Source organism: Phascolarctos cinereus, unplaced genomic scaffold (assembly GCF_003287225.1).
Source record: "Phascolarctos cinereus isolate Bilbo 61053 unplaced genomic scaffold, phaCin_HiC Scaffold_4;HRSCAF=312, whole genome shotgun sequence".
Lineage (NCBI taxonomy): Eukaryota > Metazoa > Chordata > Mammalia > Diprotodontia > Phascolarctidae > Phascolarctos > Phascolarctos cinereus.
Window position 1 is genome coordinate 182,656,449 of NW_027555847.1, and position 68,138 is coordinate 182,724,586.

The 68,138-nt window shown below is 40.4% G+C and overlaps 1 protein-coding gene and 1 pseudogene across 1 annotated transcript; both read right to left on the minus strand.

The window, feature by feature from the left end:
* Positions 1 to 8,698: 8,698 nt before the first annotated feature.
* KLF9 (KLF transcription factor 9) lies at positions 8,699 to 37,073 on the minus strand. Its single transcript, XM_021001854.2, has 2 exons — positions 35,720 to 37,073; positions 8,699 to 12,086 (listed from the first exon to the last, which is right to left on the minus strand). The coding sequence occupies exons 1-2, from the start codon at positions 36,219 to 36,221 to the stop codon at positions 11,857 to 11,859; spliced, it is 732 nt and encodes a 243-aa protein (XP_020857513.1). The 5' UTR covers positions 36,222 to 37,073; the 3' UTR covers positions 8,699 to 11,856.
* On the minus strand, positions 23,495 to 23,593 carry LOC144457356 (U6atac minor spliceosomal RNA; annotated as a pseudogene).
* Positions 37,074 to 68,138: the final 31,065 nt, after the last annotated feature.

A 68,138-nucleotide genomic window follows, 5' to 3' on the forward strand; every position in this document is an offset into this window, starting at 1 on the left:
TAATGTTATTGTTTTTTGCATCTCTTCTAGTTTGTCCTTCACTTCTATGTATTTGCATTACCAATCTATTGTTCTCTCTTTTGTTTCTTTGGTGAGAGTTGCCATACCAGATTCCAGTTTTTCTGTTCTGCCTATTATTTTTGCTGCACAGACCATAAAATTTGCTCTCATAATTCTCATTTTCTTTTAAACCTCTCAGGAACAGTGTGTCGTGGTTCAACTTTCTTCTCAAATTCCACAAGGTCCTCTGTATCATCAAGTATTGGATCACTTTCCTTTGTTTTGCAGTGTTTATTCATAGATGCCTCAAGTACTGGAGGACATATTTGCCTTTGCTGTTAATTTTTTCCCTGTTGATGTATATGCTTATGTTCAATGTCTTTTAATTTTCTTCTTCCTGAGATCTTTGGTAATTTCAGTCTTTTCCCCCCTCTCATTTTCCCTTATTGCTCAGTTTTTAACTCCCTCTCCTCTGATTGTCATTTCCTAGGGCGCTGGATCTCAAAATATCTCAGCCTTCTCTCAAGCTGAACAATTTGTGGTTCATCAGCTTCAGTTTCTACCCCAAGTGATTTTAGCAGGAAGAGAACTGGCCCCAGTTGGATGCTGAGCTCTTTCTCTTAGGCTTAATGGAGTGTTACATAGTCATCCCTATTGTCCCCAGCCCCTTTTGCCCCTCCCTCTCTTCCTCAGTTCTCTGGTCAGGCACTGGCAGTTCAGAGACTTGTCATACTGGTACTACAAGGTTGATTTCTGTAGTTGAGATCTTCAAGGCTCGGGGTAGAGAGTGTGGGGTTGAGCTCTATTTCAAACTCAGATATGCATCCCGTCCCTTTTCCTCTATTCCTCCATTCTTCTGCAGAGATATGTTTTGCAGCACAGAATGCTGCCATTATAGCACTGTCTGTCCAGCTCAAGCAAACAAATTTCTGCAACCGGAGCCCAAATCTCCACAGCTCTAGAAAGAGGGAGGGAAGACTGAGATGTGAGGTTGGGTTTTTTACAAGCCATGTGTTAGGCCTTTGGGTTACCTAGTGCATCCTCACTGTAGTAGCTTGGTGGATAGTGGGGAAGGGGTGCTGAAATGAGCTCAGGTGTCAGATTACGGATTTTTAATTAAAAAAAATTTTTTTTAACCTCTTGGATCCTGGGTATCCTAAACCATTGGAACTACTGATTTTGCTTTATCTTTGGCATATAATTTTTGTATTGAAAGGGTGTGAGAAACAGTAATCAGAGGAAATGTTTAGTTCTCCATTTTGTTGATCAAGTAATCCAGAAGTCCATCACTGTTCCATTTTGTAATTATTGTTTTTCTAACTTTTGATTTCTTCAGCAGGGAACTCCAGGTATGGAAACTCTCTCTAGTGATGATGCAGAACAGTAACTCATCTGTAACTTATTGCTTGGGACACTGAGAGGTTAAGTGATTTATCCATGGTCACAGAGTCAGTATGTATAAGAGACAAGACATGAACCCAGATCTATGCATTATACTACTTTGCCACATCATCACTGCTTATCCATCCAAAATTTTTTGTTGCTCCAACTGAAACAGCCATTTGCAGCCAAAGATAATGAGTTCTAGGCTGCATGGCAGAGTGGGGATGCTGTGGTTTAGGGTGCTTGGAATCTGGAAATACAAGGGTACAGGGAGGCCTGCCTTGAAAGAATTCAACCACTCAAGTTTTCAAGGTGGCAAGGTTTTATTATAACACCAGGCAGGATTCCTAGTAAATCTGCCTATCTGAGGAGGATAGGACTGATACTTTTATGTGTGTGTGTGTGTGTGTGTGTGTGTGTGTGTGTGTGTGTGTACATATATATATATATATATATATATATATATATATATATATATATATATATATATATATATTTATATATATAAAACTGAGAAGATCTGGATGGGATTAAAGTGGTAAATAGCCTGGGGTGGGCCAGGTGCAGACAATGAAAGGAGTTAAATGGTCTGAGAGCCACAGTGAAAGGGCAGTTAAAAGATAACTAGTATCCAAAAGGTAGGCTGGGATGGCCCTGATACCTCAGGTGAAAGTATGGGAAAGTTCAAGGCAAAGATATGGTCTTACTCCAGTGTGGGAAAGGGGCTTTTAAGGGTCCAGGTCCCACTGTCACATCATGGAAAGTCTGAAATCCTGAGTTTGAATCCTTGCTCTGGTACTTACTAGCTATGTGACCACAGACAATCTATTTAAATTCCCTGACTTCTAATCTGAGAAATGGGAATAATAATGTTTGTACTACCTTCCTCACAAGATTGTTATAAAGAGAGTGCCTTGTAAACCTTAAAGTTGTGATTTTTCTTGGAAACTGAAAAAAAAATTTCTTTTGAAGGCATTTCAAAGAATGAGGGCACCACTAACTCAGCAAAATGACTACAACAATGTAGTAAAGTCAATGTGGAGAGGCACGAATACTCTGGTGAAGTACAATGGTTAATGGCAGTTCCATACTGACCAAGATCAAATGGTACAACAGGCCTTTCTGTTAACTACCCATTTACATTTTTTTGAGGAGATGGGAGAAGACATACTTGGGAAAAGGGAACTTTCTGTTTAGAAGTTTTGTGTAAAAACCAAAATAAATTGATATACTCAGTCCAATTAATGGATGATCTTCCACAGACATCATCTCCAGGGATGACTTAAGGAGTATAGAATTGAAGTGGAGAGGCTAGTCAAGTTCACAAGCATTTATTAAGTGCCTGCAATTTGCCAGGTACTGTGCTAAGTGCTGAGGATACAAAGAGAAGCAAAAATAGTCCCTACCCTCAAGGAGCTTACAATCTAAGGAGGGAGACAACATGCAAACAAGATACATATACAAAGAAGATGTATACAGGATAAATTGGAAATAATCAACAGAGGGAAGGCACTAGCATTAAAGGGTGACCAGGAAAGGCTTCTTGCAGAAGGCAAGAAATCACTGAGACTTAAAGGAAGCCAGCGTTAGACAGGAGATAGCTAGAAATGCAGTAGCTCAAAAAGGAAAAATTCTCATGCCAAAATGCAGTCAAGAAGAGAGAGCACAATATAGAACAGGAAGAACACAAGTTGCTAAAGCAATTAGAACAGCCCCAGGTCACCCCTAGAAGACCTGAATGAATGAATGAAAAAGCATTTATGAAGCACCTGCTATAAGTCTGACACTTCCTAGTGTTTGCCCCCGAGGCTTCTTTAAGGTCATATTTAAACCAGCATCCTGGAAATGGGGCATCTCGGAAGTTCATAAGGTGAAAAACAAATCTAGTTTAATTACAGTCAGGGAGTGGAGGTGAGGTGAGCTATATTTAAATAGTGTTTTAAAGATTCATTAGGTTTCTGATTAGCCCAACTCCCTCATCTGACTGATATGGAAAATGGGGCTCAGGAAGATTCAGTGACTTACCCAAAGGCAAACAGCTAGTAGACAGCAGAACTGAGACTTAAAACCGGACCTCCCGACTTCTAGTACAGTGTAACTAACCCAAATTTCTGTCTCCACCCCCACACCCTCCCCACCCATACTAGTGCTCCCCTTATGATGCAAATGGTCTCCCTACAACGCCTTGATTGACTTCCAACAATTGAAAGAAAAAAAACCACAATACCTTAAGGAGGTCACAGCACACACTTTGGGACACTGAATCTGTGGGTATAAAATCCTAAGGGGGATACTAGGAAACAGGTCTTGAATTCAGTAGCTCCTGTGATTTAAAGACTTTGCTCCCATTTGGAGCCATAAATCTTATAGAATTCCCATTAAGATTTTCCATTTATCTGTAGCCTCCAGCATTTGCATGTCGTCTCTCCCATTAAAATGTGAATTCCTTGACTTTGTATCCTCCTCACTAAGCACAAGTCCTAATAAACTGACTAACTCCGAAAGGCCCGACTCTCAGTGTACAAACTGAAGTCACCAACCAGTCCTGGATTAAGTTCATCTTTGGCCCCAAGGAGAATCAAAGGATCAAAATTTGAGCAGGAAGGGACCATAGAGATTATCTAATTCAAGCCTCTCTTACAGATGAAAAACAAAATAAAACAAAACAAAACAAAACTGAGGTCCAGAGAGATTATGACTTGCCCACAACAGGTAGCAAAAGGCAGTTTTAGCATTTGAATTTGGTTTCTTTGACTCCAAATCCAGTGTTTTTCCATTATACCTAGCTGCCTAAGTAAGGATTCACTCACATAATTGTTCTGTGCTCTATCTCTCTTTCCCTCCACCCCCTTCTCCCTCTCGACTTTCTCTCATTCCCTTTTTCTCCCTTCCCCCGCAATCTCCCTTTCTCCTCTGTCTCCATTCCTCTGTATTCTCCCTCCTTCTCTCTTCCCCTCCCTCTTTTTCTCTCCCTTCCCAATTTTCTTCTTTCTCTTTCCCTTCTCCATCCCTTTTCCCATCTCTCCTTCTATTTCAACCCCCCCCCCCACCCCTGAGGTTCTGCAAGGTTTTACTTAGTTGCTGCAATTCTGATTTCGTGACATGGATTCCCCTATCCCTTCTCAATTTCTTTTCTCCAACCTTGTTTTCCTAATGAGCACCCTGTACCTTTTCACTACTCAGCTCCTTGGGCCATGTTCCCCCTACCTGACCCAGATTAAGACTGTCATCTTCCATTCTGCCTACTCATCATATCTCCCTTTACAATCCTCCTATACAGTACTTATGTGCATGTTAAGGGTTTCCTACTTAGACCTGGAGGGTCCCCATTAACTTCTATTACAATGTTTACAATATTTACAATGTTTACAACATTCAGGACCCATGTTTACAATTTTTATAGTAAATACACTAGCCTCCTTTATAGGTGAAGTCTCTAAATTCACAATCACTTCTTGAGCGAAAGGATTTTGCCACATACTTCAGATAGAATAAAAAGCCATCGTCCCATAAACTTTTTATTTGCATTTTCCAGATTCACTAGAGCTCTAGGGGTAGGAGTTAGTAGAGATCAGGAGGCCAAAGACGTGGCTCTAATATTCAATTTCTAATGAAATTCCAGGTGAGAAAAATATACTAAGGCAATGAGCATCTTCATGGGAATTATAAAATCACAGGACTTTACACTTGAAAAAAACTTTAAAGATTATCTGGCTTATCTTTGTCCTTTCATACATTAGAAAACAGAAGAGAAGAAATGATTTGTCCAAGGTCACTCTGTTATTAAATAGCAGAGCCAGGATATGAACCCAGATAATATATCTTCAAATTCAGATTTCTGTCCACTGTACCAAGCCCCTCTGAAATCTAACCTAGACTACCTTTCCAGTCTTAATTCCCACTGTAACAATGACAGTACTAAAAATGATAACTTGCATTTATAGCATACTTTACTCTTCTAAGCCTCACTACAACCCTGTGAGGAGATACTAAAAGTTATTTTTATTATCCTCCTTTTTCAGATGAAGAAACTGAGTTTAAGTGACTTGTTCATGGTCACACAGCTAATGTCAGGGGAAGAACATCAGACCCGGAGCATGGAAGACAAATTCAAATCCAGTTTCAGACACTTACTAGCTGTGTGACTCTGGGCAAGTTACTTAACCTCTGTTTGCCTCAGTTCTTTCATCTGTAAAATGGGGAAAATAATAGCACCTACCTCTCGGATTGACATGAGGATCAAATGAAATAATTGTAAAGTGCTTAGCACAATGCTTGGCACATAGTAAGAGCTATATAAATGTTAGCTATTATTATTTAACCCATGTTCTCCTGATTTTAAGCCCAGTCACTATGTACCTAGAACCTAGAAGCACCTAGGTGGCCCAGTGGATGGAATGCCAGGACTGGAGTCAGGAAGACCTGAGTTCAAATCCAGCCTCAGACACTTACTAGCTATGTGACCCTGGGCAAGTCACTTTTAACCTCTGGCTGCCTCTGGATCTTCAACTGTAAAATGGAGACAAAAGTAGCACCTACATTGCAAGGTTATTATGAGGATCAAACAAGATCATATTGTAAGAGTACTTGGCACAGTACCTGTCACATAGTAGAGCTTAATCAATGTTTGTTTCCTTCCTTTCTTTTGTATAATCTGGGTTCTAGACCCAGATCCATTATCAGCTGGGCGGTGACCTTGGGCAAGTCACTAAATATTTTTAGATCTCCTTTTGCTTTATCTATCAAATATGAGGGCTGGATCACTTGATCTCCAAGGTAATCCTTTTGAGGGGAATATTGGGAAGGGGACAAACCCTGTGATTTCATGGGTAGAGGGAACTACTGGTGAGGAACCCTATCTTTCAGTAAAAATCAGCACCTCTACTGAGACATAATAGTCTTAAGGAGTTGCCTGGAATGCCTTATATATTTATTCTAAATTTTCTTCTTTGAAATGATAAATCCAGGGACAGCTAGGTGGCACAGTGGATAGAGCACTGGCCCTGGAATCAGGAGGACCCGAGTCCAAATCCAGCCTCAGACACTTGACACTTACTGTGTGACCCTGGGCAAGTCATTTAGCCCCCACTGCCTAGCCTCCCCCCCCCCAATGATAAATCCAGTGGTTCATTCCCTTAATCCAACTTCTACTGTCTTTGTAGATTTTTGGTTAAAAAAGAGAGAGAGAGCAAGACAGCAACCTGGTGTCAGGCTTCAGACTTGGGAGTCAGAAGACCAAGGTTAAAATTCTGCCTCTCCATTCTGTGCCCTTGGGCATATACCTTAACCTCTTTGGTGTCAGTTCCTTCATCTGTAAAAGGAGGAGGTTGAACCAGATGATCACTATGGACCCTTCCAGCTCTCAAAGCTCCATCTAAAGAGAACTATTTGGCCTCTCCTGAACATGCTTTGGTTTTGCTCCTGCCAATTCTTTCCTCCTGAAATGCTTACTAGATTCCACCATTTATTATAATTTTATTTCACCTAGCTTACCTTTCTTATTACATTCTAAGCTTGAGTGTGGACCAATTTTTTATACTCTCAATACTGCTTAACACCATATGATTTGCTTATTAAATGTTGAATTATTTTTTCCACCGGCTCATTCTACTCTAACTTCTTAGCTTTCTCCAAAGTGGTACTCTCTATCCAAAATACCATTTTTTTTTCAAGACTCTAACGGCGTTTGTGTTGTGGAAACAGCCCTGGGTTCAAATTGTTTCTGACCCTAGTTGTATAATCCTGGTGTAAACCCTTCTTTCTGAAAAATGGGGATAATAATACCTACGATACACTATACCTCACAGAGTTGTTACATACTCTCCTCCAATGAGAGATTTTATGTAAAAGCACTTGCAAGCCTTAGAGCATTACATAAATGTCAGCTCTTATCTCCTGAAATCTGCTTCCTACAAAGCCTCCACAGACTGATCGGAGAAGGACTGACAAGCTTGATCCTCTTCAGTCCAGTCTGGACAAGGAACTCCCTAATCCCAATTCTAATTATGTCATGTTTAATGTATCTCAGTGATCAGCTCTGTGGTACCTTTACAGCCATATTATCAACCTGATGGTTTATTTAACTGTCCTGAGGCCCCTTAGCAAATCAATTTATAATCTGTATCTTTATCAATGGACATTCCCTCCCACCCAACTGTGCCCTCTCTTCCTGAGCAAATCAGAAAGTGACTAAAAATTTTATCATGATCAGCTCAGAGCTAACTAAGAAAGCTGTACAGATTGGAGCCATTAGTTAAAAGACAACATTGTGGTACTGTATTCATTCAACAAATATTTGTTGAGCTCAGTTTAGGCAAGTGGGAAATACAAAGGATAGATGAGACTTGGGGCCTATTCCTATTGGAAGGGGATTCCAGATTAGAAGCAACAAGATTTAGCTCTGTAACTTTCTGGACAACCTTCTCTGGGCGGTTTTCCCTTTTCTGAAAATGAACATATGAAAATCCGTCCTGCTTACTTCAAAGCATTTTGAGTAAATGCAACCTGACATAGTGTAAAGCCCATTTAGTTTGGAGTCCCTGAACCTGGGTTCAAATCCTAAACTCTAAAGATTATTTCCTGTGTGCTCTTGAGCAAGTCAGTCATTCTGGGCCTAAATTTCTTCATTCATGTATAAAATGAGGGTGAGGGACTGGATCAGGACCCTGAAGAACCTCTAAGAACCTAGCATCTATTAACTAAAAAAATATTTAACTATATTTTAATATAGCTTTTTTTGTAAGCCAATGTATTTCATTTTATGCATTTATTCTGAGATGGGTCCCATAGGCTTCACCAGATTGCCAAAGGGGTCTGTGACAAGATTAGATATCTCCAAGTCTCTAAGATCTAAGTAAGAGCTAAGTAATGTATATGACAGAGCTTTTGTAAACTGTAAAGTGTTGTTCAAAAATGAGGTGAGACTGTGACCTTCCAGAGGACAGGGTAGAGGTCTATGGATCCTTTTCTGTAGGGTGCCAAGCACATCACCATAGAATTATGAGTTTGATAAGCATTGACTGGTGCTGATGACCTTACATTCCCAAGGAGGAGTAATGTTGATAGGAGAATATATTTTCCCTCCAGCTCATACCATAGTTGTGGTGGCCTCCATTCCACCTACCTCCTTAAATAGAAATAAAACTCAAAATATGAACAATTTGTCAAAATACTTCCTACAATGGAATGTACAAAAGTCAAGGTGACCTTCATAACTACTGTAAATAATGCTTCCAGAGCCATGGATACGATGCCTTCTTCATTACAACAGCTGAGACCTGGGCCTTCCCATCACACCATGGCTCAGATCAGTCAATCCATTCATACCATTTTATTGTTTATTTGACAACTTATATACATATGTACAAAATCCCTACTGTCAGGATACTTTCTCTTTTTTTTTCCATTTTCATTTTGATTTACAAAAAAATGGGACAGCAAAATAACTTAGGTCACTAATACTGTACAAAAATAAAACTGATTAAACAGTTGTCAAGATTGGTATTTTACAGTGTTACAGATCATTTATCTGTAGTGAAAGAAACAGTCTATCCAGAACGATGAGTACTGTGCTAAATCTATCTGCAAACTGACAACTAATCGGTTTTCTGTAATTATAAGCTACCAAGTATAGTTCTCAAAAGAAGCATGATGTAAGCTATACCTTTAAGCCACACCATCTTTCCACCATGAGGAAGGGCTTTTCCCCCCCTAATCAAGGAGAGGAGTTAACGCTAAAACTACTGTTTTCCCAGAATGACAACTACATACAGTATTATTAGATAAAACACTTTTTTTCTTTCTTTTTAACACCTGCAAGTCTTTCAAAAATTCAGTTGGTTAAAAAAGTAAACAAAAATTACTATCCTGAATTTGGATTTTTAATAAGTTAAATCCATGGTCTTTTTAATATAAAAAGTAATTACTTCATAGTTTTAGTGTTCAGTGAACTCTAGTAATCCTATTTGAACTATATCAAGATATAGTCATTCTAATCAGGATGTTGGTTCCTGTCTTGTGAATTTTAAAACAGGATTTATCACAAAGAATAAAAAGTAGCCTTGAGTATACCCGGTTTGTCATGGTAACAGGTAAGAGAATATCAAATGTGTGTTTTACAACTTGAAAAGGTTAAGTAGCAACTTTGGGGGGATAGGGGAGGGAAGTAAATTGTGCATCTTTATTTTAACAAGTGCTGCATTTGTCCACAGAAGTGCTAGACAGAAGCCACAAGCAGACTTTTAGAAGGATCGTGTCGATTTGACTTGGCTTTTTTTTTCTTCTTTTCCCTAATTTCTTTCTGGGGGGAGGGAGGAAGATGAGGTTTTGGAAGTTAGTGAGTTGCTAGGCAACCACTAATTCCTGAGTCACCAAAGGCCACATGCAGAATGTCAGTGAGCACAATCATTCTAGGAGTTCAGCAGGAAACAGGCAACATGCCTATTTCATATGGAAGAACAAATGTCTCTAACTCAGTTTGGACACAGAAATGAAAGTTTGGTTTTAAAATAAGTGTTTCAAAAAGCTGAAACAGAGGTAGAAAGTGTTCATTATTTTCCTGACATGCTTTCCCTGGGGAAAATTCATTCCTTTTTTTTTTTTAATTCCTTGGACTATTCCAAGTCCCAATGTTAAAAAGCAGTTCTCCTTACAGAACTACAAACACAACACTGGTAAGCAGACCAAGCAAGCGACTTTGATGCTCCCCCTCTCTGGGAGCCTCATGCCGCTGTTGCTTCTGCATTAGAAGCAGGCTTCTGTCAGGTAAAATAATGTGTTCACTATAGGCATGCACCCTAATCTTACATGACAAGCTCTACAAACATGTATAAGTTAGAGTGTGTACCTTAGCTCCCTGTTTTAAAGATCTGATAACAAAATGCTCAGAAAGTTTTATTTCTGAAAAAAAAAAATGTAAACATTTCCCCACCTCGCTTCTATTTTTCCTCCTTTGAGGTGTCTGTTTCAATCTAAAAAAGCAGTTAATTTTTTTTTCTGGCCACTTAACTTTAAAGGCCAAAAATGCAGTTTTTAGGTCCGTGCTCTACTGTTGACATAGTGGTTCTTAGCCTTCGTAGACACCTAAGTTCAGTACAAGGTATGTAGTGGTGAAATTTATGCCATAAAAAATATGGTGATATGTTTTCAGGGTGGTACAGTAATCCAATTGCCTATGCTCTCTAAAAGTGGCTGCTATGAGGGTGCTCTCTGAAATCACCTTAGCAATTTTCATCATCATCACCTGCTGAGTATATTTATCTTTCTAGATCTCTGCTCAATTTTCCCTTTTTTTTTTAATAACTCTTGCTCCTGTGAGTGGGGGTTTTACATGAATGTGGAAAGAAGAGACCTTTAACCCACCAGCAGGTTTTAAGACGTAGCTGCTGTCAGGCACCCATTCAAACAAAACACAACAGAGGAAAAGCCCTGCCCATCCGTGGCATTATGGTACAGTAAGATGATGTGAACAGAAAGGATAGGAAACCCTGACCAAGTTAGTAGAGTTAAATTCAGATCTGAGCTGCTTGCATACCAGTGACCCCATCTTGATCATGATTTCCTAGCCTGTACTTGGCAACAAATGGCATAGATCTATTAAATAAGCAGGTTTATAACATGATGCCAAAGGGGATCTTTGATCTCAACTTTAAAATATGTGCTTAATTCACTTGACTTTTGTAACAGCAAATAAAAGTACAGCCTGGGTTCAAAAAGAAGAATTCATATAAAGAAAGTTGTAAAGGGGTTGAACTTAGCATAACCTATGAGAGAAAGGTTTGTCTTTAGCTTAGTGGAAGTTGAATGTCTGCATACCCACCGCCTAGGAGTTGTCTCTGTTTTCCAGTCTTTTGAGGGGTGATCATGCTGTAGTAGATGTGATCTTGCTTCCGTAAGAGAAGGCTGTGTTATCCATTTTTATTTCCTAAATTAACGTGATTCAGAGAGTGGTCTTGCTAAGGAAATTTAAGCACACTCAGCGTATACATCAAAAAGGAAAACGAAAACAAAATTCTGAGAGAGATAGCAAGCAGAATGGCCCTGGAATCACTATGTGATCACCACAGGTCGACTCACCCAGTCAAACATATGTACACCAGTGTTTTGATTCCTTAAATTACTACCCCTTTCCCCTGAGCCCACCCTCTCAATCCCTCCCTCTCCCTCCCCCCCCCCCCAATGCATCTGCTCTCCCGCCTTAATCAGAGATGGTTTAAGACTGTTGACTCTGCAACCTCAGGTATATGTGCTTAAAAAAAATGCAAGGAGAGAAACCTCTGAATGTTGACTGTACAGCAATTGCCTTCCTGTGCTGAAAAGTGGGCCACTTCTGGGGCTTGTGTTTTTTTTCCCCATTTGTCTGTTTGCCTCTAAGGGTCTTTTTTCTTTCTTTCTTTCTTTCTTTCCTTTCTTTCTTTCCTTCTTTCTTTTTTTTGTCTTTTTCGCTGTCCTGACCTCCCCTGGTACATCCAGGTCTCACAAAGGATTTGCAAGGGACTTTTTAGATCGCTTGATCATACTGGGGTGGAACTCAGTGTGACGCCGGGCATGCTTGGTCAGATGGTCACTCCTCATGAAGCGCTTTTCACACAGAGGACACCGGAACTGCTTTTCACCGGTGTGGGTTCTGTAGTGGCGGGTCAGCTCGTCTGAGCGGGAGAACTTTTTAAGGCAGTCTGGCCACGTGCAAGGAAAGGGTCGCTCACCTAGGAGAAGGGAATCAAGACAGTATGAATTTTAAAAAATATATATTTTAAAAGTCACAGGATCATATACCAAGAGCTGGAAGGGACCTTAGCTGTCATCTAGTCCAACCCCCTCATTCTGCAGATGAGGAAACTGAGGCAAAAACTTGCTTAAGTCACAAAGGTAGTAAGCATCAGAGACAGCCTATAAATCCAAATCTTCTGATTCCAGAATAAGTATTCTTTCTCCTGTTTCATACTGCCTCCTGTAAATCCATGTGTGCTCAATACCATGGTCAATAACATTAACTTGGGAAAAGCAATGACATAATGTACCTTATATTATATGGCATTTTACTGATTATAAAGGGCTCCCCCCCCCAAATTATTAAGTGCTTTCCAAGAGATTCTTTCATTTGAACCTCAGAACAACTCTGAGGCAGGGAGGGCAATTATAATTATCTCCACTTTACAGATAGGAAAACTAAGGCTCAGTACCTACTTTACTGAGGCCAGGCAGAAAGTGATAGGATTAGAACTCTAATCTGCCATAGTTCCTTTTCATTCCTTCCAGCTTCCTGAAGTTTGAGAAATTCTTCAGGGAATAAGTACGTTCTACACAAATGGAACTGGTATTTAGTACTTTTCCCTGGTCACACAAAATCTTGGCGATTAGAGGAACTCCTCTTTTTTCTTCATATTGAGTAAGGAACTTATTAGTCACTAGTTTTTTGGGTTTGGGTTTTTTTTTTGGTCTTTGTTTTTCTTTGTTTCATTTTGTTTTATACCTAATGAGAACCTAAAATTGCAGCCCTGTACCATATTTCACAGTCATAGAATCTTAAGGCTGGAATAAACCTTGTGGGTCATTTAGTCCAATCTACCACCTGCTGCAGGTATCCTTCCTCCAACATAATATAATAGCCAGGATTTATATAGTGCCTTAAGGTTTTGTAAAGTACTTTATAAATATTGCATCACTTTTATTCTCACAACTGCTCTGGGAAATAGGTGTGATTAATATCTCCATTATACAGATAAGGAAACTGAGACAGAGGTTAAATGCCATTCCCAGGATCACAGAGTTAAGTAATGTCTGAGGCTGGATCTAAACTCAGGTTTTCCAGAGTCCAGATCAAGTACTCTTTCCACCATACCACCAAGCTGCCCACTAGGCATGTGTCTACTAAATGGTCATCTACCCTGTGATTCAATAGTTACCAGGGATAAGGAATGCATTACTTATTGAAGCAGTCCATCCTCTAGCAGTCTGTTCAACTGTTAGAAAGTTCTTTCTTATATTGAGCCAAAATCCACCTTGCAACTTATGCCCACTGGTCCTAGTTTGGTCCCCTACAGCAGCACAAGAAGGATCTATTTTGGTCCTTTCATGTGAAAGCCCTTTTAAATATTCTCAGTTTCATGTCTCCCCTTAATTTTCCATACTTCGGGGTTGATACCCCTAGTTCCTTCAACTATTCCCTATCAAGCTTAATTTCCAGACCCTTCATTAGCTAGCTGCCTTCCTCTGGGTATGCTTTGGTTTGTCATGGTCCCTCTTAAAAATGTGCTGTCCAGAATGGGAAACAACATTCCTGATGTGATCTGACCAGCAGAGTGCTCCGTGGGACTGTTAAACCCCAGCACTGGGGGGTACATGTGTATACATTTAGAAAGGCCTTGTCCCCCATGAACACAAAGAGGCTAAAGGAACTTAATAAAATGAAATCCACCCCCCTCCCCTTTTATGAGGATTTCTCCCCACCTGCCTGCCTACTCCTCATGCCTTTCCAAACAATGGTCAAAAGTGCCGCTGATGGGAGATTTTGCATACATAGACCCTTCTCTACTGAACTTCCTAGAGGCTCCTTTGGTAGGTGCAAGGAGTGACTATTTTTCTCACTCCCATCCTCACCTTCCTGGAGCCCAGAGAGACTCACAGAGGCTGGGAGCTGTCCAGCGTGGTGCATCTGAGTCATCCAAAAATTATTCATTCTTTTTCCTCAGATTCTCTAACCTGTGCCAATGAGATGCAGAAATAAGGATAATAATAATAATAATAAATAATAATAATAATAATAAAAAACGCTATCACCTTAGGACAAGCTATAATTAACTACATGCTCCCCTCTCCCATTTTTTGTTAAGAGGACCATTAACCATAAAGAACCCTACCACAGGCTTGCTCTCATCTAGACTAAAAGACAGGCCAGGCTAGAATGTAAAACTGAATAACTCCACCCAAGATTGGCATATCTTTTTACAGTTGCAAGTGAGCCACAGAGCACACTCCAAACCAAAAAGCTATGCCAGTAAAAGGCAACCATAAACCTTTGAATCCTGAGTTCTACATATGAAGGATTAGATATTATAGTAGAAGTTGGGTGTGAACATTCAAAAGCAACAAATGAATAATGAACAATTAATGAATGAATGAAAAGGCATTTATTAATTGCTTACCATATGCCAAACACTACACTAAATGCTGGAGATACAATAAAAACAAAGACAGTCGTGGGCCCCTTGAAGTACTCATGATGGCAATAAGGTTTAAAATAGCTCATATCTTTTGCAAACTCCAGGGGATTAAACTGTACTGTATATTACTGTTTAGAATGTTGGGCTCAAAGGTATTAGACTACCCAATGCATATGTGTGCTCCTTGAGGGCAGGGATCAGGTCAAATATTTCTTTGTATCTCTTCCTCACCACCCCTACCCACCCCTGCCCCACAGTGCCTAGAAGTGCTGAGCACATATAAGGTGTTCAATAAATACTTGTTTACTCTAAAATGAATTAAACACAGTTGGTTCTGCCTATAATGCTGCCCACTCAGGTGAGCAAAGGGTTGAACGGTGTCCCACTACCAATCTACTCTAGAGTCAATGGACTGCTACGAAGAAATATTTTATTTGTTATTTCATTTTGAGACTAAAGATAAGAATTCTTAGCATACAGAAACAAAAGCAGTTTAACAATGCTAACCTAAACCAGTGATTTATGGAGAACGTATTATTTTAACTTTCTTATGTTCGTAAGGCAGCTTTATGGTAGTGATATCCATTAGAAATTTCCCATGCAATGGAAACAGATATATGAAATAGTTGGATCAGAAATGTATATGCATCTCATTTAGAGGTGTTTCATAAAGACTTACAGTCAATAGTCAATCAACTAGTTATGAAATTTTGTTTAAAATTTCAGGATTGCTCTCCTAACAGGAATAATTTCATGTTTGTTTGTTTTTCTAAATTCAATTGCTTCTCAAACAGCCACTGTCACTGAGTCATATCCCCCATGCTCAAAGCATATGGCAGAGCAGAAACCCACAGAGCTATGAGCCATTGAAGGCCGTCAGCATCTTCTGTTAGGCTTCTTTGGAAAAGAATAACTCATAAGTTTCCTCCTCACCCTGCAGTCACAAAGCTGATTTTCAGTGCACTGGAAAAAAAAAACAACAACCTTAAATTCCCAAGAGCTATCTTAAAGAAAATGGTTATTGAATGTTTATCCATCTTCTGGCATTCTCTTGAAAGAACAATTCTGAGGCACGCACCTAAACTAGCAAATATCCTCTTTCCACTTAAAGGCCAATCTCTCCATTTCTCTAAATAAGAGTGAGAGAAATTTGTGCACCCTATTATATAATTTACACAGCACTAAACCAACATGCTTTAAAAAGAAATATGCCATATTATTACCTATAAGTGAACTTGCATTTTAGGCCTGGAAAACTAAAGAAGGGAGAAGAGAGTTAGGATGTCATGGCATCTTCATAGAATCATAGACTATTAGCAGTTGGGAAGGGCCTTTAGAGAACACTGACTAAAATGCCTTCATGATACAGATGGAGAAACTGAGGCCCAGAGACATCAAACGATTTGTCCAATGTTACAAGCCAGTTAGTGGCAGAGCCAGGGACTAGAACGCCAAATTTTCTCACTCTCAGATGAGCTCAGAAGGAAAACATTCAACATATCCCAGCACTGGAAGCATCATTTTCTTTAAGGGGACAGTCATACACCAAAGAAACTGTCCAATAAAGCAATTTACACTGTCTTCCATAATACATCTACATCAGAATCAGAACTTTTCCTTTTGAAAAAGCTTAACACACCTATCAACAATGCTTTGTATCTATTACCAAGAAAAGGCACCCAGATCCTATAAACACAACCAACTCAACTTTACAGAAAACACTATTGGATAACCCAACAGGCATTCTGAACTTTCACTGTTTACAAGCTGCTCTCCCTCCTTTTATTTCCATACTGAATTGAAATTCTCTAACAAATACTAAGCAGAAGGGAAAAAATAATCATAAAGTTGCTTGCTGTACCAGGTATAGGCTGGATCTTTTTTTTTTTTTAACAGTTATCTATTTCCCAGGGGACTCCTTTGTCTTAAATTCACTGTTGCCCTTAGTTAAGTTCAGACAAACTGGAAGAGATATTCTTTTTCTAGATAAGGATTTTCCCACTTTCCTCAAATAAAGCATAATTTTTAGAGAAATGATTTTACCTGGTGACTAGCTGACTGAATTTCAAATTAAGCTGATTCTTCTTGGTCAAAATTCTGAAATGAAATCTTGATATTTGATTATGGGGAATATCTTAGTGGTGGATAAACTCAAAGAAGAAATTAGCAGGCTCTTTTCTACTTTTTTTTATACTCATGTCCACTTCAGGCTTAGCCATCTGCAATTCATCCCAGAATCAGGGAGGTCAGAACTATTTCAGATGTCTCTCCCCATACCTTCATCACCATCTCCTACCTCCCTCTTCTTTCCCTTCAATTTTCCCTCCTCTAATTTAGTCAGAATTAACTTTGGTAAAGGTAGGGAGAAGAAAAGTTCTAATGCTTCTACTCCTATTCTATAGAAACATTCTTTTGAAAAAAATCTTAACCATGGAGATTTTGGCACTTCTTTGAAAGCAATGGAAACATCAATTTCTGCTGAGAATGATTGTTTTTGGCAGATTTGTAGGAATGAGACTTTATTTTGAAAGACCTGGTGTTAGTGATTGCTTAAAAGCAACCACAAATGCACTGTAGAGAAGATCTTAATAGGGGGTTTGGAGATGTTCCTTAAGGTCTTCCAAACTGGGTACGTGGGTCATCTGCACATGCATTTTTTTGGGGGGGGTTAAGGCAATTGGGGTTCAGTGACTCTCCCAGGGTCACACAGCTAGTGTCAAGTATCTGAGGTCAGATTTGAACTCAGGTCCTCCTGACTCCCAGTGTGGAGCTCTATCTACTGCACCACCTAGCTGCTCCTGAATATTTATTTTCTAAAAGAGGATTTCATCTTTTGTAGAAAAATGACTCATTTACTAAAGGCTACTGAAGAGACAATGAGAATGGTCTTTGGCGACAGGCAGACCTCAAATCCTGTTCCTGGTTTATTTGTGGTGTGTTGTCCTGGGCAAGTCATTTCATCTGAGCATCCTAGGGAAACTTCTGTAAGACTGTAAGGTGAAGAGTAGATGCTAGGCTACACTGGCACAGGGAGTTTTCTCACTGGGAGTTCCTTAGGTTAATGGAATCACATCTGTTCCCTGTCCCCAAAGCTTCTTCCATGTATTGACAGGAATGCTACTTTCTTAGAGTCCATGCCAGCAGAATTCAAGCCCTGGGAGGGCCTTCCAATCTAGAAAAGTGTGCAATATGGGTCCAGCAATGACCTAGGTACCAGGCCAGTTAATTTAGCCGAGGTTTCTAATCAGAAGACTGACCACAAAGGGTCATAGATTTACAGCTGGGAGGGTGCATGAAGGTCATTTTTAATGAGGAAACAGGCACAGAGAAATTAAGTGACAGAAGTGAGATATGAATCCGTGGCCTCTGACTCCAAATCCAAGGCTCTTTCCATTGTACCATGCTGCTTAATGATTGTAATGAATCTAGGAAGGCCACAAGATAGGTGGAGGAACTGTGATCTGCATTAGTGGTTTTAGACCCATAACAACAAATTCATGGATCCTTAAAGTATTGATATGTAACTGGAATACTTCCTAAGCCTTACCAATTCCCATGCCATGTCTCCTTGCCTAAGATCACCTTTTCTAAGTCCTCCCTATTAGTTAACCTGGACTCCATTCCTGGGTTCCTTATGTCTAATAGGTCAGAATGTATTGTTATTTATCATTTATCATACTGTTTGAATCTAACTTTATGTGATTAAAGATAGTTTGAACCCAGGATGTTCCCTGGGTAACTCTCTAGGAATGCCATAGATGGTTATAAGGAATTTTGTGTTCTCCCAGTTTCTGGATCCACCCAAAACATTCTTATTCTGTGTCTCCATACCCAGGTCTTGTTTTATAAAAGTCTACCCAAGCTCATGTTATGGGTTCACCCAAATTTTATTGAATGTTTGCTTTTTCTGATATCCATCTCAATCTCCCTTGTTTTCAAGTTGCCCTCTGGTCAAAATTGCTTAACTGTGTTCCTGTGGTTCATGTGCAGGTATCCTTGTCCAAATCCTTTATAACATATACCTCCCAGAGCCTAGAGGAAAGGGGAATCACATCTTCTTTCTGGCTTGTTCCCCTCTACCAAACAACCTAATAAATTTCTTTGTAAAATTATTTCATATTTTGGGGTTTATTCTTGCAAACAACATCAGTTTTTGCTTTAGTTTGCTGGGGCCCAGGCCTCTCCAAGTCCTGCGTCCACACCACCATAATACTCACCCCACCCCTTTTTCCAGCTTCCCTTTATGTGCAGTCTTCCCCCACTGTAATGTAAGCTTTAAGGACAGGCACTATCTTGCTTGCATTTGTATCCTTAGTGCTTTGCATAATATCTGGCACGTAGTAAGCACTTAATAAATGCTCACTCATTAATCCCACCTTTCTATCTTTCTCTAGCTATCTCTGTCTGTGTGTCTATGTATCTGTCTTTCCAAGCTCTCCGTCTTAAGGTCCCTTCCATCTTGATATGGCAGAATGGTCTTGCTCTCTAAAATTAGTTGAATTGTAAAGGCAACTTTTCCTAGATTTAGTGCATCTGGTTTCCTTTTCTCTTACCCACCCCCTTCCTCTTCCTTTTATATTTCTACCTGCAAAAGAGAACACCTTTCACACCTGAGCTGCCAAGATAGCAGTGCCAATGGTGTTGGCCAGGGAGATCACTTACTGAGAAAATGAGCAAAACAGAAAGAGGAAGAAAGAGGAGCAAGTCTCAGAGAAGCACACAAGCTCAAAAGTTCTTGTCTCTAGGGCTGCTCCTTTACAAATAGCCCTAGAGGTGTCCTAAGTCATCGAGACAGCTTATAGATCTGAGAAGAGAGAAATACAGCCATCCAGTTAACAACTGGAACTCTTCTAGATGTAAAAGCAGTAATTACTTGCAGATACAAAATCCAAGTGGTCACTCTTGCCTCCTAAAAGTGCAAAATATTCCAGTTCATGACCAAAAAAAAAAAAAGTTTCCAGGACCTTCAGGAAAGAAGTCATTTCTACTCATGCTAGTTTTGAACATCTTCGGGAAACAAAAATCCTGTTTTCTAGTAGTTGACTAAACAGAGATATAAAGATGAAATAGTCTGATATGCTTTAAAAAAAAATAACACTGCCTGAATGTCAATATCCCATTTCATCATTCAATCTTGTGTAACAATCTAATCCTCTTTGTGACTTAGTTTTCTTACCTGTAACACAAAGATTTAGTAGGGCAACCAGACAATCCATAAGTAGATCTTTAATGAGGATTTCAGATCTAGAGCTAGAAGTGACCCCAAAGACAATTTAGTCCAACATTTTATTTTACAGATGAGGAAAACTGAGGCCCAGTAAGGCCCTTAATTGCCTAAAGTCACATAAGTATAAGTAACAGAGGCAAAAATATGAATTCAGGTCCTCTTACTCCAGAGCCAGGGCTTTTCCCAATGTGCCAAGCTGCCCCCTTTCCTTATCTCACTCTTGGAAGTCCAGAAAGTGGGAGTATATATATGACATTCTTGCTCCCTGGTTCTAGCCAGTCAATATCCTTAACACTAACCCTAACCTTAAATACGCCTTGCAGTACCAGACCCAGTATTTACTGACAGCGGGAGGGTGCGTGTGCTCGTAGTAGTAGTAGTAGTAGTAGTAGTTTATTTTTAAAATCACGTGTGACAAGTATGTATATGTATATGCGTGTATATGTCTGCACACATATGCATATACATATGCATATTAATCTGGTGGTACATACATACCTGCTGGTGTATATATGTGGGGGCCACTGCCCCTCTTCACAGTATATTTGTATTAATTTTTCCCTAATTTCAAACTTGTAACCTAGAAAGCTACTTTCCTTGGGAATGGAGTATGAACCATAATGGAGTACTCTGAACATGAAATTGGCATTTACAGTAGCAATTATTTAATTCTTTGTACTTGTATCCCCAGCACCTAGCATGGTACCTGGTACACAGTAGGCATTTATTACTTATTGACTGATGGATAGGAGGAACTGAAACAGTATCTGAACCAGGGAATTCCTGAAATAAAATGGTGGGAGGGCTACTAGAGGAGGTTTATGCTAAGGGATTGTATAGGGTCTTACTGTGGAGCTCTCCTGGAGAGGAATCATGGCAGCCTTGTTTGCAAAGTAGAAAGCCAAGACATTAGTTTAAGGCCAAAGGTCAATAGGTGAAGGCATTTCATGAATAAGGAAAGATGCTTTTGGCTAGTAAATTTGCTTTTGGCAAACCAACTAGGACTAAGGGGAAAGATTAAAACATCATAGCTCTAGAACTGAAAGAGAATTTATAGGTCATCTAATTCGACAACTTTATCTTACAAAAGAGGAAACTGAGGCTCTGGGAAGTGAAATCCTGCCCCAGGGACCTTAGATAGCATCTAGTATAAGCCTCTCCTTTCACAAATGAGAAATCTAAAGGCCAGAGAAGTAAAGGAGTATGTCCTACAGGTAGTAAGCAGCCACTCAGACTCAGGAAGAAAAACCCAGAAGAACCAGCTATCTAGAGGTACTTGTAGAACATGAGAGCTCTTATAAGTCTGGGGCTTCCACACCCACAGCTACAATCAGCAAAAGAGAAGGTCGAGAAATCAAGCGCCTATCCCAACCAAAATCTACATCAAGAAAGGCAGGGCTAGAGCACATTCTGCACAGACCAATATGACCAGCTGGCCCCAAGAAGACTAGAAAGAAGTTTAACCAGGGCAGAAGAGCAACTAGGAAAAAGTTGGGCTAATCCTCCACATATCTGCAAATCTGACAAGGCAGAACAGTTAGGAGTTCTGTAACTTTGTAACCCCACCGTCTGATTATTATTTACACTGTTCTCTCTCTCCCCCCACCCCCAATCTTGCTTCCCTCAAAGAAAAAAAAGCACCAAGTCACCTACTTGAGTTCCAAAGCTGACTCTTCTGTTTGTTTTCTATGTGACCTTGAGAAGATCACATAATCTCTCCAGGCCTCCATTTCTTTATCTACAAAATGGGGGAGGTTTGATTAGATGACCTCTCAGGTCTCCCGATCTAGACACAGGAGCTTACTGACTGAGAGAGGGTGGTCTGCCCTCTTCAGAAAGCAAGTCTCAGAATGAGAGGAAAGGCCTGTGTCCTCTCCTGAAGGCTGAATGGGTACAGAGCAGGAGAGATGAGCATGAGAAATCAGTAGGAGAGGAGAGAGAACCTCATCTAACAACTTGCAGAAAGAGAAACACCAGCCTCAGATATTTACTAGCTACGTGACCTTGGGCAAGTCATTTAACCTCTGTTTGCCTTAATTTCCTCATCTGTAAAATGGGAATAATAACAGCACCTCTCTCCTCTTAACTGGTCTGAGGGTCAAATGAGATAATATCTGGACATAGTAAGCACTACATAAATGCTGGCCAGTAATCATAGTGTCATACACTTTTTAGGTTCAATTCAGCTCAATTAATAAATTCAACAAACATCTAGACTTCACATATTTCATTTTCTAAAAACTGAAAGTTTAAATCTATGAACTTGTGGACATGTAAAACCTATCCCAATTTATGTCATGCCCATGTGATATGATATCAACCAATTAATCTGCAAGCATTTACTACGTGCCTGCTATGGGCCAGGTACCTGTATCAGGTGCTAGGGATACAACTACAAAAAAAAAAAATTAAAGGACCTCTACTACAAGAAGCTAAACCTTACTTTTCAAACAAAAATACAGATTAAAGCTTCTTGGTATCATTAGATGAAAAATAGACAAATGAATTCATGGTCATAAAATTCAGAGCTGGAAGGATCATATATAGAGACTTAGAAGGGACCTCAGAGGTCATCTATTCCAATACACTCTTTTTACAGATGAAGAAACTAAGGCCAGGGGAGGTTGTGCTCCTTCCATTGTACCACAATGCCTTCACCCTTTTCAACCCAACTCACTTTTAGAGTTGAGGAAACCAAGGCCCACAGAGATTAAGTGACTTGCCCACAGTCACACAAGTATTCAGTGTCAGAGTTAGGATCTGAATTCAGATGGGTCCCATGATTTCAGCAGCAACACACTCCAGCACTCTTCCTACTGAACCATGACGTTATCTAATCCAACTCCTTCATTTTACAGATGATCTAAGAGACTTGCCCAAGAGACCTTCAAAAGCAACTAGTAAAAGACCCTTATTTTACAGATGAGGACAGTGAGACAGTGTCAGAGAGATAGAAGTGATTTGTTCAACATCACAACAACTGGTGATAATGTTGGAATTAAAAACCTAGGTCAGTGGACTCCCACTTCCATATTTTTTCACTTCAGTGTCTCAAAACACATTAAGAGGCCCCCAAAGTGGTTGGTAATATTTTAACTGTGCATCTGTTAAAAAACACGGAGACAGTGAAACATGAACACTACAGCTAGAAGGGCCCAGTGTTCTTAATCTTTTTTTGTGGTGCAGCCTGCTGGTAACCATTCTAGAAATTTCAGGTTTGGAAATCAGCAAATCAGGGCTTGATTTATTGTTCTGTTGATTGTCTAGACTTAAGAAAGTGATGGAGAAAATGTTAATGATGCACATTAATTTAAAAGTGTGTAGGGTGCCATACACCTCCCCCCCAACCCCAAGTTAGTTGTTAAATATTTACCAGTACATTACTGCATGGAACCCTGTAACAGTCTGATGAAATCTATGAATTCCTTCTCAGAAAAATGTTTTTGAATGCATAAAATAAAATATATAGGGATTACAAAGTAAAATATACTGAAATCATAAATATTTGTATATTATATATCTAATATATAGAAATACAATTATCAGGAGCAGCTAGGTGGTGCAGTGAATAGGCCCTGGAGTCAGGAGGACCTGAGTTCAAATCCGGCCTCAGACCAAACACTTGACACTTACTAGTTGTGTGACCCTGGGCAAGTCACTTAACCCCAACTGCCTAAAAATTAAAAAGAAAAAAAAGAAATACAATTACCAAAATATTTATCAAACAAATTCATACACTTTGGTTAAGAACCCCTGATTCCAACTATGATCTCATCTGACTTCATCAAGGGAAATGCTAAGTTTTTCTCCTTTCATATAATACTCAAAGCTCAAAATGATTCTTAGTGACCACCTAGGTATATAAATTGTTTTCACCTGTGACATGTATAAATGAGGCAGCTAAGTGGGACACCTAGCCAGAATGACATTTGGCAAAGAAGAAAATAATCTAGAATACTTTTCAGCTGCTAGCTGGGGTCCAAATTGTTGGTGAGTGAATAGGCAGAAAGACTATTATTCTTAGCTGCTATGTGAAGACCTTTGGGTTTGATGGATAGATGGTTAAAGAAATCATTAAGAACTTGTTTATAAGGCTAGAATGACCCTAAAGTAATAGTTTTCCAACTTTTTTTCACTTAGGGATCCACTCTTTTCTTTCCCGTAATACAGAACTTAAGCTTCTCAAGACCATCCATTAGAGTCTTGACTAGGAACAGGCAAGAGGCATTTTTTAAATGTTACTATAAAGGGCATAAATTATAAAGATATATTTGTCATGAGGACAAGATTATTTCTAAGGTCTTTTGATGTCACTTACATTTTTAGTGCCCCAGATAACTCTCTAAGACTTAAAAGTTACAGTTCAGTGCCAACTACATTAGTTTGAGAGAATTTCCATACCAATTCTCCACAATAAAAAAGTCATAGGCCTCTTGTGTATATATAATATGCATACACACATGTAAATAACACCAGTATTTGATAGTAGTTTGTCCCAATTAGTACAAAAATTGGTATTTGTATACCAACACTGGCATGTATTTACCAACATACAGACGCAGTCAATCAAGTTGCACGTGTTACAGGAAGGCTCAAAGCCTCTTTTGGACAGTGGAGGGAAAGGAGGTGGGCCTCTCCCTTCTGAACCTTCCCTAGGGCACAAGATGCTGTTGCCTAAATTGTGTTATCAGCTTTCAACAAAGGGCCACAATTCATCTGTAATTCAAATGTAAAGAAAAAGCCCTGGGAAAGAGAGGACCAGCTTTCACAGATTATATCCAAGACACAGCTCTAAATATAAGTTTTGCTTTACTGTTTCTATTGTAACATCCCCCTACCTTGAGATATTGGGGATAAAAGTATCTTTTATTTACTGCCACCATGCACCCCAGACCCAGCATGGGTTGAGGAGATTTTTCAACTGGATATCATCACCTTGACCATGACCACCCAATTTCTCTTTGGAGTTTTAGTACTCCCTTCCGAACTGCAATGCCTCTTATATAAACTGAGAGGACGATATCAGGAAAATAGCCTAGGGGATTCATTGGATTATAGTTAGAACTGAAAGGGCCAGTAGAAGTCACTGAGTCCAACCACTTCATTTTACAGATGAGGAAACTGAGGCCCAGAGAGGATAAAGGACTTGCCAGAGGTCCTACACATAATAAGTGCCCGAGGCATGATTCCAACACAGGTTTTCCTGACTTTAAGTCCAGGGCTCTACCCATTACAACATGCCAAAAAGTCTAGGTCACCCCCATTCAAAAGCCTGGCATTAAGTACCAAGACCACCAAATGGCCAAAGCTCTGGTATGTGCATCTCTTTTGAAATTCCTTCTTGTCTTTTCTCCCTTAGGTAGAAGGCCAAGAGTGTCAACCAGAACTAAATCTCACCTGAAATGGGGAAGAACCATTCAAGGAGGCACTGCCCCACAGTATCTTTAGCCTAGGCTGTGGTACAATGTAGGATGGGAGGCATTACGCAGAAACAGGACCCATGCTCCCCTCTAATGAGACAAGAGTGATTTTCACTACACACGCATCTATAGCTAATGACAGTGGGGAAATAAGACTGGCAATAAGAGGAAAAACCACGCTGTTCCCCAGCACATCCTTCTCCCTTCGTTACTGATGTTCAAATAAGCAAACTAACAAGCAAGCAACGGTCTCAAAAACCATAAAGCCTCACAACAGTGTCAGTGTACGGCTCTGAGCCATTTCTCTGCCTGTGTTTTTAGGAGTTATTTTTAGGGGCAGGGTTTTGGATTTTTTTTTTTTTGCCTCTTAAGATGATTAGGGTGCTATGGTTATGTACAGTGCAGTTAGCTATCTCCTAAACTCCAATATAAACTGCTAAATAAATAATTCAGTTTCATGTACTATAAGTCTTTATTATTATATATTAGCGTATAGGACACAAATGCTCATGTTAACATGAGACATTTATATCCATGTCTCCAGGCAATTAAAAAAAAAAGAAAAAACAATCTCAAAGTCGGATCAAAAGAGCATCTAACCCAAGGCTCTTATCTATTTACTCCACTTGTATCTTTGGAACTAAATTCCAGAGAACCCATCAGTAGGGGCCCCCAAAATACAACTCTTCAAACAGCTATGGGTTACTTTTTCTACTAAAACATTGTTCTTGGACCTTAGGGCCTATGGCTCTAATCCATCCAGAATGGTAGAATGTTATGACCTTGGAAAGGTCCATAGAGCTCATCTAGTCTAATACCCTCATTTAGCAGATGAGGAAATAGCCTCAGAGAGGTGACCTAACTTGTCCAGGAAGAAAGGCAGAGCATGTCACAGCTGGGGCTCAAACACAAATCTAGCATTCTTTCTATGTCTCCTCCTACTAGTCCCTCCTGCACATCTCCTTCCTCCCAAAATGGGGCAGAATAAACAGCAGAGGAAAGCTCTATTTTATTCCATACTTGGACTATACTATCTGCAGTCTTAAATGATCATTTAAGATATGGGTTATCTTTGGATGAAAGGAAGTGGCTTCTGCTCTGACTCAAAGGAGGAGGCAAAACTCAGTAGCCAAAGAAAAGGAAGGATAAGAGTGGGCAAGCCCTGAAGTTGCAAGATTACGCTGGCCCAAGCTTCTTCAATCGCAACCGAAAGCTATGCTTAGAGAAAGCAGTAACAGAGAAATGATTGTCTGATTTTGGGATCAGATCCAACTGGGCCTTGGGAGAGAGGGGTGGGGTCTATCCCCATTGGCAGGAAGCCCAGATAATCCAACCTGGATCCCTATAACGTCCAGCCTCAAGACTCCTGGGAAAGACTACAGATGCTTCCATTGCTCAATGACTTATCTACAACAAGCCCCTTATTTAGTCCAAGGTGTCTCAGGCATCCCAAGTCACAGGATCAGAGATTCAGAGCTAGAAGGAAACTTTGGAGCCAGCTAGTCCAATCCTCTTACTATAGGAGGAAACTGAGTCCCCTCAAAATTAAATGGATCAAGAAAGAGCAAGAGGCAGAGCCAGGAAGGACCCCAAGGCCTTTTTGACTCCATATCCCTTACTCCTTCCATAATGCCAAAAGAACATTTTTCAAAGCCTGTTATCAGAATTGTCTGAAAGTTATGGCTGGAATATCTGAAATTTTAATCAAAATATGAGGAAAGCAAGTGGTCATGGGCAACATATGTGAATTTTAAGGAGAAAGAAGTTTTTTTCTGAGAGCCCTCCTCTAGTACAAAGAGCCCCTCATCTTGAAAAGGTGTCAGAAAGTGAAGCCAGAGCCTACTTAAACCCCTACCCCTCCTATTCAATAGTCTCTATACACTTTTTCAACAGCAAAGATTTAAAGCTAAAATGAACCTTAAAAGTTACTGAGTCCAAATCCTTCATTTCATAGATGAGACACTTGAGGAATAGAGTGATTCTAGGATCACACATTTAAAAGAAAGGGGTCTTAAAGGCCATCTAGCCCAACCCCCTCATTTACAAACGCGGCCCAGAGAGGTTAAGTTACTTGCCCGTCATCACACAGCTAGTATCTGACATGGCATTCATTCCTGAGAAGCCAGACTTGGCAAGGGAGATCTGATGCTGAATTTCTGCATCCATTTTGGTCTTTTCTGCCTCACTGGCACACTTGGCAGGAACTCTCTCTCCCAGGGGATTGCTTGTATAAGCCAGAGGTGAAGAAGGTAGAACCTAGATTAACATTTGCCCATACTTGCCTTAACATAAAACAAGATGGTCCACATTTCAGATTTCGTTTGTTCTATAAAGCTGAAATTCCTTTCCCACCACTTTTTTTTAAAAGGTCATTCTTAAATTTGCTTTAGATTTTATATATTTACTTTCTCAATCACCATAAATGTTTAATTTGGTTATTCAGAGACAGATTTCATTCTATTGTCCAAATGTCCTGTTATTCTTGGTTTTATCCAGAAGCAGAAAGGCTGGTTATTCATGGGTAGACAGTAACCTCCTGGACTCAGCAACTGTCATATGGGTATGCTGGAAACAGTGTCCAACATCCTTCAACCTCCAATCTCAGGGCCTAATTCTGAGTTCCCCTTTCCCACATGCCACATAAGATTTCCAATAGTCTTATCACTAAGCTTAGGAAAAAGGAGTCCTGGTCACATGCCACAAGCATACACTTGACTTGCAAATGGAAATAAGTGGCTTTCACTACTAGAGGCATGAAAAATATATGTCTCTCTTTCTTTCTCTCTCTCCTTATGAGTTCTCTCTGTGGGAAACCCAACTCTGAAGGTCAGAATGCACCGATTTCTCATTTGCTCCAGTGATTTGCTGGAGGGAAAGGTTGAGGCCAGCATTAAACATAAACATAAAAAAAAGAACTGCTTAAAACAGCATCCTAATGGACTCTCTTTGCCTTCATCAGTCAAATAGCATTAAGGACATTCTGATGTAATGAAGGCCCTCAGGAAGGGTGGGGTCAGAAAAAAAGGTGGTTGCTCATGTGAGGGTTTGCTATAGGACAGCCAAGGGAGTGCCCAAATACCCAGAGGTCAGGGGCCACAAGGCCCAGGGTGGCAGCCTCCAGATGAACTTCTGTAGTTCAGCCAGCTGAACTATCACCATCTCACCCAGCTGACAAGAGGTGGTATAAGGCTAGGGAGTTAAACCTTGGACTGGACTGGGCTATGTCAGGCCCCAGTAGAATCTTCTCAGGAATGTCTTTACCAAAAGAACAAATTTCCATCTGTTTGGGTAGGCCCTCTTTCCCCTCAGAGATAGTAGTTATGTTTCACACAAGAAAACGGACCAGGACTGTAGTGTGAAGCTCAGCGGGGTCAGGGGCCTGCTCCTTTTCCTTTTCGCCATGTTTTTGGGCTTGTGGTTCACAGCACTAGAAAATGCCCTTTCGCAATGACCAACCCAGTAAGAATTTAAGGTCTCTAACTCTGTCCCAGCAGGAGTTAGAACAGAATACTTACATTTGGGCAGTTTTCTGTTGACTAGCCTTTTTATGTACATTATCTCATTTGATAGGCTTGCTAGGGAAACATTAGATAAGAGAGGGTTGGGCCTTATGAGGAGAGGGGTTGTGGCAACCATGGGATGAAATTTAGAGAGCTTTTTTTTTTTCCTTCTGGGTGAGAGTAGCTGAAGGAAAAACTGAAGAGCTGGAAGTAATGATTACTGGACATGGAGCTTATTCCATCCAGAATGCTAATAACTGTAAAGTACCAAGTAATCAAATTGATGGGTTAGAAAACAAGCTCACTCTAAGGCCTGCCAGGTTGTTTTTAAGGACTCCTGAAAGAAGAGATACTGGGAAATCATCTGGCCATTTCCCCCATCCTCCCTGGCCTGGTGAAACTGCAGGAAGACCCTTTGATTCACTCTTTTCCCAATATATAATGTGATTATCTGTGGGAAATTCTATCTGGGAATTTCCCATAGATATTACAGAATAGTTGGTTCTTGGAATATGCCTATGGTGTTAGGGCTGGAATGTAAATCTAATGGATACTCATTTTAGGGGGCCAAAAATCTATTTTCCTCAGGTTATACTCTTCCTCTAATGCTCCTGAATTGATATGGGTGTTATACAATAAATATACCACCATACTTAAAGGGTTGCTGTGAGCAAACCTTTAATTCCTATACAGGATCATGCATATAAATTTGGAAGGGACCTCAGACACAATCTGGGCACAGAATCACAGAATCTGAGGGTTGGGACATCAGTGGCCATGTAGTCCAACTATACTGTGATCACATCACCTGACAAGTCATTGTTCAGCCTACCTGTGCTCGAAGAGCTCAAAGGAGGGGGGACCCACCAATGCCTAAAGCAACCCATTCTCCATTTTTTAAAAAGTCCAACCTCCTCATTTTACAAATGAAGAACTGAAGAAAAGCCCAAGATCACACAAGCAGTGACAAAGCTGAGATACAAACTTAGGTCTGATGACTTGAAATTCGGTGGTCTTTCCACTATAGCACATTATTACTTTAATAACTACCTCTCACCCTCCCACTTTCCAAGTCCCCCAACAGCTGTACTTTCCCTCTTTCTACATATATTTTGAGAAGACAATCAAGGAAAATGGCTTCACTGAATAATTTAGGCAGCTTTGTCCTTGCCATGGCAGACAAAGGGTTAAGTGAAAGCGGTAGCCAGCTGCCTGCCATTGACCATCAGGTCTAGGCAGCGGTCACTCTTCTGGCTCAGAACTTCCACTTCAAGTCACCCCTTCCTTCTTCCACCCCTCCCCAGCCCATTCTGGCCTCCCTGCTCTGAGCTACTGGAGCAGAGCGGCCAAGTTCTCCTTGGCATTCCCACCCCAGGGTGCACCTCCCATCTCCCTGGGGCCAGAACAGCCAGCCTAGAGCTTCAGATGTAGCAGATGCTGATCCTTTCCATTTTTTTCTGGTCATTTGTCTTTTGCATGTGGAGCTCAGCACCAAACCCTGCCCTTGTATAAATCAACAGGCCCTTAGTTATGCTCTGCAAGGCTGGTTACACAATCCGATGTGCTTTTGCTCTAAACCTAACACTTAGAAGGGAAAGCAAAAATTTTTCAGGTAAACGTTACCTTGCAGTCTCTGGCCAATCATTTTTTCCCTTTGCAGCCTGATGCCTGCCTGAAGTCTCTGGCTCTATTTCACTAATGTAAACTTTTTTTTTCTAAAAGAATTCAGTGAGTTTTACATAACAATGCAAAGGTTAGGAATTACCTGGCAGCTAAGTGGTTCGGTGGATAGAGAGCTATGTTTGGAGTCAGGAAGACCTAAGTTCAAATCCAGCCTCAGACACTTACTAGCTGTGTGACCCTGAGCAAGTCACTTAACCTCTGTTTGCCTAATGCACTGGAGCAGGAAATGGCAAACCACTCTGGTATTTTTGCCAAGAAAACCCCTTCCAGGGCCAGAGTTGGACATGACTAAAAACAAACAAACAAAGCCCCTGTTTAGCTTCAGTTATTTCCCCAAGACATAACAGGGCTACTTAGATAAAGCCACAGTAATGGGATACTGACTTGCTCCATCTCTGAGGGCTGGCATAAGAGACACAGGGTCAGAGAGTCAAAGAATTATAGATCAAGAGCTGGAAGGGACCTCCTCAGCATATGAAGCTCAGGTAAAGTAAGTGACTTCTCAAGGTCACACAAGCAGTAAGCTCTGGAGGTGGGATTTAAACCCAGATCTTCTGACAGTCCCTCAAGCAGTTGTCTGGATGGCAAGGGGGAAGACAGCAATTTGAGCCAGCATTTATTGTGCACCTGTTGTACACATGGCCCTATGTGTTCATCCTCAGAGGGGATGAGGTCACCTTTGTTATGAATGAAGGGCTCCTTGGCACACCTTGATTCTTGAGGGCCTTCTTTAAAGTGAATGCCCAAAATCTGGGGCCCAGGATGGAAGAAAGACCTATGCTCTAAGGGTTTTGACTCCTAGTTAAAGCAATAGGTCCAATGCCATCCAAATGGCTCTCTTCAGGCCTTGATCAGTAACATTCAATCAGATGGCTACAGTATTTTTCATGGAATAAGTAGGTAAAAAAGAATCCCTGGCCTCCTTTAGGATATAGCTTAGGTGCTACCTCCATCCTACCTGAGGCCTTTCCAAATCCCCATAGACATTTACCCTCTCGCCATCTTGAAATTACTGTGCATTATTTTTGTTTTCACTTATTTGTGTAAACAAAATATCTGTTGTAATGATTCCCTAGTAGAATGTAAGCTTCTTGATGGTAAATTTCTGTTTTGGTCCTTGCATGCTCAGTGCCTCAGCACATAGAAAGTAGTTAATCAATATTTGTTGACTTGAAGGTGGTGGGAAGAGAGAGAAGATAACAGGAAGAGAAAGAAACAGATAATTGAAGTAACATTTTCAAGAAACTGTGAACTCAACCAGAATCAAGGTTACACACTGTTTTTTATATGTCTAGCCAAACTGCCTTCTACAAACCTTGTGGGGTGCACTAGCAATGATAAAGGAGGTAATCATAAAAAAAAAGAGGGAGGGAAGCAGAAGCCACCCTTAAGATTTCAAATGCCCTTCTGACCTGACAACCAGGCCAGCCTGATGGGTCATTTTTTTTTTACTTCAAATTGGGATCTAAGTATCTCCTCGAGTCATAAATTTAGAACTAGAACCCTAGAGGTGATCTAGTCCAACTCCTTTATTTTACAGATGAAGAAACTGAGGCTAAGAGAGGTTAAGTCATTTGTCCAAGGTCACACTGATAATGAAGGACAGAGTTAGGGTTCAAACTGAGGTCTTTGATTCCAAATTCAATGATCTATACTACTCTACACACACACCACACACACACACACACACACACACACACACACGTATGTGTGCGTATGGATTTGGAACCTGAGGGCCTGGGTTTAAACCTCAGGTCAGCTACTTCTAACCTTTGTGACCTTGGGTAAGTCACGTCCTTCCTTTAGGCCTGAACTTCTGTCAGCTTCAGTTCCTTCATCTGTAAAATGAAGTTGGACTAGATGGCGTCTAAGGACATACCTGGATCTAAATCTATGATCCCATGTTAGGATATATACATATGTGTGCATATACATGAATATGGGATACATATTTATACTCATATTTACTTGTATAGCAAACCATGTGCAAGTATAGGCTTATATAATTGTGTCCATATACCTATTATACATATATATACACACATATATCATATATCTACACATTGCACATGTATAATATGTGTATAAACACATATGCTTTCCTACACAAACATTATACATATCACATATATGTACTATATAATATACACACATGCGGGCAGCAAGGTGGTGAAGTGTATAAAGTGCCAGACCTGGAGTCGGAAAGACTCATCTTTCTGAGTCCAAATCTGGCCTGAGACACTTACTAGCTGTGTGACCCTGGGCGACTCACTCAACCTGGTTTGCCTCAGTTTCCTCATCTGTTAAATAAGCTAGAGAAGGAAATGGCAAACTCCTCCAGTATCTCTGCCAAGAAAGCCCCAAATGGGGTCACAAAGAGTTGGACATGACTGAAACAACTGAACAACAACATATACATACCTTCACATAGAAATGTAATTTCTTTTATATGTGTGTGTGTGTGTGTGTGTGTCCCCTAATCATAGGATTATAGACTTAGAAGTAGAAGGGACCTTTGATATTATCTAATCTAACCTCATTTTAAGAATAAGAACGTGAGGCCTAGAGGGGTGACCCAAGGTCACAAAGGTTGGAAGTAGCCAACCTGGGATTCAAAGCCAGGTCCTCTTACCCAAAATCTAATGCGTGTGTGTGTATGTGTGTGTGTATAAAATAAACTCTGTGCCTTTTTATCCAAATGACACTAGACAGATGAACTGTGTTAAATGTGTCACCTTCCAGACCCACTAGTAGTGCAGTTAGACCAGCCTCAGTATTTGGGGTGCAACAGTTTGTGAAATATGGGTGCTGGGTAGAGCTGGGGACATAGCTCTTACATAGAACTTGCAGAGAGAAGGAAGAATTTCCTAGTGAGGCCTCTGTCGAGAGTCTCATAATTTGTAGGCCATTATTATGTAATTAATTTCTCTTCTTCAGAATCTAGCACCAATAAAAACCACAATTCTTGGATGATCTTTCTGTGCAGAAGACAGATCAAGACTGAGGAATTTAACAGCTAATCTTACCTTGAAACTGCATTTAAAGCTTTGAGTGGGTGTGCCACCAAAAATTCCTTTGGCCACTACAAGGACCCTTACTTATGGTATCTTTAAATCTGCTTCCTGCAGTGGAAGCTCGGTCCACATTCCATTTACATGGGCCAATGGCCCTATTCAACGACTGCATTAGGATTACAGGCCTGCAGATTATAAACAAGACACCTGCAATCACCATATTTATAGTTTTTAAAGGCTGCCTGGAGAATTTTAAATGGCTGTCAGCAGATTTTGGTGGTTTTTTTTTTACATGCTAGGGTTAACATTTTCACAATTTTCACTAGGCAAAACAACCTACGGAGGTAGCTTGAGGTATATGATCTCATGGCTAATTGAACAGCTGCACACAGACATAGGGAGTAACCATTTCTGAAGAAACTAAGTATTTAGGAAAACCATTCCACCAACAGTAGCAGGGATGGAAATTCTTGTGCTCTCTTTGTAAGTCCTAGGAAGCAACAAGAGAAGCTTCTTCTCACCCTCCCACTTGCCCTAATAGGGGCGTCCAGAAGGGGAATTTCGACCTTTGGGCCCATTCTATCTCCAGCCTCTTTGTTAAAGGTGGCAGTCAGCAATGATGTGGACTCCTGCCTACCAGGGAACAGGCCTGAGCCTGCAAGGCCCACAAAACAGCTGCTAGATGATAATCACCTCTGGCCAGTAAAGTGCTGTGATGCAGTGATCAAAACTAAAGTTAACCCAGTGATTTAAACTAAGAAAAACCCGTTTTAAACCTTAGGTAACAAGCTCTAACATGGAGAAGGGTGGGGGTGGGGAGAAACCTTATCATGAAAATATGGGGAATAGTTACCTGGCTTTTCTTTGAAAACAAATTCTTAAAAAAAAACAAAACCAAAAATAAAACGAACCCCAATCTATTCCCATTCTAAAACTGAAGAGTGAAAGCATTACCTTCACAGTTTCCGTTTACTGCCTCAAAAAAGCTCTATTAAATGCTTTCTTCCACAACACAGGTAAGTCTTCTAAATAAGGTGTCACCATAATAGTGACTAACAAAGGTGATTTCACAGTGGCCAGGACCAGGGCTGTTTTATCAGAACAGCAGGTGTTAACTGGGCCCTCTAAAAAGATGGTGGATTAAAGTCTCATAGTATTAAGGTCTTACAACTTTTCCCTGGCGTGTCTGTCTAACACAGCCAGATTTGGCTCATTAAGGGACTTGTAAGTCTCCCAAGGAGGATTTTATACTGCGGATGTCTGTCTTCTCACTGTCAATGATCCAGTTCTTTACTCCATTTACTATTTTTCATTTTGCTTTACCTAGGAGTGTCAGTTCGACATTGTTTCTAATAAGAGCCTCCTAACATTCATTACTAAGCCAGGACCTCTGAAATGAACCACGCCCTGAGTCTCACTGCTAGGCTTATGGGTGGGAGTGACACACATAACTGAATAAGGAGAATTAACTCAGATATCTGATTTGGTAAGGAGCTAACCAGCAATGTAGTTGGCCTGTTGTCCATCATTTGGTCAAAATGCTCTGCTGCCCTAAGCAGTGTTATTTTAAACCTCTCCAGGGACTCTTGGCCAAATTTAAAGCCATCTTGGCAAGCCCAGAAAAGTAGCCAGTATAAGGCTAAATGAGAGACGCATCCCTAAATGGCTGTCTATAAAACCTTCGATTTTGTCTCATTTACTCCAGTTCCACAAAGGGAAAGGTGAGGAGAACAAGAAAGATACTATTTAACTGCCTTTTTGAATTTACCTACCCAGGCAGGATATTCCAATTGTAGGGGTGTGGGGAGCCTTGGGAGTAAGAGAGGAGAGAGGGAGAGAAGGGAAAATGAGGGGAGGAGAAGGGGGGGAGGGAAAGAAAGTGGGAATGGGGGTGGGTCAAACAATCTGCTCACCTCGAAAGCCACCTCACAAGCCTTTTTAACGCCCTTGGCACTCAATACACAATCTGCGCATGACGTTTTAATAATGTGCCATACTTTCAAAAGGTGGGCTCTCATTAAAGAGGTTCATTTTAGGATTTTTCAGCAGGGTGAAAATACAGTAAAAAAAAACAACCAAAAACTGAAAGGAGGGAGGAGAAAAGTTGAAAAAGCAAACAGTTAAATTATTTTAAAGAGTTCAAAACAGCACAAACCATCTTATCCAATTTGTTTCTCTCTCTCTCTTTCTCTCTTTTTCCTCTCCAAAATTTGCAACCTTTAGGAAAAGTGCAGCGTCCTTAACTACCACCAATGTTGCACACGGCCAGAGGCTGGCACGCAAACAGTTAACCCCAACAGCACCTTCGGTTAAGTGAGAGACCACCGCTAACCTGTATGCACTCTGTAATGGGCTTTTAGATGGGAGGATTTTCCATAGACTTTGCCACATCCACTGTATGGACACTTGTGTCTCTTTTCAGAGGCTAGTTTCCCCTTTGCAGACACTCCAGGGTGGAGGAGGGAGAGAGAGCCGGGCACCCCACCAGAATCCTGTCTCTCCTCGGGGCTGTGGGAAGGGCTCGACCCAGATTCGGTGGTCACGTCGCTGTCGGATCCCAGGTCTTCATCGGGGCTTTCGATACTGTCACTGCAGAGGGAAGGGGTCGCCAAGGGTCGGTATTTGTTCAGGTCCAACAAGCTTTTGGCGATAGTGACCAGAGTGCAGTAGTCCTTCCATGTATCCCCGGGGTCACCGTGCTCCTTCGTCCCCTCTCGCTCGGGCATCCTCAGCCTCTCCGCCTCGGCGGCCCCGTGCTCCGGCTCCGCAGCGCGGTTGGAAATAGAAACCAGGCACTGAGCAGCCACGAAGTCCATGTAGGCGGCTGCGGACATGGTGCGGGCCAGAGGGCGCAGGGAGGAGCAGGAGGTACCCAAGTCCAGCGGCACCAACTTTCCACCCCCCTCCTGTCGTACCTCCTGGAGTTTGCTTGCTGGTTATTATTATTATTATTTGCTTTATTATTTTCCCCCTCTTTTTCCCCTACGATCAATCAGCTCGTCCTCTCTCCCCCGACGAGCGAGATCGCGGAGCCAAGGGGGCGGGGAGGAGAGAGCCGTGCGCTTTGGAATCCGCGCAAGAAGTCGACCTCAACCCCTCATCTTTACGTAACAACCAGTGACTCCAAACGCAGCATCCACAATCCGGGGCTACCGTGGGGGGCTTTCTCACTCTCCCAAAGCCCTCCCTTACCTGGGACTAGTGGGCCCCTCCAGCTTTCCAATCAATCCCAATAGACAAGCGCAACGGACTCTCTAATAATAAGGCTGTCTTGGAAAGATGCCACACGTGGCGATTTCAAGTTATGATTTCTAGTGGAAAAAAAAAAACCAAGGCGTTCCGGGAGGGGTGACAGCTTTTAAAAAAAAAATGCAGAAGGGGGCTCCGCAATTCCCGGGTGCCCAATTTTCTTCGTTAGATTTCTCAACGCATTCACCCAAACCAAGCAAAAAAAGCGTTTGGAGATAGCAGAAAAAAAATCTAGGTCTAAGAGATACTTTTGCCCCCGTGCACAGCCCGATCCACTCCCCCCTCTCCAGCCGGTCCTCACTGTTCCGGCATTCTCTTGCTCAGTAACAATTTCGCAGAATCCCATCACGTCACAATCCAAACCCCCTCCAATTGGCCGGCCAGAAGGGTGATTCAACTCTGTTTACTTTCTCCCCCCGCCAGTCAGAATGGCCTTTTGGAGGAGAGGGTGCGTCTATAACTGAGGCGTGTGGCCAATCCGACTGTTCCATTTCAATGCCTCGTGCTACCCCTACAGCCCTTCAGCCTGGCGCTTAAAAGGGTAATGGCCAGGGGCGGGGGTGGGTCTAAGGTCTGGGGCTTGCGGGCTTGGAGTCTTTCTCTAGACCCTTTTCTCTTTGCTACACCGGGTTCCATTCCACACGTGTGGGTTGCTGATCCGCCGCACGCAGTCAGCAGGCTGAGTACCTCTAACCACAATAATTTAGATTTCCATTTCCGGTCTGTAAGCAGTTAAATGCCTTGCTGCAACTGCTACAGTCCCAGCAACGAGCCTTCCAATGAAAAGTAAGTTGGCTGATGTCACTGACATTAGCTCAGCCAATCAGAAAAGACTTTCCAAAAAGTAAGTGTGAACACTTGTAAACCGGGTAGTTTTGTTCATTATAGAGCTGTACAGAGTACTGTTTTGGTTTGATGATAGTAAAATTTGGATTTGAACAAGGAGAGGAGTTATGAAGAAATGTAATCTAATCCAAATGCAATAAAGAAAAAAACCAACACATATAACATAAAAGCAAAATATTAAAAAAAACCCAAATATAGAAATCTTTTTTAAAAAATCTTTTTAACACCCCCCCCCAAATATAGTTCATTCTGGATGTATTTCAAGGGGGAGAGCGTGTTGCTTTTGACTGACTGGGTGTTCCATATTAACTTTTTGCAGACAGGTGATAGATGTGGGAGTTATCCATTTTGTCTATGAGTTACCTTAAGTTTATAACATTATACCCCATGTACAAAACCATTTTTTTCCCTACAGATATTTGTAGTGGTTCTTTTTGTTTGTTTCTTTTATAATTCCCCCCATTTTTTTTACTGTAAAGAAAAAAGGCAAATGTTTTCTCATGGTTCCTGCTTCAGCAGCCTGTCTTAGGACACATTAAAAGGTCCTAACCGGGTGGTTTGGGGTGGGGATGTGGGAAACAGTTCATTGACTTTCTTTATGTGCCTGAGACATAAAAATGATGAGGGATTTTGGGGGTAAAGGTGCTTTTGAGAAAATCTTTTTTAAAAAAAAATTCATCCAGTTAAGATATTAGTTTTATTTAGAATTTAGAATAGTTCCTGATTTTATGACCAATTTATCTCTAAAATACAGAGTAGATAAAAGTTTAGTTTTAAAGTATCTTTTCATTGTCTATCTCAGAGTTTTCAACCTTCTGCATTTCATTCATTATTTAAAATTATTACAATTTAATATGTGCACATCACTAAGTTGGCATTGTTACAAAGATGAATATGATACAGTTACAAAGATGAATAAGATACCTTCAAGGATCTTACATTCTATCAGAAGAAATAAGATGTGTCCAAATAAGTAGAAGTCAAGGTAGGATGAAACAAGTATCATAAGAGAGGGAGTTCATTGGAGGTGGGGATTAGAGGATCAGAAAGTCTTCAAAGTGCAGGCCACATTTGAGGTGAGTCTTGAGAAATGGGTATGATTTCTCAGAATGAACATTAGGAGAGACAGAGAGAGTCCTTAAATCAAAACAACGCTCTAAGCTAAGGTCACATGGGTAGGTATCAAAGGAACAGTGTGAACAAAAGAATAGATGTGGAAAGACAAAAAAGTTGGATTTAGGAAATGATAACCCAGTTTTACTGGAGCTTAGGCCAAAAAGAAGGGATAGTAGGAGATAGGGCTTAGAAAGATGGGTTGAAGCCAGGATATAGAGGGCCTTGAATGCCAAGTTGAGGAGTTCAGACTTTGCCAGGAAGGAGCTGATGAAAGTTTTTGAATGGGGGACGGGTGGTAGATTGTGATCAAAGCTTCAAATTAGTATGATCAGTCTGGCAATGGTATATAAGATGGGTTGAAGGGTGAAGAGAATGGAGGTAGGAAGACCATTTGAGAACTCTTGCAATAGTGAAAGAATGAGAACCAGTTTATGAAGCTAGTGGGAATAGAAAGGATGTGAGAGATTTTATCAATGGTTGATATGGTGACTGTTTTCCCTTCTTACTGCCATATGCCCTGAAATTAATTAAAGGGAACTAATTTTGGTTGGGGAATTTTGTGACATCCCTTGAGATACTTGGAAACATATGGAAGTGTCACCAAAAAAGAAAGAAAGAGAGAAAGAAAGAAAGAAAGAAAGAAAGAAAGAAAAGAAAGAAAGAAAGAAAGAGTTCCTAAAAATATGTCCTAAAGCATGTCATGAATAAGGCCTTATATTTTAACTTTAGCACTTTCATCCTTGTTACCTCATTTTCTCTCACAACAACCTGAGAAGGCACAGAGAAGCCCCAGTATTTATCAGTGCAGAGACCTCCCACAATGATGAGATAATGGTGCAAACAAAGCAAAACAGCCTGCTAAGGCAGGAAATACAGGAATCATCATTATCCCAGGGGAGGAAAGTAGAAGGAACAGTTGGATATTGCCTTAGAAGATGTGGTTTTGAAATCTGGCTCTATTTATGTTTGTTTGATCTTAGCCAGTTACCTACCCTCTCTCTTATGCTGTTGCACAGCCTCTTCCTAGCCCTGGAGCAGTCCCTATGGCCCCATCCTGTTCCCTGTGTCTGCAGACTTCTTGGTCTGTCTCTCTATGCTGACCTGGGCCAGACAAAGGACTTACTGTGATTTTTTTTTTATTCTGGATTTCTCCATTAGGATTCAGTCTGGCTCACCTTATAGATCTGTTTGGAGGAATTGTGGACTGGAGTTCATTTGCACTGATTCCTTCTACTTTGCCGTCTTTGCTGTGCCCTGATGCCTCTGTTTCTAATCTGCCGATGTCTGATCAATCTCCTTGTCTGCGGAATAAAGAAATTGGACTCTGTGATCTCTAAGGTCCCTTCTAGTTCTAAATCCTATGAACCCATTTGGTAGAAGAGGAAACTAGTACATGGAAAAGTTAAGACATGTACATAGGTCACACAGCTAGTTGGTTCTATTTCTCAAACTAGAACTCAGATCTTCTGATTTTTAGGCTCTTTCTCCTTCCACCAGAGCAAGTGCCTCCTCAGTTAAATGAAACAGGTATAATACCACAAAATAAAGTTGGTTTTTTTGGGGGGGCAGTCGGGGTTAAGTGATTTGCCCAGGGTCACACAGCTAGTGAGTATCATGCGTCTGAGGCCGGATTTGAACTCAGGTCCTCCTGACTTCAGGGCCAGTGCTGTATCCACTGTACCACCTAGCTGCCCCCCAATAAAGTGTTTGTATGATATAAAATAAAATATAACCAGAGACTCCTAACTCACATGGTAGATTTGAGCATTACATGACATTATGAAAAATAACTATTCTGTGATCTCCCTACCATATTTTGTAGTCTGGGTACCTCAATTTACCTTTCCTTAGAAAAACGACTGATCTGAATTTTGTGAGTTCTTTTCCATCATGATAGTTGAGAAAAGCATCTAGTGTCAGTTTATCTTGCAGGAGGCACAATGTCAGAACAATTGATTAAAAATACATTTACTTTCCTAGTTGGGTGTGAGAGTTACCTGTCTCTTCTATGTAAGGATGGCCCCAAGGGGATTCACACATTACCTATTGGCTGTCAACCTTGGCCTCCTGTCTTTTGGGAAAGTTAACAGCCAGGCTCTAGAAAAGAATCTATTTCCTGGGGCTAATTTGTGTGTGTGTGTGTGTCTGTAATATATGTATATCTATATATACATATATATTTTAAAGTTTTATTGATGTCTTTTATATTTGTATATGTATGTATGTATATGTATATATGTGTAATATATGCCTTAAGTTTTATCGATGTCTTTTGTATTTATACCACAATCAGTTCCTGACATATACAACTCTCCACTGAACCCTTCCTTGTAACAAAAAGTTAAGCAGAACCAGTTGATATAGCAACAACAGTTGGTAGCATATGCAAAATCCCTTACCCACAATCCCCTATCTCTTTTCAGAGAGGAAGAAAGTATGTTTCAACATCTCTTTGCCTAGACCAAGATTAGTTATTGTAATTAGTCAAAGTTCAATTGCTTTCTTATGTTTTAATTTGCATTACTGTAGTTATGATATTAGGTATATATATATATATATATATATATATATATATATATATACAATACACATATATACAATATACACACATGTGTTATCTGTATATGCATATACATGTGCATGTAGGTATATACATACATATATACATGTAGCTATACATTTGTTCAATCATTTTTCAGTGATATCTGACTATTCACTGACCCCATTTGGGGTTTTCTTGACAAAGATACTGGAGTGGTTTGCCATTTTCTTCTCCAGCTGATTTTACAGATGAGGAAACTGGGGCAAACAGGGTTAAGTGACTTGGCCATGATCACACAGCTAGCAAGCGTCTAAGGTCATATTTGAACTCAGGAAGATGGATCTTCCTGACTCCAGGCCCAGCACTCTATCCATTGTGCCACCTAGCTGCCCTACATGACTATGTGTAAGTTTATATATGTGTATATGTATGTATATATGTGTATATATAAACCCACATATACATATGTGTACACACACATATATATGTGAACCCATACACCTAGATAGATAGAGAGAGAAATAGAGAGATATAGATATGTAGGTATATGTATATATAGTCACACATACAGACATATAGACTATTCCAGTCTCCTAGCCATGTGGGAGATAGAAAACTCTTAGATTAGCTGCAGTTGTAGAAATGGAACTGAGGACACCTACAAAAGATCTTAGCCAGAACCTATTCTCCCCAGAGACTGAATTGGTATAGGAGGAGTGTGTATCTCTAGGGTATTGGGAGGAAATGTTTGTTCTTCTCTTGTGGTTTTATCTAACTATTCTTTTCTAAACACTAATTCATATTAAATAGGGTACACCAGTCACTGTGGCTGACAGTAAGGGTGAAAACGAATAAATAACTTGAGCCAATAGCATTAGAGAAGCAATACCTCAAACCCCTCAGAGTTATCCTAAGAGGTAGATGTAATTGGTTTGGCTCCGGGAGAGTGAGTCCAAAACATCCTTGATACAAAGGGCAAAAAAAAGAGAACCTGAAAATTAGAGATCAGTCATGTCAAACAAACAGAAATGTGGGCCACTGAACAATACATAAAGATCTCTGCAGGCTACATATTGACTTAAGTTTTAAAATGGAATATTACCTATATTTTATTGTATTTTATTTAGCTTGTTAAATATTTCCCAATTACATTTTAATCTGGTTTAGGCTGCACTGGGGAGTGTTATGGGCCACATTCGACTTAACAGGCCATGTGTCTGACACCTCTGTGCTAGATTATAACTCAGTTCGGTGGCCTTAGAACTGGTCGAATGAAGTTGTTCCCCAAAAGTAGGCAATGAAAACTTGAAGGGCAGCCTCTAATGATGTGCCAAAGGAATATGCTTCTGGCCCATTTAATAACTTTATTAATACTTTTCACTAACCCATTGAGTTGCATAAAGGCCTGGATGGCATGGTTATCAAATTTATAAATGATATGAAGCTGGCTAGAATAACTACCATGTTGAATGAAAGAATCTGGATTCAGAAGGGCACCGACAAGACAAAAATGTTGGACCCCCCCAAAAAAACAAGATGACATTTAATAGAAATTAATATCATAAGAAGAAAATGGTGGAGGCATGTCTAGTTAGGAGTTCATCTGAAGAAGACCTGGGGATTTTGGTGGACTATAAGCTCATAATCAGTCAGTGGTGCTGTATGATAGCCAAAAAAGAGAATGTCATCTTGGGTGACATTTAAGAGTGGCATAGTGTTCAGAACTAGGTAGGTGATAGCCCCCTCAGTACTCTGCCCTCATCAGATTACATCTAAAGTGTTGTGTTCAGTTCTAGGTGCTAGGAAAGACATTGATAAACCTTCCAGAGGAAGGTGACCAAGATGACGAAGGGTCTTGAGATCATGCCATATAAGGATCAGTGAAAGAACTAGGAAGATTTAGTGTGAAGCAAAGAAGACCTAGAGGAAGACATAATAGCTGTCTCCAAGAATTTAAACAACTGTCATGTGGAAGAAGGATTTCACCTGTTCTTCTTGGCCCCAAAGAGCAGATAGTGAGTAGAATTGCAGAGGCAGATTTTAACTCAATGGCTACCTCAGAAGGCAGTGAGTTTTCCTTCCCTGGTGGTCTCTGAATAAAGGGTGAATGACCCTTGTTGGGTATTCTGGTACGGTTTAGATTAAATGGGTTCTGTACTTCCTTCTAACTCTTGAGAATCTGAGATTTCATGAGTCCTGGCTGGTTTTGAGGCCCAACTAATCTTTTACGTGATCCTGGCAAGTCACTTAAACTCTCAATTCCATCATCTCTAAAATAAGAGTTGGGCTAGATGATTCCTGAGGTTTCTTCCATTTATACCAGTCAATGACTGTATAATAGCTAAATTTATATGATTTCACAATTACAAAAAGACTTTTCATACTTAGCCTTAGTTGATTATCACAACAATCCTAGGGCAAGTACCATTATCTCCATTTTACAGATAAGAGAAATGAAATGACTTGCCCAAGGTCATACAAGTCTAAGTCAACAATGTCCTTACAAATATCTACCAAGGTTTCCCATGTTTTTTCCCTTCCCCTGAAACATGGATTAACTTTCTGTAAAGGGGGACAAAGATGTCCCTTGGACCTGATTGGCTCCTGCATCCCTTGACAAAGTTTGGTGGTGGCCTCTGGGATCCCCTCCAACTTGGTGGATGTCTGAAGACCATTCTACCCTCCAGATCAGACAAATTTCCATATGGAGATGAAGGGTGTGTGTGTGTGTGTGTGTGTGTGTGTGTGTGTGTGTGTGTGTGTGTGTGTGTGTGTGTGTGTATCCTTGTTGTATATCCTTGCTATGTTAGGACTACATAAACCTTCTTTTGTTAACTGTTTAATGACTTATGAGTAAGTACCTCATTTCATTCCAACATAGAACTTTAATTAACAGGGTATTAGTGGCTGGCCCTCCACTAACACATTTTCTCCTACAGCATACAGGCACATGGTAAAGGAAAATGTTTACCATGGAATGATGAAAGGTTAGAACTTAAAGGAATTAAGTCCGATCCCTCATTTTACATATGAGGAAACTGAGCGCCAGAGATTTAAATTACTTGTCCAAGGTTACACAGCTAGCTAAGGATAACACTGAGATTAGAGCCTAGATCTTTGAATTCCTAGCCCAGAGTACTTTTTGCAGTATGTGTTGCCTTCTGTATCTTCCCCCCCCCAGAAGTAATTTAGAACTTTAAGTGTAGAGACACAGAATAGTATAATGGATAGTTAGGAAGACCATGATTCAAATTCTTCCTGATTAGCTGTGTGACCCTGAGCGGGTCACTTAACCTCATAGCCTCACCAAAAAGCAAAAAAAAAAAATTCTTGACATTTGCTAGTTCTGTGACCATGGATACATCACTTCCCCTCTCTGAATCTCAGTTTCCTCATCTATAAAATGGGCGAAGTGTCAGTAATACCTACCTCACAAAGTTGTTGCAAGGTTTAAACAAGATAATGGGCATAAATTTTTTTGTAAACCTTATAAAGTTCTATATAGAAAAATCAGCTATTATTATTCCCCCTGATGAAATCTTCCTTAGCCTTGAGATCATTTTTTTTTAAATAATGAACAATGCTGATAAAATTATATAGTGATCATAAGGTAAAGGAAGTAGTAGGGGCAAATCTTCTTCTGAATGAGTAGAACCTCTATCCTGAAATATGAACTGCCTATTGGACATGTCAAACTGAATGTTCTAGAGGCATCTAAAACTCCGCCTAAAACTCATGATCTCTGCTCACAACCCTCCCCTCTTCCAAACTTCCCTATTTCTGTTGAGGGCACCCCCATTTTTCCAGTTTCCAGATTCATAATTTTGGCAAATTGGGTCTAGATGGCTGCTCTGTTGTTGGATAGAATTGGGCAAGCTATTTGGCACTTGAACTATTTTCAGGGCACTGCATCTTTGCTAGACAGGTCTATCCACTGGACTCCTTGTGCTCAGTCTTCAGTGGGCAATTTGGCAGTCTTTTTCCCCTGGCTTGGCAGAGTGGTACTGTGCTCTCTTCAGCTGGGGTGTTACAGTTCTCTTTTCAACTATGGAGTGCTATGGAGCTCTTTCAAACTTGGGAAATAAACTAAGCTAGGCTAAACTATTCAGTGTCTAGAGCACCAGACTTGGGAGTTAGGAAGAACTGAGTTCAAATATGACTTCAAACACATACTAGTTCTGTCACCCTGCGCAAGTCACTTAACTTCTGTCTTCCTCACCTTCCTCATCTGTAAAATGGGGATAATAATAGTATCTACCATCCAGGGTTGTGGTGAGGATCAAATGAGATACTAATTGTCTGTCACTTAGTACACAGTGCTTAGTACATAGTAGGCTCTATGTAGATGATGATGATGGTGGAAGCCACTCAGCTCCACAGTTCTGCTTCAGAGGACTAGTTGAGCATAATGCATTGCTACACTCCCTCATGTTTTCCATCCTAGGAACTGAAGCATGTAGGTGGGACCTATATGTTCAGTAGAGAATATGTACTCAAATATTTTTGCATTAACTATCAGGAGGAAGTACCATAATCTCCCCAAAAGATCTCCCTGTGGAACTTTATATTTCAAAACTTACTCCTTTAGTTTAAGGTTAAAATGCAAAGCCCCCTGGGAAGGGTAATGACTTAAGCTGTTTTTATCACTAGACAGTATTACAACCATGGGCATTCAACCTCTCTGAGCCTCAGTTTCCTCATATGTAAAATGGGAATGATAATATTTGGACTAGTAGTCAATCACCTAGGATGGTTTTGAGGAAAGCATTTTATAAATCTTAAACTGCTGTTTGAATACAAATTGTTATTATTGTTGTCTCCCATCCTTTCCCTATAGCAGATTTTGTAAGTGCTGTGTGCCAGAGGGAAGGGAGGAGACACATATCATGAAATAGGAGTGAAGATGAGGAAAGAAGGTTACAAAATTGCAGACAGGTTGGCCAAACTTCAACTTTGCTGATTTCATAATGTGGCCTAGGGCCACCCTTGTCTTCTAGGCTACCATAAGCCACCTACTGCTTGTTTGATGTTATGTTTGCACTAAGTATTTGCTGGCTTCCTTAGACAAGCACAAATATTAGCAATTACCTCAGAACTTTAGTACATTACTACTCATGAATAATAAATATTGTACTGCTGACAGCAAACTAGTATTCATTCCACTGACCAACACTCGAACACTAGGACTTATAGGCTAAGATCATACACTGTACTCTGGCATGTGGTCCAATAAAAAAGGACCATAAACCATGATCCAACCTATAGAATATACCAAAAAACGCAAGGCCACTTCCTAGTATTAACATAAATCTTCCTGTAGGAACTCTGCTATAGAACTAGGGTTTTATGGCTTGGGAATCTTTTTGACTTTTGCTATTTTGGCAGTTTGCCCAACAAATTACACACACTCAAATTTCCCCTTCGAAACAGAAATGGGTATTCATTGAACATAAAATGTTAAAATATACACCATTTCCTTTGGGGAAAATTTCAGCTCAAAAACAAATAGGCCCATCCACCCAATTGCTTCTTTCAATGGGGAGTTTTATTCCGATAAAATCCTTACCATTCACCCATAGGAAAAAGTATAGAGAGAAAAGAACTGGGAAAGAAATGTACTTTTCTAAGATTCTCTCTGGATCATTCCTGAAATTTGGGGTGCATTAAGAATCCTTATACCTTTAAAGAAGTAAAAGGGTGGGAGAAATAGAGAGACCATAAAGAAAAGCTGCTAGGAGCAAGACAGATAAAGGAGATTAAAAAGAATTGTCACAGTGGTCTAAATATATGCCACACCTGAAAAATGAAACATTTTTGAAAGGAACATACACACACACACACACACACACACACACACACACACGCACACACAATGTTCATATATGTGTACTGTACTGTAAATATATGCTACATACAATATACAACATGCACATGTTATATGTCATGTATAATATGTGTTATATATAACATTGTATGTGTATGCATATTACAATACAATTACATAAGCATATACAGCTATATTTTTATATGTATGCATATAAATAACATAAAATAATACGACTTCAGTTTTATACAAAGTAAGATTTTTGGGACAATAATTTCTATATATACCTTTCCTTTCTCTGCTATTTGTGTTCTTGCTCTGTAATTCCTATATAGATGAAACCTAGGAACTTCAGTTCTTGGTATTTCCTGAAGGATGGCATCAATTTCCCTTACAAGCACTTAGACTCACAATGCTTAAAAAACAACCAAAAACCTCATTTAATTACACATTGAAAACACAGAAAGGACTAGCCCATGGACAATCTGCTTATTATCATACATCTAGAGCTGGTAGAGATTTCATGATCTAGTCCAACCCATGAGGAAACTCAGGCTCAGGGAGGTTAATTTGTCTACAGTCACAAAGGTAGCAAGCATTAGAAGCAGATTGTGGAGCCAGTTTCTTCGACTCCAAGAGTCAGTGTTCATTTTATTGTACTATGCTGGCTCCCCTCGTACCATGCTGACTCCTTTCCAATTTGGCTGTCTCCCATAGTGACCTATATAATCTCTATGTACTTAATGGTACAGTCCTGCATGGGGTGGGGAGGGACAGCAAAGGAGAGGTCAGGTTTTGCTCCTCCATGATGGAGATCTGTGTCATGTTGCTGTTGCACAGGGACCTCTCTGTTCACTACTGCCAGTTGGTACTTCACTGTCCCTCTGTTACCATTCTCTGTTCCTGAAGGTGTTGTGGGCTCTTTTTGTTACCTTTATTGTGCTCGGCTCTGCTTAGCTGGTCCCTCTTCTCTGGCTGTTCTTCAGTAGATGGTACTAGTTGACTCCTCTCCAGGGTTCAGTTTTAGAGCAACTGAACAATGATTGGAGTTTTAGCAGATAGGGTTATGCCTCTTTCATAATTTCAGGAATCAGAAAGCCTTTGGATTATTTAATTGGATTCAATTTTACATGGATTTATTAATGTTAATGTTAATATTAAGTACCTACTATGTGCAAGAAATGAACAATCTCTTACCCTTAAGAAACATTTTCTTTAAACTTTGTTTCTTTATAACTAAGTCTTATAGCCCTACTATGTACACAATGTGGGAATGTCTGTTTCTTGGACTGTACAAATGGGTATCTGTTTTCTACTCCAGGTCGGCCTGCCATTTACCTTCTTCTTTTACTAGTGCTTGAACAGTGTGCCACCCACTCAGGTTAGAACCTCCTACTAAATCTTTCTGGAATTTGAAAAGGCCTTCTTCTTCTTCTTCCATTTGGATTTCAGCCTCTCACCGTCCTGTAGGACAACTGGAATGGGTTATACAAATAACCCAGGGTCTTCAGGAGGCTTATGCCAGGACAGAATCCTGTGATTTGGAGGGTGAAGGGACAACTACCTTATTAATACTTTCCTACTGACAATGAAATAAAATCTTTCATAATACACAGATAGGCAGGTGGAACACAAGCTCCTTGAGGGCAAGGACTAGGGATTATTTATACTTATATTCTGCCATAACACTTAGCACAACTATTCTTTTTTTAAAAAAAAATTAAATATTTTATTCTAATTACATATAAAAACAATTTTAACATTTGTTGCTTCAAATTTTGAGTTCCACATTCTCTACCTACCTACCCCTCCTCCTCTGTCATGGAAAAGGCAAGAAATTTGCTTTAGGTTATACCTGTGCAGTCATGCAAAACATATTTCCATATTAGTCATATTATAAATAAAAAACAGACAAAAACATTATATATAATATATAATACAGATAATATATAACAAAATAAGGTAAAAGATAGAATGCTTGGATCTGCATTCAGACTCCAGTGGTTCTTTCTCTAGATGTGGAGAGAATTTTTCATCATAAGTTCTTCAGAATTGTCTTGGATCTTTGTATTGCTGAGAATAGCTAAATAAGTCATTCATAATTGATCATTGTACAATGTTGCTATTATTGTGCACAATGTTGTCCTGGTTCTCATCACTACTACAACTTGTTCAGCCATTCCCTGAGTGATGAGTATCCCCTCAATTTCCAGTTCTTTGCTAACACAAAAAGAGCTGCTATAAATATTTTTTTATGTATATAGGTCCTCCCCACCTTTAAATGTCTTTGGGATACACACCTAGGAATAATATTGCTAGGTCAAAGAGTATGCACAGTTTTATAGCCCTTTGGGCATAGTTTCCAGTGCTGTCCAGAATGGATGGATCAGTTCACAACTCCACCAATAGTGCATTAGTGTCTCAATTATCCCACATTCCTGCCCACATTAATCATCTTCCTTTTCTTCATATTAGCCAATCTGAAAGGTTTGAGGTGGTACCTCAGAGTTGTTTTAATTTCTATTTCTCTAGTCAATAATGACTTAGACCATTTTTTTATATGCCTATAGGTAGCTTTAATTTATTCTTCTAAAACATGCCTATTCACATCCTTTGTCCATTTATCAATTGGAGAATGGCATGTATTCTTATAAATTTGACTCAGTTCTCTAGATATTTGAGAAATGATGCTTTTGACAAAAAAAAACCTAATTGTAAATCCCTCCCTACCCTCAGTTTTCTGCTTTCCTTTTAATCTTGGCTGCATTGGTTTTGTTTGTGCAAAACCTTTTTGATTTCATGTAATCAAAATTATCCATTTTACATCCTGTAATGTTCTCTATCTCCTATTTGGTCATAAAGTCTTCCCTTATCCATAGATCTGGTAGTTAAATTATTCCATGCTCCCCTAATTTGCTTATGGTATCTTTTCTTTTATGCGGCAGCTAAGTGGTGCAGTAGATAGTGTGCCTGGCCTGAAGTCAGAAAGACTCATCTCCCTGAGTTCAAATTTGGCCTCAGACTAGCCATGTGAACCTAGGCAAATCACTTAACCCTGTTTGCCTCAGTTCTTCATCTGGAAAATGAGCTGGAGAAGGAAATGGCAAGCCACTCCAGTATCTTTGCCAAGAAAACCCCACGTGGGGTCACAAAGAGTTGACATAACTGAAAGAACTGAACAACAACAAATTATCCTTTGTGTTTAAATCATGTACCCATTTTGATCTTATTTTGGTATATGGTGTGAGATGTTGGACTATACCTAGTTTCTGCCAAACTGCTGTCTAGTTTTCCCAGAAGTTTTTGTCAAATAATGAATTCTTGTCCTTAAAGTCTGGATCTTTGGATTTATCCAATACTAAATTACTATGGTTATGTACTACTGTATATTGTGTAACTAATCTATTTCATTGATCTACCACTCTATTTCTTAGCTAGTATCAGATTGTTTTGATGATTACTGCTTTGTAAAACAGTTTTCAATCTAGTATGATTAGGCTACCTTTCTTCATTTTTTTCCATTAATTTTTCATTAATTTCATTAATTCCCTTGATATTCTTGAACTTTTGTTCTTACAGATGAATTTTATTATTTTTTCTAGCCCTATAAAATAATTTTTGATAGTTTGATTGGTATGGCACTGAGTAAGTAAATTAATTTAGGTAGAATTGTAATTTTTGTTATATTGGCTCAGCCCACTCATGAGCAATTAATATTTTTCCAGTTGTTTAGATCTGATTTTATTTGTATGAAAAGTGTCTTGTAATTGTATTCATATAGATCCTGGGTTTGTCTTGTCAGGTAGACTCCCAAGTATTTTACATTATCAACAGTTATTTTAAATGGTATTTCATTTTCTATCTCTTGCTGTTGGACTTTGTTGGTGATATGGAAATGCTAATGATTATGTGGATTTATTTCATATCCTGCAACTTTTTTGCTGAAGTTGTTAATTATTTCAACTAGTTTTTTTAGTTGATTCTCTAGGATTCTCTAAGTATACCATCATAGCATCTGTAAAGATAGTTTTGTTTTCACATTGCCTATTCTAATTTCTTCTATTTCTTTTTCTTCTCTTATTGCTATAGTTAACATTTCTAGTATAATATTGAACAAGAGTGGTAATAATGGGCATCCTTCCTTGCTTTGCCCTTGATCTTATTGGGAAGGCTTCTAGCTTATTCCCATTACAGATAGTGCTTACTGATGATTTTAGATAAATACTACTTAATATTTTAAGTAAAGCTCCATTTATTCCTATGTTTTTAATAGGAATGAGTGTTGTATTTTGTCAAAAGCTTTTTCTGCATCTATGGAGATAATCATATGATTTCTTTTGGTTTTGTTATTGATATGGTCAATTATGCTGATAGTTTTCCTAATATTGAACCAGTCCTGCATTCCTGGTATAAAACCTACCTTATCATGGTATACGGTCTTTGTGATATATTGCTGTCATCTTCTTGCTAGTATTTTATTAGAATTTTTTCATCAATATTCATTAAGGGAATTAGTCCATAGTTTTCTTTCTCGGTTTTAGTTCTTCTTGGTTTAGGTATCAGCACCATATTTGTGTCATAAAAGGAATTTGGTAGGACTCCTTCTTCACCTATTTTTCCAAATAGTTTATATAAATATTGGAATGAATTGTTCTTTAAATATTTGGTAGAATTCACTTGTGAATCCATCTGGTCCTGGGAATTTTTTCTTAGGTAACTCATTGATGGCTTGTTCAATTTCTTTTTCTAAAATAGGGTTATTTAAGTATTCTTTTTCTTCTTCTGTTAATCTGAGCAATTTATAATTTTGTAAATATTCGTCCATTTCACTTAGATTGTTAGATTTATTGGCATGTAATTGAGCAAAATAGCTCCTAACAATTGCTTTAATTTCCTCTTCTTTGGTGGTAAATTCACCCTTTTCATTTTTGATACTGCTCATTTGTTTTCCTTCTTTCTCTTTTTTTAAATAAAATTAGCCAATGGTTTATTTATTTTATTGTGTTTTCCCCCATAAAACCAGCTCAATGATTTTATTTTCAATTTTATTAATCTCTCCTTTGATTTCAGGATTTTCAATTTGGCATTTCATTGGGGGTTTTTAATTTGTTCTTTTTCTAGTTTTTTTTTTAGTTGCATGCCCAATTCATTGATCTGCTCTTCCTCTATTTTATTGATGTAAGCATTTAGAGATACAAATTTTCCTCTAAGTACTGCTTTGGCTGCATCCCAAAAATTTTTGTATGTTGTCTCATTGTTGTCATTCTCTTTAATGAAATTATTGATTGTTTCTATGATTTGTTCTTTGACTCACTCATTCTTTAGAATTAGATTATTTAGTTTCCAATTAATTTTTAATCTATCTTTCCACAGCCCTTTATTGAATGTAATTTTTATTCCATTATGATCTGAAAGGGATATATTTAATATTTCTACCTTTCTGCACTTGGTTGTGAGGTTTTTATGCCCTAATACTTGGCCAGTTTTTGTGTAAGTGCCATGCACCTCTGAAGCACAAGAATTCTCAGTGAATGTTGACTGAACTTAATTGGATCAGTGGACTTGTGAAAGAAAGGGACCTTAGAAATCATCTTTTTTTGTTGTTTGGTTGTTTTCAGTCACGTCTGACTTTGCATGACCCCTTTTGTAGGGGCTTTCTTGCAAAAATACTGGAGTGGTTGGCCATTTCCTTCTCCAGCTCCTTTTACAGATGAGGAAACTGAGTTAACAAGGGTAAGTGACTTGCTCAAAGTTACACAGCTAGTGTGTGAGGCTAGATTTGAACTCAGGAAATTTTCTTGCCTCCAGGCCCTGCACTCTATACACTGCTCCACCTACCTGCCCAGAGATCATCTAGACCCCTTAATTTTACAAATTATATAACTGAAGCTCAGAAAGTTGAATACTTTGGCCAAGGTCACAAGTCAGTGTTCGATAGCAGAAGATAACACAGGAGTGAGTCAAAGGATCTGGGTTCAGATCCCAGCTTGCTACCTACTGACCTTGGGCAAATAATTCAACCTCTCTGGACCACACCTTCTTCATCTGCAAAATGGGTGTTTGGATTAGATGACCTGAGGTCCCTTATAGCTAAAAATCTATTAAACAATAAGAGGCAGAAGTGGAATTCAAACTCTTATCTTTTGACTCCCAATCCACTGTTTTTTTTTCTCCACTATTTCAAGCATAACATCTATCAACCAAGAGCAGTGTGCTCTGCATAGGAAATTAGAAGACTTGAGTTTGAGTCATGGCTATGCCCCTTACTAGCTGGCTGTGGGACTGTAGACAAATCACTTTGTCACTCTAGATTTCATCACCTAAAAATGAATTAAATGAAAGATAATGTTCTTTCTAACTCTAAAAATTCTATGACTCTATGTATAAATTTTCAGACTGTGGAATGAATTATATGCTTGTGTCCTATGTTAATTAATGAATTGACAAGTATTTAGTGCCTGCCAGGTTCAAGGTTCTTTGCTGCATCAAAATGAAAACTAGCGTGTCCCAGATTGTCTTGAATTAGTCTTTCAGGAGATAGCAGCCATAAAGCTGAATTACTAGGGTGAAATAAAAATTCTTTTCTTCCATTTGTTTGTTTTCAAACTGATTTGAGGAATTGGAGGCTCAGTAATCTCTGTCATTGTGCTGGTGTGTTGGCTGTGGTAAATTTTTCCTTTCCCCTTGATCCCCTCCATGAACTTTCTTTCCTCCTAGCCCCAGGGAAACATACCTTTCAGAGGGAGGAATCTTGCTCTATAGGTTTCATTGGTTTGGACAGCTGTTGCTTTTCTTATTCGTGGGAGGAAGGAAGGGAGCAGAAAAGAATCCACAGTCTCTGGAGAGAAGTCAGAAGATGGGCCCCGTGGTCAGAAGGGTAGGGGTAAAACACATCTTGTTGGGTCAGAGGAACTTCCCAATCTAGCCCTTGGTGACCCTGGCCCTGTTGGGGCTCAGTTATCCCATCTAGGTATATTGTACATTTAGAAATAAAATTTCTGGGTTAACTGCAGAACAATCTGAATTGATACAAGGAAGTGATGGCACAGCGGGGTTTAATAGGAAATACCCTGGAGTCAGCTGACAGAGGAGCTCCTCACAGGGTGGCCTCTGTCTGCTAAAGTCACTTAATTTCTCGGAACCCCAGCTTCCTTATCTGTTAAGATTCCAGGGATAAAATGAATGATCTCTAAACTTCCTTGGAACTCTTGCCATCTAAACAGCATTATCTTTTTGATGTGAAGCGGGGTGGGGTAGGGTCTGAGAAGCTAAGAGAATAAGGTAATAACCTCTGGAGCACTTGAACACGTATTGCTAATGGCATTATAATGCTATCTAGTGAAAACTCCGATTGCATCCAAAAATAAAATCCACCGTAGCTGGGGTGGGGAAGGGGAGTGAGTATGAGGGGTGTTGTAAGTATGAGAGAAGACGCCATAATTTCTGCTAGCAGAACCACTTTCCGTCAGCCAGCAGCAGCCTTTTGAACCTCCCTTTCGCGCTCTTCTCCCCCCCCCCCACCCAAAGCCCTTTCATTTAATGCAGAGAAAGGCCACCCGTTCATGCATATGCAAGAGGTTAAGTTTAGCACGCAACACCCCACACTCAGTTTCCTGCACACAAACCCAAACCCGGGCTAGGCTCTGCGTAGAGTGAATCACTGCGGGGCGGGGGAGAGAAGGAAAGGGGGTAGGCGGGTAGCCTGGTTCCGGCTGCAGATCGACATGGATTGCAGCCACTCGTTCGGGCGGTAGCCTTGGCATCGCCCTTTTAAAAAATGTTCCGCAGGCAGCAGCAGCAGGAGGAGGGGAGTTCATCTGAGGACAGTCCCAGTTCTCAGAAATCCCTTCCCTGCTGGAACATCTAGCTCCCTTTACTGCAGTTGAACAAACTGCCCTAGATTGGGGGATGAAGAACCCGCCCCAAACTCGTGCTAGGAGCTCTGGGCGTCTGGGCCCACGTGAGCAATCCTGAAATTAGCACCTACACCTCGGAGAAAAGGGGAGGTGGAGTAGGAGTGTGGGGGCGGGGGGTGGTTGCGTGCATTTTTGATGTGTTGATAGCTCAGTCGGCCGCCAGCTTCTCACCCCCACCTAGCCACCTTCTGTATGTTGTGACCATCCTCCCCCCACCCAACTCCCTTGATCTTGAGGTTGCGGTGAGGGAGGAGACCACATTACTTTCTCCATCTCCTCTTCCCCACCCCCCAATTCCCTCCCGTCCCTCCTACTCCTCTGGAGTACAATGAGAACCTTCCATCGGCTCCCCCACTAGGGCACTGCAGAGTAGGGTGTCTGGGTGACATCAGCTTCTATACATAGTCCATACTGCACCCCAACTCCAGGAGCTGGAATGAAGGGAGGAGAGGGAGGATGGGAGGAGAGGTGATACTAGCCCGGGCGGGGGTGGGGATGACTTTGCAGGAATCGTGCTTACGGGAGAGGATAGAGGCACAAACTCTGATGGAATGAGGGGGCTTAACGAGCCTCTCTCCACCACCTCCCCGCCCCCAGCACACACACGCGAAAACCAAACTCTTCCATCTAAGGCGCTTTTATAAATAAGTAAATACATGAATAATACACGATGCATTGGGCTTAGTAACATGGTCTGGGGGGTGCTCCGTGGTTCCCACCTCCTCCGCTACCTAATCTGCGCTCCCGGGGTTAAGGCTGTGCGGGCTCTGTGCAGCCCGTAGCCCTCCCGGTGAGTCAGATTGATGTTTCCTGTGGTTGTTGTTGAACAGTTTGTCCTTTTTACACCCCCCCGTCTCCTCCCCCTTGGTAAATATAGCGCTCACGTTTCATCATCTCTTTGTCCAACTAGCGCCAGACACCCCGGCCTGCGTGCCCCCGCCTCCTCCCCTCCTCCCTCCTCCTTCTCCCAGTCACCTCATATAACCCTGAGCTGCCGGCTAATTCCCGGAGCCCCCGCCCCACCTTCCTTTACCTTGCCTGCCTACAGCCAGGACTAATGCAATGCCCTTCTGCTCCTCCCCCCCCTCCTCCCCTCTCCCTTCCTGTCTCCTTTCTACCCAGGGTCCTAGTAGGAGCTTTCTTGAGAGGCTACTTCTAAGCTAGTGTCCCCGGCCCCAATCCTATCTGTTCCCACCATCACCTGGCACCTGCACCTTGAGCATTTCCCCTAGCTTAACCCCTGAGGGGTGTAGGTAATAAGGAGGGGGGAGGAATGAGGAGGGAGATAAGGGAGGGAGTTGTATCCGCCTGTCTTTTTATTTTTTTTTTCTTTCCTTTCTTTCTCCTCTCCATCCTGGAGAAACTACAGAGCAGTAATGGGTGCCGCCCCCGTCCAAAGCTGCCTCAATCCCTTTCACTCGGGGACCCAGGCAGCACGCGGCCGAGACAATTGTCTGATTCCCCGACACATAGTCTGATTCACCCACCCCTGAAGGAGTCACCTATGCATGGGGGCGGGAGCCGTGTCCTACCCCGAGGAATTGAGGGGAGAGGGTGGAGGGAGGACGGGGAGAGAAGAGTAGGTGGAAGACTGTCGGTAAGCAACAGCTCTTTAATACACCCCCATCCCCTCCACACTTTTTTTTTTCTATTTCTACACACACAACCACCCAACTAGGGACAGGGAGGAGACTGACGTTCTATGAAAGTAGGGAACTGGTCCTCCCAGCGGTCCTTTCTGTTTATTTCCCTCCTCCACTTCTTCCCTCCTCCTCTTCCCCCGTCCCTTTACCCCAACACTCCCGTAGCTCCGAACAGCTGTGAAACCAGCAGTAAAGCACTGCAGTCATGAGACATCCTAGACCTGAGGTGTTTGCCCTGCCCTATATCCTCCGTGGGAGACTTCTTTCGTCTTGAAAAGGCTTCCAAGCCACCAAATTCTGGAATGAGGAAAGGCTGGGAGAGAGCACTTGCTTTCTTGCTGCCCTTCCGCCTCGACCTGGCACCAGGAATGGTTGGTTCTGTTGGGACCAGCCTGCCTGTCTGCTTGGCAAGAAGGGGGTGATAGCCTAGGTAGGAGCCACCTGTCGAGGAAAGGGCTGGAAAAGAAGCGAGATTTCTAAAGAACTAATTTCTAGGTTTTTGTATTGAGTTCTGCACTAGAGTCCTTCACCTTTTGCTCTTTACAGGGTCTCACTTGGTTTTATTGACCAAGGTTTTCAGGTGGACCAAAAACATCATGTCCTAGGGACACTCCTTCCTAGCCAGTCTGGCAGAGCGTCCCTTTTATGAAGTTTCACCCCTAGCAGCACAGAATTCTGCTTCTCTGCTTAAGTTAATTTTTTTTAAAAAGGCAGAATAAAGGCCTTTAGAGTTTGAACCCTTGTCAATTAAAAAACCACCTCTCTACTATTCATTCTTGTTCCATTGCCATGGCTACCAGTTACTTGGTCCCTCCCTTTTTCTTCAGCCCCAGAAGAGTCACTCAAATAGAAGCAAGCAAAATACTTCTTCAGCATTTCAGTTGATCATGATGGATGGCCCCCAGAAAGCCATCCTAGGTTATAGATACTTCATGGGGATCAGAATCCTCTCCAACTCATAGCTCAGGAAACCCTATGTGTTAACTTTTATCAGCCACAGGACACAGAATCAACAAACATTAAGCACTTACTATGTGGTAGGAATTGTGCCATGTACTGGGAATACAAAGAAAAGCATCTGCCCCCCAACAAAACAAAATGAAACACAACAAAACAGTTCTTTCTCTTCCTGAGGCCTGGATTCTAAAGGAGGAGACAATGTGTAAATGACTAGGTAGGAAAATTATACATGTATATGTGTGTGTGTGTGTATTTATATATATATATATATATATATATATATATATATATATATATATAGAGAGAGAGAGAGAGAGAGAGAGAGAGAGAGAGAGAGAGAGAGAGAGAGAGACAAGGAGAGACAGAGAGACAGAGAGAGAGAGTAGATGAAAGTAATATGATGATAGCTAACATTTTATGTACCATACACTGTGCTAAGTGCTTTACAATGATTATCTTATTTGAGCTTCACAACAACCCCTGGGAGGTAGGTGCTACTACTGTCCCCATTTTACAGATGAGAAAACTGAGACAAACAGAAGTTAAGTGACTTGCCCAGGGTCACACAGCTAATAAGTACCTGAAACTGTATGTGAACTCTAGGTACAGTACTCTAACTCCTGTACCATTCAACATTAGCAACTGGGGGGAATTACAGAAAAGGAGGGTTTTGAGCTCAGTTTTGGAGGAAGCCCAGAGGTAGAAATAAGAGGGCAAATCATTGCAGGTATGGAGAACAGCCAGTACAAAGGTACAGAGTTGAGAGATGGAGGATTACATTTGAGGATGTGTAAGTAGGCCAGTATAGTTGAATCCCTGAGTGCATAGAGGGGCATAAGGCCTAAGAAGGCTAGGAAAGGTGGGAAGGGGTCAGGTTACGAAGAGTTTTAAATACCAAACAGAGGACTGGACTTAATAGGGAGCCTCTTGAGTTTGTTGAATAGATGACACAGTCAGACCCAAGGCTTTAAGAAAAACCCTTTGGAATTTTTCTAAATTCATCCTCCACTTAGATAGAAGATGAATTGGAATAGGGAAAGATTTGAGGCAGGGAAACCAACTGAAAGCTGTTGCAGTAGTTCAGGTAAGAGGTGATAAGGGCATTAACTACAATTGTGGCCATGTGAGTAGAGGGAAAAGGATGTTTATGAAAGATGTTGTGAAGGTAGAAAAAACCCCAATATTTCATATCAGATTGGATATGTGGAGTGCGTATGAATAAGGAGTCAAGGATGAACCAGGGTGATTAAGAAAATGGTGGTACCCTTTACAGTAATAGGACCCTTAGGAAGAAGGAAGGGTTTGAAGGGAAAGATAATTAGTTCTGTTCTGGATATGTGGAGTTTGAAGTACCTCCAGAACATCCAATTTGAGATGTCTTAATAGGCAATTGAAGATGTATGACTGTAGCTGAGTGGAGTGACCAGGGCAGGATTTCGATACAGATATGGATATAGATGTGAATATGGAAATGGATATAGAGATGTCTGGGAATCATTTGGATAGAGATAATAACTGAACGCTAGGAATGGATGAGATAGTATAGATCAAAAAGAAAAAGGGGCTTAGGATGGCGCCTTGGGAGACACATACAGTTTGGGCATGGAATGAATTAGAAACAGCAAAAAAGACTGAGGAGTTCATATTGTCCTCACCTGAGTTTATTTCTTCCCCAGTGTTGCTTCTGTGCTCTAGCTCATCTGCAGCTATCTTGTTATCTTAAGATCCCCGGATTCTTTGTTAATGATCCCCTGGAAATGTTGTGGTTAGGAAGCCTCTTTCCTGCAGGGAAAGCTGCATTTATTTATTTATTTATTTATTTATTTATTTATTTATTCATTTATTTATTTATTTATTTATTTATTTATTTATTTATTTATTTTGCCAGTTAGCTGAAAGTGTCATCTTGGGCCTCAGCTATAAACTTCAACTAAGGCAATGACTTCTTGGCTACGAGCTTATTCTGTTTACCATCCACTGGAGTATGCTGTGGGTAGTAAGTCTCCCTAGTTTTATTAGTAGATCTCTGTTGTGCAAAATGCTTTATTGTTCAGAAAACATATTATACTGTTTAAATCTAGGTTTATGTGACTAGACGTTGTTTGAACCCAGAATGTCACCCTGATCTCAGAAACTCTAGGAATGCCAGAGATAGTTACAAAGAATAAAACATTTATCTTTTGGGTCCACTCACCCAGGTCTTGTTTTGGCTTTGCCCAGATTTTATTGAATGTTTATCTTTACTGATATCCATCTTAATCTGCCTTGTTTTCAAGCTGACCTCTCTGGCAATTCATGTGCAGGTGCTCTGGTCTAAATCCTGTATGCAATATAAACCTCTAAAAGCCTAGATGAGAGGGAGTCACACCATTTCTGACTTGCTCTCCTTTGCCAAACCACTTAATATATTTCTTTCTAAAACTATTTCAGTTTTTGGGGTTTGTTCTTGTGACTGATACTATGAACCACTTCCCCTTAGTCAATCAACTAGCATTTATTAAAAGTGCTAACTGTGTGCAAGGTGCTGTGCTAAGTGCTATGGATACAAGGAAAAGCAAGCAAAACAAAGCAGTCCCTGCTCTCAAGGAGCTCACAGTCTAACACAAGAGTCAACATGTAAACAACTATGTACGAATAAGGCATATACAGGACAACTTGGGGATAATCTTAGAGGCAAGATTAAAGAGGACTGAGAAGGTCTTCTTGCAGAAAGTAGGGCTTTGGCTGAGACTTAAAGGAATGCTAGGAGGTAGAGATGAGGAAGGAGAAAGTTCCAGGCAAGGGGGACAGCGAGTAAAAATCATTTGAAGTTGAGAGATGGGGTGTTGTGTGTAAGGAATAGCAAGGAGGCCAGGGTTACTGGATCCCAGAGTAGTGGAGTGTTGTAAGATATAAGAAGACTGGAAAATTAGGAAGGGGCCAGGTTATAAAGAATTTTTTATATCTTCTGGTGAAAAAGATGGCAGGTATCTATCTCTGACTCTCAAAGCTCTTTATACCTTATACCTTAGCCACTCCACTATTCTTCTGGTGAAGAAGATAGCAGGTGCCTAAGCTAGGATCACATCTGCTTTTTGAATTCCTCTTTGTATATCTCTTAGGCTCCTCTGACTCCTTCTCAGTTCATCTGTTGTTAACTTATGGTCAAAAACGCATTTTAATTCCTTTTTTTTCCCATGAGCTCTAGAAATACTTAGGGTTTTATTTCCTAAAATGGGAAAAGTTGCTGAGTGAAACTGTGGTATGGGAAATTGCTTTAAACTTCACCCCCACCATGCCCCTCTGATATTTACAGAATGCTAAATAGGTTGATGACTTTTTTTAACTGCTTCCTTACAGTTAAAAAAAAATCATAGCCTTTCTATATCATCAATGTGGGTTTTCCCTTCAATGGTTCAGATTGTAATCCATTCATACCTCCTACTACTGAATGACTCTTGTCCACGTTCTCTCATAGATCCTTGCTATGGGACCTACCCAACGTGCTGTAGACCTCCCCCCAAGTCTTATTTATATTTCATAGGCAACAGTGCAACATATGGGTTGTTCATCTGTTATTACTCAACCTTGCTACTGGCGTTATGCAGCTTTCTTCCTGATTATACGCCTCTTGGGTGATAGCCCTTATAAGACTTGCTGTGCACTGGATTGTACCTAAAAGCATTCAAGGGCTTCCATTAACACAGTATTAATATTTTGGGAGTGGGGACTAATCAATAGTGTGATAGACTCTTAAATCTAAATACTTTGGCCCTTTGTTATTGTTCAGTCATGTCCAACTCTTCATGACCCCATTTGGGGTTTTCTTTGGCAAAGATACTAGAGTGATTTGCCATTTCCTTCTCTAGCTTATTTTACAGGAGGAGGAAACTGATGCCAATGGGGTTAAGTGACTTGCCCAGGGTTACATCATAAGTGTCTGAGGCTAGATTTAAACTCAGGTCTTTGTGACTCCAAGCCCAGCGCTGTATCCCCTGTGCCACCTAGCTGGTCCTAATCTTATGTTTAAAACCTCCCTACATCCTCACCATTCCATATACTTTTGGCCTCTTCATTTGTTTAAAATAAAGAAATTAAGAAAAAGAAATAATTATACTGTAATTTCCTTATACCACTAAAGAGTGGAATTCTGTATAAAGTAGAGTCTTCTTGGACCTCCTACCCAAGAAGGGATGATGAAAGGAAGAAGGCTCGTTACCAAAGGACCTAAAACATGAGATTATAAAGTGGAACCGCATAGATATGTTATGGATACTTACAAGGAAAGCTATGGTGGAAATTTCATATGCTTGGCCCCACCACCAGAAAATGGTTCTGGTTACTATGGCTGTAGTCCTAGAGGAGACATATTTTGGCTCCATGGATTGGATGCCACCAGAGTATGGAAGGAAGAGACATGGAAACAGGTTGTTTTGACTGTCACTACTTCCTCTATCCACTGCTGGATTTATGAATACATAGGCAGTCATCAGATGAAGAGAATATAAAAGTAGGACAATGTGCAAGAGGAGCAGGGGGAGAAGGCCCCTTATTCTTGCTCTTTGGCAGTGGCCCATTACAGAGACATACAGAGACAAACCCTCAATTTTCAACTCCAGTGAAGGAGAGCCTGAGTATGGATAATCTCCAATGGTGAATAATCCCAAAATTCAATTTTTGGGGTCTGGGCTTGGGGTATATTACATTTCACCAGTTTTACTCTCCTAATTCTGTTTTCTTGTGCTAATAATTAAATTATTGTTACCAGAGCAATCTTCCTACTAGACAGGTTCCACCAGGTGACTCCCTGCTAAAACAAAACAAAAATAAAACAAAACAAAAAATCCTTCTGTAGCACCTTATTGTCTATATGATACAATGCTGGTTCATCCTGGCATTTAAGGCCTTCCATAATCTGTGTTTAACCTTCTCTTCTAGCCTCATTTCATATTACTCCATTTAAAAAACTCTACATTGCAACAAATTTGGCTAACCACTTGTGTGTTCTCATCTTGCACCATTTTACCTCTGTGAATTCATGTAAGCTATTGTATTCCCCGTGTTTAGAATGCATTTCCTCCTCACACTGGCCTGCTGAAATCCTCTAATTTTTCGAGGCCCAGCTCAGGTGTTATTCATCCACAAAGACTTCTGTGACAGACTTTCCCTTCTTCATAGGTCTCCTCACCCCTGCCTCTCCATGAAAGTTATCTTTTTCCTCAAATTTTCCTGCAGCACAGTATCTTTCCTTTATCTTTCTCGAATTCTATCAGATATAATGCCTATTTATATAATAGGGGTTATACTTGGGTAGCTAGGTGACTTAAGTAAACAAGACCTAAATTTAAATCTTGCCTCAGATACTTATTAACTGTGTGACTTTAGGCAAGTCACTTAATCTCTCTCAGCCTCAGTTTCCTTAACTGTAGAGTCAAGTCAGAAAGCATTTATTAAATGCCTTAATTGTTCCTGAGCATTGGGTATAAAAAAAAAAACCCAAAAATGTTCGTGTTCTCAAAGAACATGTCTAACAGGTGAGACAACATGCAAACAAATATGTACAAAGATATGTAAAAGAAAAATTGGAAACACTCTGCAGAGGGAAAGCACTAGTATTAGAAGGGATTTGAAAAGGCTTCTTGCAGAAGGCAGGACTTAGCTGAGACTTGAAGGAATCTGTAAGAGCCAGGATGCAGAAATGAGGAGGGAGAGAGTTCCAGGAATAGAGGACAGCCAGTGAAAATTCACAGTTGGAAGATGGAGTGTCTTGTTCGAGGAGCAGCAAGGAGGCCATCATCACTGGATTATAGAGTATGTGATGGGAGGGGGTGGGGCAGGGCTAGGAGAGGAGGGAGTAGAAGCCAGAAGCCAGATTTTGAAGGGCTTCAAAAGCCAAGCAGAGGATTTTATATTTGACCCTGAAAAAACTAAGGAACCACTGAAGTTTATTGAATAGATAGGTGATACAATTAGATTTTTACTTTAATAACATAAGTTTGATGGCTGAGTAAAGGATGGATTGGAATGAGACAAGAATATCAGCCAGCAGGGTATTGCTGTAGACCAGGTGTGAAGTGATAAGGGCCTGCACCAGGGTGGCGGCAGTGTCAGAGGAGAGAAGAGGGATGTATATGAGAGACATGATAAAGACAGAAACTACAGGGTTTGGCAACTGATTGGATACAGGGGATGAGAGAGAGTGAGCAGTTGAGGATGACAGAACACTCTGATCAGCTATACCAGACTACAACTCTCTCTTGTCAATGTAGATCACTACCTGCTCCATGATTTATAGTACCATTGAGTTGCTTGGGCTGCTGAGAGGTGGCTTAACTTGCCCAGGGTCACACAACCAGTATGTGTCAGAGGTGAGACTGGAACTCAGATGTGCTAAAATCAGAGGCTGGGTCCCTAGTCATTCCCTAAGACTACAAATTGCAGAAAAGGTGTCAACCTGCGTTGATAAAGGGGGATTTCCTTATTTGGCAGGCCTCTATACCAATGAAATAACGAATCTAGTCTCTATCCCTTTAAAGTCCCCTTTAGCTCTAAATCTGTGATCCTATTATGACACCCACTCTGGACTACTCTCCTAATTTAGCCCTTGCACTCTAGGGTTGGAATCCCAGAGAGTGGCTATTATACTTGGGTTCTAGGGTGGCCACCCTCTGTCTTAATACTGTAGCCCATGAACCCCAACTAGTGTGCTTCCCATTAATAATCAGTCAGTAGGCAAAATTAGTGTTCAGCAAAGGCATTTACTAAGATGGTATAGTAAGAATAGTTGTTACGATATATTTATCCCTGCCTCCATCTAAGACCTGAGGCAATTTCTCATCAATAAACTATCCATGGGAAGAGTGTGCTTCACTTAAGAGCACAATGGTAGTGAAGTACAGATGTGGGATTGCATGTATGGCAAAGGGTAACTCACAGCTTCTAGTACTGATTGGTGTGGAAGTCCTTTCTCTTGTAGAATATTCACACAGCTGTCTTTGGGTCAGTGTCTCTGCTGGGAAGGCAGGACAGTGTCTCTGCTGGACTCCCAGGTTTTGCTTCTTTCCTGAGTCTATAGTTAGCACTCTCCTCCATTGCAAGGGCTTGAAGCTGCTTCCTTCCTCAGGTGATTATATAATCCAGGTCTTTCCTGGCTCTGCTTCAAAATGGGCACATTGTCTTTGGCCCTGTAATTCTGATGACTGGGTTGGGGGAAATGGTATAGGAGAAAGAGTCTGGCTGAATGCCTTTATAGTTTTATATTTTATAAAATAGTCATGTCTGATTCTCTCAGCCAGTCACAAGATGTTTCCTGTGCAGTTCCATTTGCCTTCTTCCCAATGGCCACTGTCCTATAATCTTCTCCAATAGATTAAGGACCTCATTACACATTGTTGTGATATTATAGGAAAATTCCTTAATCCCTCCTTTCACTTTGTGATTACATAGTGAAGGAGCTCTGTGATCACATCTTTTGAGGCGGGGAGGGAAATCCCCTTACATTATTGTCTTTCTAAGCCTCCATCTAATGGTTAAATTTGGGTTCTCCAAATTATCTTATGATATATATATATATATGAAGGAATAAACATGACACAAGGAAACTACTCTTGAGTACCACTTGGTGTTCTATAAGTTCAACTAATTAATTGCATGGTTTTTAAACCTGCATTTTTTTGGATGTCTTTCTTTGCCATTTCCAGGTGGTTGGTTACTAGGTGATGAATACTTCCTAATTCACAAACATTTGCACTGGAGAAGGGAGTGCCAATACCTGGAAGTACTGAGTTGAAAATCTAGGACCAAACCCAGGATTATTAAATTGGAAGGAACCATGCTCTGAAATTTCAGGTGGAAGTTTCCTAGAAGAAAAGAATTCCAAGATCCTATAGAATAACAAAGAAGGTATGCCCCCATTGTTTGATCAATTTTAATTAAGTAAGGATTGAGATAGGCATTCTAAAGCTTATGTATGCACACTCAGCTTATGTAAAGAGGAATTTAAGATTATTTCATGGTTGTAGTGCAAGTTCATATTGAAATGCTATATCTAAATGTCAGCTGAACTTAACATGGCTGTTCAGGAGGGAGCATCACCTCTTGGCTTACTTTAAAAATGTAGTGAGGTCATCATGTAATATTTTTTGGTGTTACAATGTTCTATAAGAGTATCTGTCACTTGCAATGAAAGTGAACTCTATTCATGTCTATTAATGGATGAAGAGACCAGTGCATAGACATTAATTGACTTTCATCTCACTATATGATGTCTGAGTTATTCATAACCAGAAGTCTTTAATCCACTGTTTATCCCACAGAACAATACTGCCTCTTAGTTAAAACTCCTCAGCCCTCTTGCTGACTTACCACATTGAATGAATTCCACAAGTTCCCTGGATGCTAGCTTTCTCATTTAAATTGTGACTAATAAATATACTTTTCTAAATGTAAGTGCTTTAGAGGAAGGCTGCTGGTTATGTTGGAGGATCTGTGGCAGGAAATGGACAAGAGAGGCAGCCTGTGATGGTGGAAAGAGGGCTGACCTCAGTCAGTAAGACGTGGATTTCAGGCAGGGGTATGCATGAGCTAGGTGGAACAGTGGATAGAGTACTGGGCCTAGAGTTAGGAAGACTCATCTTCCTGAGTTCAAATCTGGCCTCAAGGGCAGCTAGGTGGACACTCACTAGCTGTGTGATTCTGGGCAAGTCACTTAACTCCAATTGCCTCACCAAAAAACCCCCCAAAAAACAAAAAAGCAAATCTGGCCTCAGACACTTAGTAGCTATGTGACCCTAGGCAAGTCATTTCACCCTGTTTGCCTCAGTTTCCTCATCTGTAAAATGAACTGGAGGAGAAAATGGCAAACCATTCCAGTATCATTGCCAAGAAAACTCCAAATGGGGTTATGGAGAGTCAGATGTGACTGAAAAATGACTGAACAACAACATGCTAGAGCCAGCAGGCTCTTGTGAGTCAATCATTGAATTTTCAGTGCAGTCGTTTACACCTCAAAAATCATCAAATGCTAAAAAATGAGGGCTTGATTTATTGTTTTGTTGATTTCTAGACCTGAGAAAGTGATGGAGAAAATGTAATAATGCAGATTACTCTTAAAAGTATGTCATGCTGTAATTTTTTTTTGAGAGCTTGTTGTTAAACATTTACCCATGTACTCTTTGTTTAAGGTCATTGACACATACTCACTGAGTGACCTAGTCAAGCTGCACACCAGGTGCCAATCCACCTTGGTAAAGGAATTTTCTTTCCTTGGAGTTTAGAAAAAAAAATGCTAAGAATGCTCAAATGAGATTGTGGATGAGCTGTAGTCTCCACTTTTGGAGAAAATGTCTATAGAAGTTAGGAGCAGAGCTCGTGTGCATTTATTTGTGGTTCTGTTATTTCAGTCATGTCTGATTCTTTGTGACCCCATTTGGGATTTTTTGGCAAAGATACTAGAAAGGATTTGCCATTTCCTTCTTCAGATCATTTTACAGATGAGGAAACTGAGGCAAACAGGGTGAAGTGACTTGCCCAGGGTCACATAGCTATTAACTTTGGAAGATTAACAGACTAGCAATATATATATATATATATATATATATATATATATATATGTATATAATTAGTATATATATACATATATTTTAATCACAGTTAACACATGAAGACTATCTGCTAAGCCATGATAGGGCTAAAGAAAAGGGCGACTGGCATCAAGGAGAAAGGATAGACCCTGATGGAATCATGCAGCCTTCAGAGTACCAAAGATAATGACCATGAGTGCTAGAAACTACTTGAGGCTTAATACACACACACACACACACACACACACACACACACACACACACACACACACACACACATATATTCATCAGATTTTTCATTAAGAACTAGAATAAAACATTTTATAGCTAATGGATCAGCAAGCTTTTATTAAGTAGCTACTATGTGCCGGGTCCTAAGGTTACAAAGAAAAAGTGTGAAAGAATCTCTGCTCTTAGGGACCTTACATTCTAATGGAGGAAACAACAAGGACATACAGAATAAATATATACAAAATAAATACCACTGCGTCCAGGGCCATCTCTAGTCATCCTGGTCCATATTTTGTCATTGGACACAGATGGCTCCGAAGGAGAAAGTGAGGCTGGTGACTTTGCACAGCCCTGCTACATTTAAATCCAGTTCACTTGCAAGTCAAGACATCACCCTCCTGATGTCATTGGTCCTCTTCAAGAATGAAGGACAAACAGTGAATGAACAAATGAATGTCTGAGACCAGATTGAACTCAGGAAGATGAGTTTTCCTGACTTCAGGTCCAGCGCTCCAACCACTGTGTCACCTAGCTGCCCTATGTATTTATTAATGGGTCTTAATGTAAGTGGTTGATTAGGGGAGTTCCCCACTCAACTTCATGCCTTGACCTTGAGCCTTTGTCTGGCACTCTGAATGCACCTTCCCAAACAGAGTTTGGTCTGGCCTATGAACATCTAGTTAAGAAAGAAAATGACTAATGTTTGATTAAAAGTCTCAGTGAATGAGCTGCTCCAAGGTGAATAGCTTGGTTGAAAATAAGCAGGACCGATATTCAAGGAACTGTGTGATAGAACATAAAAGGAATCTTCATCTTAAGGTGTCTTGGAGACATCTTAAAACAAAATACGCAGAAAATTGAGCA

Excerpts from the sequence above, each read along its gene's own strand:
- KLF9 (XM_021001854.2), bottom strand. The coding sequence starts at position 36,221 with ATGTCCGCAGCCGCCTACATGGACTTCGTGGCTGCTCAGTGCCTGGTT. Across the intron at positions 12,087-35,719 it reads CCATTACAGAGTGCATACAG|GTGAGCGACCCTTTCCTTGC; the intron begins GTTAGCGGTGGT and ends CCCTTCTCCTAG.